The sequence below is a fragment of the Coptis chinensis genome, chromosome 3 (genome assembly GCF_015680905.1).
Source record: "Coptis chinensis isolate HL-2020 chromosome 3, ASM1568090v1, whole genome shotgun sequence".
Taxonomy (NCBI): Eukaryota; Viridiplantae; Streptophyta; class Magnoliopsida; order Ranunculales; family Ranunculaceae; genus Coptis; species Coptis chinensis.
In genome coordinates, this window is record NC_141458.1 from 22,819,154 (window position 1) to 22,891,242 (window position 72,089).

A 72,089-nucleotide genomic window follows, 5' to 3' on the forward strand; every position below is an offset into this window, starting at 1 on the left:
AAGGCACCTCTCATTTATGAATCCATGGGGGTTTCTCATTACAAACAATTAACTGATCTTTCTCTAGGTTTGAGGCTTTTTTGGCTATGGCATCCGCCACGGTATTCCCTTCCCTCCATATGTGAGAGAGGTAAAAGAAATGTAGTCTCTTCATGCAATTCTGCCATCTGTACTTCATCTGCCACGACATTGAATTGGAAGTGTAAGCCGAAACCGCAGCAGCCACATCTGATTCCACCCACACATTCAGCCATCCTTGCTCAATAGCGATTTCCACACTTTCCAAGATACCCATGCTCTCTGCCCAATAACTTGTAGCTTCGCCTAGCCCTTTTCCACGAATTAGCAGAAAATTCCCATCATGATCCCTAAAGGATGACCCATACCCGCCGACTGGATTACCTTTTAGCGGCACCATCGGTATTAATTTTGACTTGACTAGAGGCCGGCGGCAGCCAAATGCCCTACTGAACCCTCGGGGCTGCTGTGGGTCTCATGCTCAATCCCCAAATTCGAGTAATCTCCAGTTCTTGTAAAGAGTTATGGGTGTGAGCTGTCGAGAGAGTAGCCGATTATGAATCTATTTTGAATTAGATTGAAACAATCTTGAAGTGTGGGAGTTGTTCCTTCAAAATGTGCCCCGTTTCGACTTTCCAAATAGCAACCATGCCACCACTAACGCCACCGCCCACAACTTTTTGAAAGGGACTCACTTGTCGTGGACCGACTCATTGCATCTCTGCTGTTTCTAAAGCACGCTCCGAATTTGAACTTTCCCGCCAGCCAATTCCAAGTCTTATCGGCAAAATCACATTGCCACAAGAGATGGTTCAGGTCCTCTTCTTGCAGTCCACATAGCTTACATTTTGACGCTAGCTGGATGCCCTTTTTCTTAGCTGCTAAATCTATCGCTGCTCTTCCACTATAAAGTTTCCAAGCGTTAGCCGCTAGCTTGGGATGAGTAAAGCGATTCCAAACAGCTCCATGCCAATGCACCCTTACTCCTTTATTTCTAATAGCTTCAAAAGCCGAGGCTGTAGAGAAATCACCCTTTAACTCAGGTAGCCATATTAGTGTATCCTCCTCAGCCCTATTCATGTCGTTAATGCTTAGACCAGCTTTTTGGATCAGCTCCAGGATAGCAAGTGGGCAATATATGCGACCGTTGCCAATGATAGAGCTTACTCTAGAGGAGCAGCCTCTGAGTTCCCTGTCGGTAAGATGGAGTGCTTCCTGGATCGAGCGTGTGCCTACCCATCTGTCCGTCCAAAAATCAATCCTATTGCCTGACCCCACTACCCATTGGCTTCTTGAATCGATATCATTCAAGGCTCTCCTGATACCAGGCCATATAGAAGAGTACTTGTGGTAACCAATTTGGGCTCCATCCGTCGTTAGGTACTTGAGTCGCATAAACTTTGCAAAATCATCCGAACCACATTTAAAGTTCCAGGCAAGTTTCATCAACATGGCAAGGTTAATTTCTTTAAGCTTTTTTTTATCCCCAAGCCTCCTTCCTCAACTGGTTTACAGACCTGTTCCCATTTCACTGTGATTGCCATCTTTTTACTCGACTCCCCTGACCACAAGAAGTTTCTCATGGCCCGGCTCCGCTTCTTTAATGATACTACTGGCCATTTGTACAGAGCCATGTTATGTATAGGTATACTGGAAAGCACTACCTTGATCATGATGCTTCTCCCTTGAAAGGACAGTAACCTTCCCCTCCAATTGGCCATTTTCGATCTGATTTTATCAAGCAGTATGTGAACCCTTGCTCTAGTAACTCTTCCTTTCAACAACGGTACGCCCAAATATTTCTCTGGAAGAGCCCCTTCTGCTATACCAAACTCCTCAGCTATGGCCCTTCTCCGCGCAAGTGTGATGCCACCCAAGATGAGCTTGCATTTAGCCTTGTTAAGAAACTGCCCCGCTGCTTGTTGGTATCTAAAAAGCAAATCTGAAATATGTCTCAGCCCTCGGATCTTACCATTCGCAAAGATGATTATGTCGTCCGCAAAGAGTAGGTGTGAAGGACCCATCTGCCCCCTGTTAATCACCATCGATCCTACCAATCTCTTGTTTCTCAATTCTAGGATATTTCTACTCAGTACCTCTTCAGCTAATGCAAAGAGGAGAGGTGATAAGGGGTTTCCCTGCCTTAGACCCCTTTCCACTTAAAAGAAGCCCGCAAGGCCCACCATTGATAAGGACCGACATTTTCGCTGACTTTAGAATACAATGAATCCAGTTGATGAATCTAATTGGGAAACCAAATCGGGTGAGAACTTGAAATAAGAATTCCCAACTTAAAGTATCGAAGGCTTGAGAAATATCAATCTTCATCACCACATTCCCTCCAAATCTTTTTATATCCAGCTCATTCACCATTTCTGATGCAAGCCCTATATTGGAGTGCACACTTCTCCTCGAATAAAAACGCTGCTTTGTGGAGATATGATCCTCCCAATGAACTTATTTAGTCTGACTTGGAGGATCTTAGAAATAATCTTCATGTTGAAGTTACTCAAACATATTGGCCTGAATTGGATCAGTTTGACCGCGTTTCTCTCCTTCGGGATGAGTGACAAGAAATTAGAGTTGAAACCTTGTGGAATTCTTGGATCAACAAAAAGGACTGTATAGCAAAACACACATCAATCCTAATAATAGACCAACAAGCATGGTAGAAGCAACCTGAGAATCCATCTGGCCCCGAGAGTCAGTCGGGTTCATCATAAACACCACTTGTTGAATTTCTTCGTAATTGGGGGTTTGGGACAAGAACATTGCATCCATAGCCGTAAGAGAAGGCTGGATGGATTCCAGTAGGGCATCATCCTGGATCACCGGATTTTTCAAGAATTTTTGTGTATACGATTTCACCGCATATTCTTGAATTTGAGTTTGTGTAGACATTAGCACACCCTCCTCATTTTGCAACTCGTGAATCATAGCTTTAGTCTGTCTAGTTTTATACAGAGCGTGAAAGTAGGCCGAATTTCTTTCACCTTCTCCAACCCATTTGTCTTTGCTTTTAGCTCTCCACAAGTGTTGGTGGTCGGCCATAGCTTGACAAAGTTGGGCTTCTTTAAGCATAACTTGGTTCACTGCTTGACTATCCTCCAAGTTCATCTCCACTTCTTGTTGAGCCTGACTCAGTTCCTCCTGGGCTTTGGCGAGATTTATTTCGACATTCCCGAACACTTCAAGGTTCCAAATTTTAAGATCTTTTTTGAGTCTTTGAAGCTTTTTCATGAGCACTACCATCGGGGTTCCATGCAGGGACTGATTCCAGCTGGTGAAGACAGTCTGCAGGAAGGTTGGGTGAGTAATCCAAAATTTATTGAATCTAAAAGGAGCGTTACCTGGTCTGGGAATCTGTACAAAATCACCGCAAAGGGGGGAGTGATCAGACGCCACTCTGCTGAGCACTTTATACCTCCAGCCCGTGAACTTACAGTTCCAAGCATTATTAACCAAAATGCGGTCAAGCATAGACACTATTCTGCCAGCTCCAGCTTGATTATTACACCAAGTGAAAGTTTGGCCCTGGGAATTAGCTTGCATAAGGCAACAATCGTTGATCATATTGTGGAATTCTTCCATTGCCAGTCTCATCGGAGGTCTCCCTCCCCTTTTCTCTGAGTAGCTCAGGACACAGTTGAAGTCGCCTGCAACCAACCATGGCAAATCCGTCTTCATAGCCACCAATTCAGCCCAGAGTTGTCTTCTGTGGAGCATTAGGCTGTGGGCATGAACAAAAGACATGACAACTCCTTCTACCTCAATTGTTATTTGCTGCCTTGAGGCATGTACAAGGTTTATTTGCAATCCTCTCTTATACAATATCCAAAGGTTGCCTGTTCTATCGACTTCATCATTGTGGAAAAAGCACTCAGCATAGTCCGGCAACCCCATTATGTCCTAGACATTACAATCCAAACAAAACAATAATAATATAATATAAATTCTCTTAACACAATATCAATTCAAAAAAAATTAAATAGCGTCTACTCACTTTGGATTGAATGCCAGTAAAAGAATATCAAAGCTTCATTTTCTCCAATCATTTTTCTTATTCCTCTTCTATTTCTTTCAATAAAAAATATTCTTATTTTTAATGGAGGTTAAGGTTTTGTTTTTGAATAAAAAGATTTTTACAGAGAAAATTTGCAGGTTTGTTTACTTCAAAATTTTAACTCTGTGTTAGCTTAACCTATGGGCCTCAAATGGGTCTAAAAACACCCAAGGTTCATACCTACATGAATTAGTACATTTTAACAATGTTTTCAAGCCCAATATGATTCTTGATCAAATACCTACAAAAGTTCTAACAACAAATTTAAATAATATACTTCATAAAATCAATTACATAACATATTTTATATAATAGAAAATTTAAATATGATAAACTTGAGAAATATTTACCTTTTACAAGAGATTCCTCGGCATCATCGATTGGAAAGCATTTGATCCTTCCATCATCATTTACAGGAGGACCTAGACATATGGTGTAAACTTATCAAGATGCTATTGCCATATGTAGATGGGCAGGCCCCTGATCTTTTCATAATTGTAACTTGCAATCCACATTGGGAAGAAATAAAGAGTTTTTTAAAGTATGACCCTGGATTAAAATCAGAGGACGTACCAGATGTTGGATGTCGGGCTTCAAAATAAAGTTGGACTGCATAATAAAAAGACTCCGTTATGAGAATCATTTTGGTAGAGTCATTGCAGGTACATACTATTTAAAATTACCTTTTTATTTTACATATATAAATCTAAGTAAGGAAGAATTGGTAACAATATACAATGATATTATTAATTCCACAAATATTTTACTAATATCTAATTATTATTATTTTCAGTGTTGTACGTTATTGAATTTCAGAAAAGAGGTTTGCCACATGCTCACATTTTGCTATTTTTGCATCCAAAAGACAAACCTAAAACTAGATCCGACATAGACAGACTTATTTCAGCAGAATTACCTGACAAAGATACATATCCAATACTTTATGAAACTATAGTCAATTCAATGATTCATGGTCCATGTGGTGAAAAGAAAAAGGGTTCTCCTTGCATGAAAGAGAGCAGATGTTCTAGACATTTCCCTAAAGATTTTTGCAATGAGACTAAATTTGACGAAAATGGTTTTGTTGTATACAGAAGAAGAAACAACAAGCACACTGCAATGGTTGGTCGCTATAACCCAGTTGAGATTGACAATAGATGGGTTGTTCCTTACAATCCTAAACTCAGCAAGGAATTTCAGTGTCACATTAATGTTGAGCATTGTAATCGTACACAGATGATTAAATACTTATTCAAGTATATTACCAAAGGTCTAGATCGAGCTACAGGCATTATCGAGGAGAATTATAAGTACGACAAAAATACAAGAAAACATACCATTCACGAAGTTGATGAAATCAAACATTATCTGGACTTTCGATATATATCTTTGCATCCGAAGCAAGCTGGAGAATCTTTGATTTTGACATTTAGTTTCGAGATCCATTTGTTGAGAGAATGAATTATCATCTTGAGAATCAACAAAATGTTGTATTTTGTGAAAATTCTAATACATTTCAGGTTGTACAAAGTGATAAGGCTAAGAGAACAATGTTCACAGAATGGATGCTTACTAATAAAAAAAGTGAAAAAGCTCGACAGTTAACTTATGTTGACTTCCCATTAGAATTTGTGTGGCACAAAGACACAAAGGTATGAATTATAATTTTGATAGATCGGAAACAAAAATTAAAGTAATCTTTAACATTGTCATTTTTTTTTTCCAGATTTGGACAGAAAGAGCTCATAATGGCATCAAGATTGGTAGGATATATTATGCACAACCAACGCAAGGTGAAAGGTTTTACTTGCGTATGCTTCTCAATATAGTAAAAGGTCTACAGAGTTTTGAAGATATAAGGATTGTGCATGGTAAAACTTATGCAGACTTCAAATCAGCATGTCGTGCGCGTGGATTGCTACAAGGTGACAATGAATGGCACTCGACGATTAAAGAAGCTGGAAAATGGTCTAACAGTAGATCATTGCGCCAGTTATTTGTTACAATTTTACTATTTTGTCAAGTATCTGACACAGTTGGATTGTAGGATCAGCATTGGGAGATGCTTTCGGATGACATATTGGCTATGAAACGATTAAAAGTTGGAAACAGTCAACTACAATTAACCAATGAAGAACTAAAAAAATGTACACTTCTTGAACTTGAAAATGATATGAAAGAAAATGGATGAACACTTGCTAATTTCCAGTTTGATATTCCAAAACCAGATCCACTAGATAACAGGTTACTACGGGAGGAATTGAACTATGATTTTGAAGCACTCCTTGCAGAATTTGAAGAATTGCACATTGGATTGAATGTTGAACAAAGACAGGTGTTTGACGTTGTCATTGCCGCTGTTGAAAGTGGTAAAGGGAAGTTATACTTTGTATATGGAAGTGGAGATACGGGGAAAACATATCTATGGAATACGATCATTGCAAGGTTACAATCACAGAGAAAAATAGTGCTTGCAGTTGCATCATCAGGCATATCATCACTTCTTTTACCAGGTGTTTTAAAAAAAGATATTATTGTCTTTATTATAAATGTTAATATTGTTATTATTATTATTACTACGTTTTTTAATATTTGCTATATGCTGTTCATGCAGGTGGTCATACAGCTCACTCGAGATTCAAAATTCCAATAGAGAAAAGTCTAAAACTTGCAACATTAGAAAAGGAACTCACTTGGCAGATCTGATTGTAGCAACTGATTTAATTATTTGGGACGAAGCACCTATGAGTAAAAAGACGGACTTCGAGGCTATTGACAACAGTTTTAGAGATATCATGTCAGAAAGTGATATAAAGCTCAAGGACAAACCATTTGGAGGAAAAACTATTCTTTTTGGTGGTGATTTTAAACAAATATTACGAGTTATCGAAATGGTGTTACCTAGAGGTGTTTCGTTTGACAATTAACATGCGGTTGCATAACAGAGAATCTGGACAATCAGATGTGGATTTCAACAAATGGATATTATCTATTAGTGATGGTACAATTCCAAGAACATCACTGTGTGAGGGAGAAGAGCCTACTTGGATTAAAATCCCATAAGACATTCTTATTCAATCAGAAGGTGATGGGATATAAAACATTGTGAAGACGGTGTACACAGATCTTTTACAAAAATATGATGATGCCGAGTATCTCAGAGATACGTGCATTCTAACACCTACAAATGAATCAGCAGATGAAATAAACTATCATGTTCTATCTTTAGTTCCGGGAGAATTGGTTAGTTACTCAAGTGTAGACTCATTAAGTCCGCTTTCGGATAATAAGGTTGCAAATCAAGATATTTTGTATCCTACAGAATTCCTCAACACTCTCCAGCTCCCACGAATGGCTAATCATTTGGTTTAGCTAAAACGAGGAGAACCTATAATACTTCTTAGAAACATAAACCAGAGCAAAGGTCTTTGCAATGGTACGAGACTTATAGTGACTGATTTGTCAAAATTTGCTTTGGAAGCTGAAATTATTACTGGAAGCAATAGAGGAGACAGACTCACTATCCATCGGATAAACTTTTTGTCTAAAAACACAAAGTGACCTTCCATCTTGAAGCGAAGACAGTACCCAATAAAACTTTGCTATTCAATGACAATAAACAAAAGCCAAGGACATACGCTGAAGAATGTTAGTTGGAGTTTATCTTAGAAACATTGTTTTCTCCCATGGCCAACTAAATGTTGCGGTATCACGTGTAACTTCCCGTGATGGTCTGAAAATTCTAATCGAGGATAGAGAAGATAATTTGAAGCAGCATACAACAAATGTTGTCTATTATTATGAAGTATTCAACAATTTGCGACAATGAAGCTTCGTCAAAAGGTAAGAATAAAAAAAATCAAAAACTTATATTATTATTTTTTTACTGTTTGTAGACAATTACAACAATCAAACAAATGCAAACTTTGATTGTCAAAGCCAAACAATCCAATAACCCAAATAATTTTGGTACTACATACATGTAATCAACTGTTTTTTGCAACTGTTTATGTAATTAAATGCTCTAATCTTTTTATGTAGGTTTTTGGTGTAGTCTATTTATATACTCTTTGTATATGTACTTGGTAGTTGGTAATTTTTAGTTCTTGGGTTCTCAGCTATACTTGAAATGTATTAACAGGGATTCGGTGGAAACAACACTTGAAGAAGATGCTCCTGGGCTTCTTAAGGTATTATAAACATGTTCCAGGTTTCTATGTGATGGGTGGTGGGATGAATTTTTGGTAAAATTTTCGCAGGTTTTAGTTGACAAAGGAATTATTGTTGATGAAATCAAGTTGTATGGAGGGGACATGAATAGTGAGGATGCCTTCAATATATCGTTTGAAGAAAATAGCTTTGCAGATCTTGAAGTTGTACGTAGTAAGCTGGAGTTTGTATATTATTGTCAGTACGAGGCTCCACTGTTTCTTTATGGAACAAATACAAGATTTTCCCACTTTATGTCGTCAACTCATAACTCATAGGGAGGACGAGGAGATTTTGATTTATAGAAACATAAAAATAAAAATAAAATGAGGAATGCAAGTTGTATACTACAATCCAAAAAAAATAGATAACATTGATTTGCATATTCTTACCTAAGCCTTCTACTAAATCTTAATTACCCCAAGACAGTCATCATTCATGGTGAGGATGACCCAAATTTCTATCAAAAGAGTCTGAAGTATTTTTTTTCCTTCAGTTGGCGATCTTTTATATATCTCCCTGCTAAGAGATTTATCGTCACGCGTTTTAAACACATGTTGGGAGGGAATCCATATTTTGGAGGAGTTCAATGAAATTTACAAAGATATATATGAATCCAAGGTTAGATGGAACAATTATATATTTAGATGAGATTGGACGTGCTACCTTTGAGCTGGGGATCCCAACACTCTTTTCAGTACAGACCTTCATGTTGTCTGTCTTGCACGACTCACTCTAAGTATGGATATTCAAGGAAGGTGTTTGAAGTTAAAGTTGGTAGATGTTTATGCGTGCCGTTGGGAACCCCACATGTCATTGGACCCTGAATATTGGTTCTTCCAACTAAAAATGCTTTCATCTGCCTGACTGTTATGAGTCTTGAGGATACTTATTGGAGCAGATTAATCATTCGAATCACAGGCTGCTTTCACCTTGAAGGATTTGCCTTTGGAACATCATGTCGGTTCTGTTGCTTGATGTGGCTGGTGTGGATAAGTGAAAATATTCTTTGAGAGGCTTGCATGTCAAGAAGGATTCTTGATTAGTAACAAGGTGCTGATTTGGTGTTTGATATCTCCAGATTGGATGAAGGAGGACCCTGCTATTCATGGGTATTTTTGTTTAACTGGATTGTCATACCTTTAAGTAAACTTCATTAAGTATGCGAAAGTTCTATGGCGTGGGAACACTGTAGTCATGGTTTGAGGATGATATGACACAAGAAATCAGGGGAATACTTTTAGTGATTTTGGTGAATAAGGAAGTTCAACAAAACAAAACCCAAAACCCTTTCTTTTCAATCACGGTCTCTATACCAAAAAAAAAGAAAAAGAAAAAAAAAATCACATCTGCTCATTCTCTCCCCCTATACATGAAGATGATCGCATGGAGAGTTTCTTTCGTCGAATTCACCTCTTCCATGCCCAATCTTTACATCAATGGATGGTTTAGACATGATTTGACGAAAGGATCGAGATTCGGAAGAATAAACATAATCCACATAAGCAAATTTCAAGTACCCAAAATTAGTCACGAGAAATCTGGGGATTAAGAAAAAACTAGGAGTTCTAAAGGAAGTTTACGTAGACCCAAAAACGTTAAAACAACTTAAACCAAAAAAACCCTTCCTTCCCATCCAAAACCTGTGCTTCTCCCCTCACGAAATATCTTTCACTCAAAAGATTTTCTATATACAGATGAAGAAGAAATCACTTCAAAAGCTTTACTGGGATATTTCATCAACCTTGGCTCCTCATTGCATTTGGTTCAAAGGATTGGCGGTTGATTTTTTATCTCAATTTTATTTCATCACCTTTGATGTTAATGAGATATAAGTTCTTTTTGTCTTGCGAAATCAAATTTTAACTGTTAGTTAAATTCCTCAAAGTTGTTATTGATAGAAACACTATTTTTAGTCTTAAAATATAAACAGTGTTTGTTAAGTTCTATTTAATATTGTGCATATGTTTACTACAATGTCATAGCTATTGCAAATATTTTCATCAGCATACCCGATTGTGCAAAATCAGAATTTTACAAGACGACACGATTGAACAACCCGAGTGTGACTATTCCACTGAATGGTTCTAAAGATTTCCGCCTCTTCTTATTTTGCACAATCGTTTCTTCGTATTTAGATGAGGTAGAAATCAGATTGGCAGTGTTAGTTATTTAAGATAGGAGACTCTGAAAGCGGCTTCGCAGTCCCTTTTCCTGGTCTCTGAGATTGTCCACGTAAGCAAATTTTAAGTACCTAAAATTAGTCACGAGAAATCAGGAGAGGGGAAAAAAACTCGCGGGGAATAAAGAATTATACGGTGAGTCCCCACAAATAAGATTTTAAACCCCACGAGTCCGCCAAATCCTTCTTTCTCCACCTCTAAAGTCACGTAGAAAAGCACAGCTAAAACTCTAAGACCGAAAATTAACACAGACTTATCTCTTCAGAATCCACATCTGAATCCCCCGTAGAAGCAGAGGAATCTGGATCTATCCGGGCCGATTACTTCATATGAATCATACAAAGCAGCTGAGGCGACCCAAACGGGAGAATAGGACAGTACACTCTTTTTTCCAGGAAGAAATAACGAGGCCTTTTCAGCCTGACCCGATGAAGAGGGGATTTATATAGTGGTAAGATATTGGTTTTGTAATTCATTTAGTACTCTTATTTTCGTGGACCCTACAAAGAGTAATGACACTCTTGAAGTGGAGATTAATAGTATTTGTAACTTTTTGGATGCAGGGACACCTTTTGTTGAAGTGACCACATTGAAGGAAACATGTGAGTACTATATATCTCTATAGGTATATTTTCTTCAGTGATACTTCTGTGATTTAGTTCAATTTATTTAATATTTTAGTTTAATATCATTGTTATTGCTTTTTGTTCATGCATGTATATATGTTGGAAACTATCTGAAAGAATGAGCAAAACAACGAGACTTGAGTTCTAATTTTCTATTTTGTTTTATAGATGCCATAGTTCGATGCTCACATCAGTTATCAGTTATCAATATCACAAATCTATTGCATAATATTACTTTGTTTCTTTTAATATGTGCTTAGCCTCTTTCTTCTTCTGAATTAGGTGCTTAGCTCTTGGGACAAAAAGAATGGTACGGTTAAATGCTATTGTAAGGTCTTTGCCTTCAGCAGAGACGCTAGGGTGCACATAGGGCAGGGAATCGGGTCAGGTATACCCAAATCTGACCCGACCCGATTACCGAATACATCGGGTTCGATTTGATTTTCATATCCGTTTATGTATTCGGGTATGTTGGGTTCGGGTTCGGATTCGGATATATTTTTTGGGCTTTTTTTTAATTTTTAGTGTTATCCAGTCGGGTTCGGTCTGGTTCGGATATTAAATTTCGGATATAATCGGATTCGAGTTAGGATACTGTGAAATTATTCGGATTCGGATTCAGATATAGCCATATCCGACCCGATCCCTGCCCTAGGTGCACAACAGTAATCTGCAGTGACAAGACTGGTACTCTTACAACTACCATGATGTCTGTATCAAAGGTGATTATCGGATGACGTCCCTATACAAATTTCATATCGCTTCACCTATTTTAATTATTTAAACTATTCCCCAGAAGTAGGTTGGTAGTAAACTTCAGAAACTATGGGAGTTCTTTGTTATTCCCAGTACATTCATTCTGTATTGGAAATTCATTCTTTCAGTCTCTCTGTCATTACTCATTAGTGTGAAAGTAATATAATTACTGTTTTAGTTTTTATTGATAAAGTAGGAAGAATACACCTGGAAACGATTTTCCTATTGCTGTGTAGTTTAAGCAATCGTTTCGATTCCTAATTTACTATTTCGTTGATACTTCTTTCCAGATATATGTTGTTAACTCTGTGCACCATGGTGCTGTTACCTGAGTTCCGTGTTAGCGGAACCACATATGCACTAGAAGGCATTATTCTTGACAGTGCAGGTTGAAGGTAAATGTTTCCTTCTATAATAAAAATATTACTTGATATGATTTTTTTATTTCTGAATTCCTTCCTCCCATTTTATAATTTTTTAAAAAAAAGTTAGAATCAAACTCAAAATTTTCCTTGCCGAAACTGTGAAATCGAAAGGTATCCCATCCTATTTCCTTTTCGATTGTATAAAATAATATCATACTTTACCCATAAAATAATAAACATATTCTTAATGTCTGTTTCCATACATGATAGTCTGTGTGACATGAGCAATCAAAGAGCTTGGATAACTCACTTATTTTTTGTTGACCTTCTCGCACCGAAGTTTCCAGAATTTACTTGCCTCCTTCATATTGCTATGTGTTCTTCCCTTTGCAATGAGTCAATGCTACAATACAATCCGGACAAAGGAAATTATGAGAAAATTGGCGAAGTCAACTCAAGTGGCTCTCGAAGTTCGAAATGAAAAAGGTAAGTTAAACCTGTAGTTTTTAAAGAACGTAAATAGAAGTTTTATGTATCAAAAAGTCAATTAGAAGGAAATCATTATTTTCTTATTTTACTATACATCAGGTTGGTCTGCCTAGGTATGACTCTATGCCCTAATCTCTAAATATGTTGAGCAAGCATGAGCGCGCATCTTACTGTAATCGTTATTGGGAGAACCAATATAAGTCTCTCTGAGGGTGTCCACGTGAGCAAATTTTAAGTAGTCATTTTTTACTCATGGGAAATCAGGATGGATTAAGAAAAAAACGGAGAAAAAATTGGCGAACAAGTTAAAAAGTCTCCAACTTAAAATGGAAAGCGTATTAGCAAAACCCACTAAACCTTCGTTTCGTTTTAAAACACTCCGTCTCCATTTTCAACTTAAAAAACGAAAGTAAGTTTACGACACAAAAATGCAAACCCATCTTTCTTTGTCACGAAGAAAAACGTGGCGATGACTCAATCTTCGAAGTTCAATTGCGATGACTCCATTTCCCACCCAGATGATCAATTGTGATCTCTAATGATTGGTCACAATGCTTATGCTCATATTTAAGTTTCAATTTTCTATCTTTTTAGGCTATACGGAGAGTATTAGACTATGCTTAAGTGTGGTGAGTATTGTGATTTCTTTTCTCGACGGGCGCCCCCTACTTCTGGAAGTTTCTTACAACATCTCCACTTACCAATAAGCCTATATTGAGCGATGAGAAAGCCCTGCTACAACTTCCATACCGGATCATTCCTAAATCTTTAGAGGACTTAGTGGCTGAAACTTCAAGTCTGAAAGTCCAAGCAGCAGCACTTAACATGATAGTTGATCTTTATTGGTATGTGTTTTTTCCCCCCTCTCCTATATAGTAGTTACTCTCATTATGTCAAATTCAATGTTAATGGACATTTAAGTTTATTAAAAAGTGGGAGATTGATTGAGTCAGAAGCAGAAGGGAGCCTATGTTGTCGTCTTTTCAGATTGCAGTGAACTGCGGCATCTTTTACTTCAACAGGTCATTGGCACAGTATTGTATTGCTCAGATTTGATTGTCTTCCAACTTCACACAATCCATAGGTGAGATCACTCTCAATGCATTTCATTTTGTATTTAGCTCTCTCTCTCTCTCTCTCTCTCTCTCTCTATCTATCTATCTATATATATATATATATATATATATATATATATATATATATATATATATCTGTGTGTGTGTGTGTGTGTGTGTGTGGAGAAAGACCCTCTACGAACTATTTGGTAGAAGCTCTAATTTATTTTTTTTGGCAATAGCTTTAATTGCTAATGTTGTATGTATATTTTCTTTCAGTGAAGAAATGGGGGATGCCATGCATGAAATCGTTGGATAATTGGGCACTTTTTATTTCTTTGTATTAAATGTGGGTTTCTTAATCTTGCCCAATATGCTTTTTATGTGTGACAAAGTGATTATAGTTCAAGTTGGGTAATCTTTATTTTGCGAGAATATAACTGGGTATTGCTTAATTTTTAAAGATATGCATTGGCATCCAGTTTCCGATTTTCCGTTAATTATTCTTTTTAGTTTAGTTCAATATAGTTGTATCCAGTTTACAATTTCTCATTAATTATTTTTTGAGATTAGTTCAATCCATTGCCATCCAGTTTCCAATTAAACATGACATTAAAATCTATGAAGGTACATGCTAAAATCAAGTTCTCTGATATTTTTAGTGTGTTTTCTTTGTGCTTTTGTTTATTTTTTCGCATCAAAGAGGAAGTTGTTATCTTATGCCATGAACCACTGCTATTTAATTTACCAATAGAAGCATATTTTCTCAAGTTGATCAAACACGTTAGTTTCTTCGTCCTCTTTTTGTCTGTCATCCAAATTAGTGTGTTGCTAGAATAATTTTTCTATGGGAAGATCTAATAATTTGGTTTTGATTATACTTTTACTGTCCTTTTGTTTGGTCTAATTGGGGCATGTCTTATTTATGACAAAAGATTTTCACAAGCTTAACAGGCTTTTGGAGAATGAATATGTTGGGACCTCCTTCGCTGTTGGGCAGGTGAGGACAATTTCTGGGATTCAGGCTCTTCGCAGTGCTTACGACATCTCTCCTAATACTAATGCGAAGTGGGCAAATTTATGTTTGTGATGGCTGTTGGGTACCGCATTGTGTTGTTTATTTTGCTATATTTCTGTGTAAGTGAGAACATAGCTATCTGTCGGTTCTATCACTTCTATGCATGTAACAGAAATACAAACAGGGGAAGATGAATATAGTACTACTGCCAGTCTACCAGTCATTCTTGACTAGCTAGCACGTGCTTTTAGCTCTTCACTTTCAAGTCTGGATTTTGCCTTGCAATTCAAGTTTAGAAATGTGCCTGATACATTGATTGTTAATTTGTTGCGTGATAGATGTTTCGAAGCTTGCCTTAATATTTAGTCAAGGTTAAAATGGATCCTCTACAGGCCTTAGAGGGTGTCAATATAAACTGAGTGTAACTCTTGGAGGCGTGGACCACCTTGAAGATATGGTGGTTTTATAGCTTAACTAAGCTACTTCGAGGTCATTATACTGATGTAGGGGATTGGATGATATTGGCATTTGTGCCATGAAGATCACAAAGTGTGCCACCCATACGCGAATGCAAGTGGTATTGGTGTGAAATATCAATCATTTTTTCCACAAGCTTTACTTGATCATTAGTGGAAAAAATGACAACAATGGCAGTTCACAAAAATTAGTTATTTGGGAAATGCTCTTCTGATTAGTCTTTTTAGTTTTTAGTTTTTCAGTTTTAGATAATCAAGTGAAGGAGTCAGTAGAGCTGCAGGGTTCAGTCCACATTAAACAAATGTATGAAGGTGGTTATTGAAACTTATGACTGTTTTGCTGTAAATTAATGAAATTATGCTTTAAAAAAAATAAAAATAAAATGTGGTATGCATTTGAACTTTTGATTAAATTCAAAATATTGTTGAGCTAACAACCTGTACACCCAATTAATTTATGACTAACTAATTCTCGCAAAAATGTAGTGTAACTGTGGAAGACTATTGCTCATATGAAGTCATTAAGAATAAGGTATCCACACAAATGCACATGTTTAGGTTTGTTTCTACTCTTTTATGATTTCCTTTGATTTCATCTAAGTTCAAATCAATTGCAACCGGTCTTACACTCTTACATTTAAATGGTCCTGTATAACTGGACGACTCAAAATTTTCTTGCCTAAGCTAAATGAAACAAATGCCAGCAAGAACATAGAAAAATTAATTGCTAACTACCCGAAAGTGAGAAGCAAATATATTCTTGATAAATATGCTCTTCAAGAATAGTGTCACGCCTTTCAAAATAATGCACGGTAGTAATACCAAACTAAATACAACACGTAGTGCGTTCCTCCTGAGCTTATCCTTGATTAAACCTTGGAAATCTTAATGCCGTGATGTGTTTTTTATGCTCTCAATGCTCTGTTTACTTACAAATGGAAAGATTAAATAAAAAATGTTGAATCATACAAAAAAATTGTCCCATAAAGAACGACGAAAAACCCAATTGAAAACGGAAACCGGATACAACTGCATTGAACTAAACTCAAAAAATAATTAACTCAAATAATAATTAATGGGGAATCTGAAACTGGTTCCAATTGCATTAAACTAACATCAAAGAATAATTAATGAGAAATTTGAAACTAGTTGCAACTGCATTAAACTAACATCAAAGAATAACTCACTGGAAATCGGAAACTCGATGCAACTGGATTGAACAAACCTCAAAGAAGAATAATTAATGGGAAATCGAAAACTGGATGCAAATGCATTAACATCGTCAAAGAATAATTAACGGAAAATTGGAAATTGAATTCAAATGCATTGAACTAACCTCAAAGAATAATAAACGAGAAATCAGAAACTAGAAGAAAATGAATTGAACTGACTTCAAAGAATAATTAATGCAAAATTGAAAACTGGATGCAAATGCATTAACATCAAAGAATAATTAACGAAAAATTGGAAACTGGATCCAAATGCATTGAACTAATTTCAAAAAATAATAAACGGGAAATTGAAAACTGAATACAACTGCATGCAAATGAATTAAACTAACCTCAAAGAATAATTAAGGAAATATGAAACTGGGCAAATGAATTGAACTAACCTCAAAGAATAATTAACAGGAAATCAAAAACTTAATACAAATGCATCGGACTAATCTTAAAGAATAATTAACAGAAAATCGAAAACTAATAACTCAAAGCATCATTAACGGGAAATCATAAATTCAATGCAACTGTATGAAACAAACCTCAAAGAATAAGTAACGAGAAATGGGGAAGTGGAAAGTGGATGCAAATACATCGAACTAATCTTAAATAATATTTAGATTAAAGGAAAATTGGGAAATGGATGCAAATGCATTGAGCTAACATCAAAGAATAAATAACGGAAAATCATAAACTTGACGCAACTGCATCGAACTAACTCTAACGAATAATTAATGAAAAATCGGAAATTGCGTGCAAATGCATCGAACAAACCTTATAGAATGGCTAATGAGAAACCGAAAATTGGATATAGATCATCTTTAAACTAACTAATATTTTGAAGGAAAAAAATAATTTTCCCTCAATGGATTGGGTTTCCAGTGTATTTATTTGCATAAAAACCTCATTACTATTAAAATTATTGTGAATAAAAAAACTTCTACGTATCCTCATAGCTAGAATCAGACTATTATTAGTTCTTCTATTGTTATCCTGTCCTTGCTCATTTTTTCCTCTACTGAAATTGGTTCTTCGTTGTTTGTTTCTTCTATTACAATTTTTCTTAACCCAATATTTAAATAGGATACAAAGGCGCCCTTTTGTATATCAACAATATTTTTGGCGGTTCTGCATTTGAAATGGCGTTAGTCTCTTTTCGTTTGATCAGAATGTATATGTAGTTTTTGGACATGTAATTTGGTAGGGGTTGCAACAATTCATCATTATGCTTGATCACAAGTTGGTGCTTCTTTTAAAATGTTATAGGTTAACACTTAGGCAATTTTGAAACTTCAGAATTATGCCCAAAAATAAAAATGATATTTACAAGCATTTGAGCTTATTCTATCTAATTAATAACTTGCTTAGCAAACAATTTAAATTACAACAACTATAGCGTTTATCTTTTGCTAATTACAAAGTTATTGATAACACGAGCTCATCTTACAGAGCAATGCACTTTCTCATCAAAAGGGAAATAATGGCCATGTTAAGATTATTACAAATATATTTTCCGAGTCATTAAAAAAACAAATAAAATACTTTCATTCAATGACACCCGATCAACGTTGTATTATATGTAGTCGAAATGTCTCGACAAGTATAGTTTTACATTGAAAATGGTATTTATCATATCTATTTTCATATGATTGGGAATGCTTCCTATTCAAGTAACTTCAATATGATTATTGCCTCATTAGACATTCGCACAGGAATTCAATAAAACTTCTATTTTCTAGCAACAAAAAAAATTGAATGGTTTTTTCATTAATGATTTTTTTTTTTCTTTTTATGAAGAGTGGAATTTTCATATTATAAGAAATTTGAATGAGCAATCAATATAACATTCATATCTCATAGCTCTGCATAGTAGCAAATATTTTTTAGAATAATTTATATAGCAACACCCGTTCGTAAGACAGGTTCAAACTAAAAATTACAGGTATCCACTAAGACAAACACTATAGGTATATGGGCAAAAACAAATAAGGTGATCTCCTTATTATAAAACACATAGATAGCAGTAACAATATGTGTAGCATAAACAGCCCAAAGACACTGAGTTAGCAAATATGGTCATCAGAAAATGCTCTCTAGCATTGAATGGTCCTGGATTCATAGTGAATTCCCATCGAGTTCCCTTGAAGAATACGCGTTTAGTGATTGTTGAAGCCATTAAATGTCCAAGTGGTACCACGGCAATATGAGCTGATATAGTTGTGATTGTTAAAGGCTTTTTTCTGTACCAGAAATTTTGGTTTAGAAATGAGAGCAGAACACAAGATAATGTTCCAAGTACCCACATTCGAAACGTTAAAACCAGCGGGTCAGTCCCTCCTATACCCCCTTACCTTCTATACCGCTCAAGTGTGCCATCAGAGTGAGTCTTCACTTTATAGACCAACTTAAACCCTATAGCTTTCTTACCCTCAGGAAGAGGGACGGATCCGGGTATGTGTAATATGCGCTTCTAACGATCACTCTTCCGCCATTGCTTGTCGCTAATGAGGTATGCTGGATGCCTCACGATCACCCTTTTCAGATAGTGGTTTCATGAAAGGATTAATAAATGGCTACAAGAAAGGATCTGAAGTTTAGAGTCAAGGTCTCAAAGGGAGCAAAGCGTGAAGGAACTTGATGTTCCCTTACAGTATTTCTCCAAACACTTACCCTGTTATATGATAGGGGACTAGAAGGATCAAGATCCAGGAGGAGCAAAGATCGAAGAGTCGGCAGGCATTTCTGATATGGCGTAGTATCTTTCCCTCCCCTTAATACCCCCTGTTAGAACCGATCAGTATACCGGGTGGCACATCGGATGCGTTCTTTGAAGGTACATCAGCGTAAAAGGAGTCACATTAGTCCCAATCCCAGTTCCGAAGCGGTGAGTTTTATCATAAGATCGTGGGCAAGCAAGGCGCGGTCGGTTCAAATCCCATCACTGGGTAAGCTCCTACTCCCTGCCTTCCCATACCTCTACTACTCGATGATGATTCAACCGTAATTAGCTCAATCTCTTCGGTGATGCTCGTGATCTCAATACAGTTTCACTCTTTTCCCTATGGTCAATTTGTTTTAACTCCTTAGCACAAGCGCTAAACGATAATAATACCTTTTGAACTTGGCGTGAATCTTATGCCACCATCAAATTTCAAGATGGCGGTGCCGAAAGTGTCTATTTGTGATTTATTACTAATAACTTCTCAATCAATATATATTGATAGTTTTTGTTAAGGAACTAATTCACAATGTTATAATATTGTTTAGCGGGCATTACACTATGGAAAATAAATACACATGACTTGCCGAGCTCAACCAAAAAGACAAGTGTATAGTGAAAGCACATGTCACCGGATTGTGGTTCCCTTTAATTAGTTGAACAAAAAACAAACTTTTGGAATAGACATGCTTCTCATTGATGAAAAGGTCAGAAATATACATTTAATTAATAATCACTTTTTTACTTAATAATTTAATTTTGTAATCATAGGGAGATCAAATCCATGCCAAGGTGCACGGGATGACCTAAAAGACAAATTTAGAGAAAAACTAGAAGAGGGAAAAATTTATACTTTTGAGAAATTTGAAGTGGACAAAGAAGACAAGTTACCCCGTCACCAGACGATTTAACTGCAAAATTTTGTTTACAAAAGCAACTATAATAATTCCTACCAACGAAGATGGCAAGAGTATTGAAAATTATAAGTTCACTTTTGTTGGATTCGAAAAATTCCTTGCAACAGAAGATGCCTCAACATGTGACTTGAAAGGTATTTTATAAACTTATTATTTTTTGTATATTTTAATAATGCATATTCGAATGATCTAACAATATTTGTAATACAGATATAATAACAATTTTGAAAAAAATTGGTAATAAAAAACCATAAGATTTCAGAGAAATTACTTTGGTAGACGAAAGGCAAACATTAATTCAGAAGTACGCAATTTTTTCTTCTATTATTAAATTGTATTTGACAATTTGGGATAATCTACAAGGGTTATGAGAAGAGCGTGGCTTTATGGGGAGAAATGTCCGATACAATTGCTAATATAAGCAATAAGGAAGAAAATGTTATTGTCATTCTGACATCCCTATTTCTGAAAAAGATTGGGAGTAAGTTTAAGCTTTAACATCATCTTTGTATTAGTTTCCAAAATAATTCTTATCATACTAAACTGTTTCCTATTTAATAGTGCAATTCCAAGTATGTGTCTCATCAGCAACAAAGCTTTACATAAATTTGGATTTAAAATATGTTCATGAAATGAGAAAAAGGTAGTTTATGATCAGTTTTATTTACAAAATTTTCAATTATTCATATTTTCTATAATGATTCTCTTTTTCAATTGTGAAGATTTGAAGACCCCGATAAAAAAATTGGAATAGAAGAAACAGACAACGAAGAACCAATTTCATTAGAGGAAAAAATAAGCAAGGACAGGATAACAATAGAAGAACTCATAAGATATGGGATGGAACCAACTGTGCATGTAAAATACGTTGGTAGTGGTTCAAAACATACATGCACAGATTGTGGAGCCAAATATTTAAGACCAAAAAAGAGGTAAGTCTTCCAACAAATGTCTAATAAAAAGGATATTGAGTACAAATATTCTAACTGTTTAAATTTACATATACTTTTTAAAACTACGGGTTGAGGATGAAACTGAAATGACTGCTTTCGTAGCTTTTGGTAACAAAGCAAAAGATATTGTGAAAGTACCAATTGCAAAAGTTCTTGATTTAGAGAAAAAGGCAAGTAAAGCATAAACACATTTAATTTTATTTCAATATTAAATTATTATTAACTGTTTATTATATAATTTGCAGGGTCAAGATTTCGATGACATTCGAAAAGAACTTGAAAAAAATACTGGTAGTCATTGGATATTTCAAGTCAAACTCAATAAATATAGTATGCATGAAAAGTTTCCATCATTTACCATAACAAATATGGTATCTAAAGATAATAAAGATGTTGAATCAATGACAGAAAATGCAAAGGTATGTTCAAATTTTATTGCAATTCTTCTTCCGAATATTTTATTTACTATTTTTGAGAAAATAAATAACTAATATATTGTTATGTTAAAATGCAGCACCAGATTTCCAAAGAAATTATCGAAGAAATTCGACCATCAAAGAGAGCTAAAAAAAAATGAAGAGTAAAGTGATGAGGACAATACAGTATCAAGCAAATGAAGAATCTTTTGGAGAGGAATAAATCGTTCTCAGTAGTTGAATAATTGTTTTTCTTTTATTAGGATTTTATCTTAATCATCAAGATATTATAATACATTCATCACTTTTTTGATAACAATGTCAGAGTCTAGATCATTATATAGGATGAAGATAATGCAGCTCAGACTCGAACCCCATTATGAGAAGTAGCATACATCTTTGACAATAAAGATGTGTTATCTATCACACATAAACCTTGGAAAATTATGATATAAACATGATATAAATATTCAATATCAAATAATCCAAGAAATAACCCAAACAATATTCAAATAATATTTGCCTGAACTTAATTACTGCACGGAAGCACAAAAAACATTCTCAAATAGAAAGCAAACTTTTATGCGTTGATATTGCTTAGCCTCGAATATTGATCTGTTTCTAATAAAGTAAAATATCAAAGTTCTAATATACAAAGATGCTATTTTAATTAGTTGGTTTAGGACTTTAGGTGAAAAGAAAAGAAGGTCAATTAGGTGAAAAGGAAAGAAGGTCAATAAGTAGCTTTTTTATTGTTAAATCTATCTTTTATCAATTGATAACCTCTAATTTTGATATCTATCTAATTTAGATAAGAATTAATTAATAAAACTTCTAATCAAAGTACAAGTCCAACACAAGTATTGCACTAAGACAAAAATACGACAAAAATACGCCGAAGGAAACCTATAAATACAACTCAACCATTCATAAGTACAGAAACCTCCATCACAAAACTCAGAGCTACAAAGCAAAGGTACCAAGAAATTAATTTTTTTTTCTGTGAATTAATAATTATTATTGTGTTTTAAATCTAAGAACTTAGTTTGAATTATATTGTTCTATCAGTAGCTATTAAGATTATTTAAAATACTGCAGGTAAACCACATGGATACCATAGATGTGGGTATAACTAATTGCGGATTGATAAATCTTTGGAATGATGATTAGTGAAACATTAACCGATCGTGGAATACAATTGAGCAAAATAGACTCTGTTACTGGGGAAAAACAAGAATACTATTTCTTATGAAGACTACAAGGGTTTTGGCGGATGAGGTAAGTTGGCGCGGTGGTATAAAGATTTCAAATAAAGAATTAAGTTAGTCTATAAATTATGATTAAAATTGGCAAGAAATAATGCATGTCAATACACCACTACGACATTATTCAATGATACTTGAACAAGAAAAAATCGATATTGACTTCCCAAATCATTATATTTGGAACAAGAAGACAAAGGTATGTCACATGTTTTTTAAACAATTTTTTTTTATATAGTTTAATCTTTAGTTTTAATTTTAAATTTTATTTATGTATTAGGAATGGATTCGAAAAGAAACAGAGAAGATAAGTAGCAGTGATTATTTTTTCAACTATCTTAATAAGGCATAGAAAAGAGAAACGCTGTCGATCGGAGATAAAGTAGATAAAGTATCTACTGAAGACATGAATGAAGATATATATTGAGATTGTTTTGGTCACATACAATGTTCTGCATATTTGGATTTAATATATTTTATTTCTTTTGAAAAAGACAATCTTGCCTTAACTAACTTGATGTGTATAAATAATGTTCGCAAACTTACATGTGAAATATTATTCACAAAACTTTAAATACATTCGAATTTGTAAAAGAATTACTAATAGCAAACATACACACAAAAAAACACAGATAGATATGAACATAAAAAACTATAAACAACTATACAAGCCTTCAATATATCATCAAAATCATAAGTTTTAAAGGAGTACTATCAAAATCCCTTGAAGAGTCTGAAAACACTGCAGCAAGATGGGCAATTGAATTTACACAAAAAGTTAATGAATTTGAAGTTGTTGACTACAACTTCAAGGAGTTGAAAATCAAGCGAAAGTTCATTAAAGAACAACAAGAAAGAATCAAAGTCCTCGAGAAATCAATGAATATCAAACAACGAACAAAGGCAAGTTTTTTTTATTTAATATGATTTTTCATATGTTATATATCACTAACTTTTAAAAGTTTAGGTTGGAAGAAATGAAGCACGTCGCGGAATGTCCAGTACAGATATTAGAAGTATTATTTTAGACAATACCAAACTCATAATCAAAGAGAATAAAGAACGGTACTCGAGTCTCAACAAATTTAATAAAAAGGTAAACAAATTCAACATTCATATTTTGTTTGGTTAATTGTAATTTTCAAGTGTTTTACTAACAATAAATTGATGCAGCGAATCCAATTTCGGAAACTTATCCCTCTAAAATTCAAAGATATGCTAATGCACTGCACCAAAATATTAAAGATAGACGACCCAGAATTTCACAACAAAATATTGGGAGAAAATCAGTATAGATGTCAAATATCAATTGACATTCCAATATTTAACATCAAAGACAATCACCAATTCGAAGGAAACTCAACAACTCGAGAAGATTCAGAAAATTCAGCATCAAAGAAAGCAATTGATTTTCTGCGCAGTGAAATAGGCTTTGAAGTAGTAGATTATAACTATGAAGAAATAGAAGAAATTTGCAACAAACTTGAGATTGAAGAAAAGAACGACACTCTTAAAAATCAGTGCATACAAATTCAAAAAGAAAAAATTATGAGTCTGAAAGAAGATATTGATTATCTAAAGAGGGAATGGTAGAATTATGATTCTCTCTACTTAATTATCTATTCAATCTTGGAAATGAGATGACTTATCGACATTTTACATATATGGAATCATATCTTTAGTAATTTTAAATCAAGCAATTTTCTATATGATTTCTTTGTGTGTTGTTACAACTCATTTTTCTTTTTGTATAACATAACTTAAATTGAAAGTAAGCAGATACAAAATCAATATATCATAACCCATATCAAATTTCATAGACAAGTGAGAAGCAAATGCAAGAAAAAATCCCAAAAAGAGCTATGTAACCCAAGAAGCTAAGGGGTTCACAATGTTTCGTGGCTTGAAGAAACCTCTGCATTGCCAAATTCAGAGCGAAGCATAGAGTTGAGGGAGCATGCAGCAAAAATATCTGGGTTTGATCACCTATATCCGCTTAGGCCCAATGCTTGCAAGATTGTACTCGAGTACCAATATAGAAAGGAGAATAGTAATGTTGCTCCCAAGTGCAAAATTATGCCCTGTTGGCAAATGACAACGAGTAATGTGTATGTAATTCTTTGCTCCATAGGCAAACATAAGCAAACAGAGAGATAGACGTAAAGTATATCGAACTACCAAAAATTGTGTTTAGAATGCACAAGGAGGTAACCCTTGCCTAGAATGTATCAGATTATTCCTGCTCTTCCTTATAAATTCACCATTCCTTATAAAACCTCAAGACAAGTTCATCAACACAGTGAGGCCAGTGATTTCAGCATGGTGATAAGGTAAGTGCCATGGCACAAAATATTCATGTTGGTTTCCTTACAATATCTTCTATTTTATCCTAGAAAAGAACAATGAAACATGCATAGAAAGGGGAAATGAAAGCTTCAATTCACTTGAAAAGTGAAATATGAAAACCAGTTATTGTCTCTTCTACTGCGCGTTATCCTATAAGATTAATACATAATCAGAAATAACAACAGAGATACAGTGATAACATTTCTTATGCGCAGTTGCTGTTTGTTGCTCTTACTTTCTGCCATTACAAAATTTTATTAATTTACACCATTTACATTAAAAGACTGAAAAAGACATCATGTCCAATCAACAAGTTCTATGTACAATGAAAGAGTTGTGGGATAATGCAACCCAAGCTAACCTTTCTCCTCAAATCCTACAGTTTCAGGCAACCTTCAATTTACACATGTACTCTGTCCACAACCACTTATTTCCCAATTCCTTTACATAAAACCACAAAAATATAGCTGATAATGGATGTAAACTTTCAAAGATTAACACTTTTTTGCTAAATAGCAAGAAGCCATTACTAAATGCTCGATCTTAATTTATTCATAGTGTAGCCCATTATAATTCTCTAATAACTAGATTGAAGCAATATTACGTGATAGCTATTTCAACTTAAGGTTACTTAAGTATCTTTTTCTTCAACGTGAGAGATATACTGGTTAATGATATTCATAGGAATCACATAAAAAATTTAGTGTAACCCAATATGATATTCATATATTCATATCTCATAGCTATCCACATAAAAAATTAAATAAAAGCTAATATAATATTCATATCTCATAGCTCCACAACCTCGCATAGTTACTATAATTTTCATAATAATTTAATATAACAGTACCCGTTCAAAGAACGGGTTCGAAAACTAATTATTTCACTAAAACAGTTACATATTACCCGACCTCAAGTGACAACCGTTAGACCCATCTATTAGACAGGGCCGGCTCTGAGGGCAGGCCAACTAGGCGGCCGCCTAGGGCCCCCAGCTTATTGGTTAAATTTTGAGCCCCCAAGTATAATTTTATACCCACTAGACCACATGTAAAGGACTCAATGTTGTTCAATCCAGTCAAATTATGTGCAGTCCAGTCCACTCAAACATTGGCACACATCTCCTCGTGTAAAAGACTTGTTTTTTCTCAATAATATAGGCCCATTTTAAGAAACTCGCCTTGGGCCCCTCAAAGTTCAGGGCCGGCCCTGCTATTAGACCCAACTAGTTTTTACTCCACTAGAAAACAACTAATTCCGAGAAACACTAATGCCCACGTTCACTCTCATCTCCCTCTGTCTCCCGCTTCTTTCAAATTCTAACTACCTGCCTTTTGGAAACAAGAAAAAAAAAACACTTTTTCTCACGACTCTCTTTTCACTCATTCTCGACCTAAAATAATTTCAGTTTGACAAGTTCAGTGTTCATTAGCTCACCGAAAGTCAGTGGGTTTGTTCAGTAATTGAAGACAAGGTTAGTTCTTTCTCTCTCTTCGATTTTGAACTTTGCACTAAAACGTTTTGGTTTTTGAGTTCTATGCCAATATTTTTTTTTGGAACAAGGGAGTTTCAATTGATTGTGATTAGGATTTCTACGCGTTCACACCTCTATCAAACATTTGAATTCTTTGTGAAATTAAATTCAGGACAAGACAGTGCAATGAAGAAGATTGATATAAAATTTGTTTCATGTGAAACAGGGGGTAGAAAAACACATGAAGACATTCCACCATCGGGAGAAGAAAAAAGTGAGTAAAAGGCCTCATCTTTTTTCCTTACATTTAAGGAAGGAAACTAAAACCTTAAGTACTTTTGAGAAACTCTATTGAAAGTTATTCTTCCAATTTCAATTACAGTTGCCTCAATTTCTCGACTGGTTTGGTTGGTGTACATGGGATGCTTTTTATACTGACGTCACGGCCGAGGGAGTTGATGAGGGCCTCCAAAGGTGAGAATATACAAGTAGGCCTGACACTTAGTTTTTAATAGTTTGAGCATTGATGTGGGTAAAAGTTTCACTCGGGGGGGGGGGTGTCTACAGTTTATATTGGTAGTCAAAGCAAAACATAGTGATAGTAATTTTTCTAAGCTAAACGTATGTTTGCTGGTGATCCAGCTTGCCAGAGGAGGCACTCCGCCACGCTTCTTGATCATTGATGATGGGTGGCAACAAATTGGTGTTGAAGCTAATAAGGAACCTGAGGAATGCCTTGTTCAAGAAGGAGTATAGTAAGCCCATTCTTTCTCTGAACTAAATATTCATGAATATATATAATACTGATTGTACATCCCTCTTTCCTCCCCTCCCCAATGTGTTCCTGTTAGAATTCCATTGAGAGGCATTTTTTTTTTATCGAGACTTACATGGCATCTTTTTGGTAATCTATCACCAGATTCGCTAGCAGACTTACAGGAATAAGAGAAAATGAGCATTGAAGTTCCAAAAGAATGGCAAAAATAATGATCAGGCCCGAGGTTTAAAGCATGTTGTGGAAGAAGCCAAGCAGAATCATAACGTCAAGTAAGTATTAGTGGTTTCATCATACATCAACCTTCTCAGTTCTCTTTGTTTCGTTTCACAAGATTTTCCCATAGGTGGTTTCACATGAATGGTGTGCCGTGTGCGTGTGAAATAACCTGTTGTATGTGACATTAGATCCACAAGATATCCTTTGTTGCTGAATTTGAGTGGTGTGAGCTGGCATAATGCCAAATTAACAACGCTGTTGACCGCCTCAAAATTCCCGTTTTTTTGTTTGGGATGTGAGAATAATAACTGATGCAACTAAACAGCCTTGATAATCTGTTAAATTTGGAAATTTAATGTTGGTGATCAAATCTGTATAATGGAAATTCGAACGGTCATTAACTAGATCCAAAAAGTATTTCTTTTATTTGGAGTTGAGCTCTATAAGATTTGGGATGCCTTACGCCCCAACAGTGAAAGTTATCATATACATTTAGGGTAGTGGAATGTGTTATGATCTTATTGCAAGGGGAGAGAAAGTGCTAGTGAACTGTTTGAAGTGTGTTATAGTCTTCAATACATGATGCAGGTTTGCTTACGAATGGCATGCCCTTGCCGGTTACTGGGGAGGTGTAACCGTGTAAAGCCCGCAGCTACTGGCATGGAACATTACGACAGTGCACTCACGTACCCAGTTCAGTCACCAGGTGTGAAGGGAAACCAGCTAGACATTGTTATGGACAGCGTTTCAGTTCATGGTCTTGGTTTGGTGCAACCTAAGAAAGTATTTGATTTCTACAACGAACTCCATGCATACCTCTCCTCTTGTGGCGTAGACGGGGTAAACGTTGATGTACAGAACATCATTGGCGAAGGCCATGGTGAGCTGCCGCCTACGCGGAGCTACCACCAGGCCCTTGAAGCCTCCATCTCTCATAATTTCCGGACAATGGTTGCATTGCTTGCATGTGCCACAACACAGATGGAATGTACAGTGCTAAGAAGACTGTTGTGGTGAGAGCATCAGATGATTTATTCACATACGATCCACATAACGTCTGTGGCATACAACACCCTTTATCTTGGTGAATTTATGCAACCTGACTGAGATATGTTCCACATAAGTAGTACTGGCTAACAAGATGGCACAAGTATTCTTCCATTCATCAGATGATATTTATCGTAAAACAAAAAGAAAATAGACTCTATATATCCAGTAAATGGTCTTCCTTAAATTGTTAGCAGATCACATATTGATGGAAAAATATTTATTGCGCAGAGCCTACACCCAACCGCTGATTATCATGCTGCCGCTCGAGCTGTCGGTGGATGTCCTATTTATGTCAGGTATTGCAACATTTAAGGGCCAAAGTACTTATTTTTTATTGGATTTTGTATCGTTTATGTTTATGCGTTGTGATTAATAGTCACAATCTCTTTGCTTTTTATTAGTGACAAGCCAGGTAACCACAATTTTGAGCTCTTGAAGAAATTGGTCCTTCCTGACGGTTCAGTGCTCCGTGCTAAACTTCCTGGCAGACCGACGCGTGATTATCTCTTTGCTAATCCTGCTAGAGATGGAACCAGGTTCGTTTACTCATTTTTCCGGTCTAGGCATTTAGCTTCTACTGTCTAGTGATTAATTCTGCTCTAAAACATCTATAAAGATTTCTTCCTGATATCAGTTAACTAAAGCCAAATATATTTCGAATTTGCAGCTTGCTCAAAGTATGGAATACGAATAAATGTTCTGGTGTGGTGGGCGTATTTAACTGCCAATGTGCTGGGTGGTGCAAGGTCGCCAAGAAGACACTATTACATGATACCTTGCCATGCACCCTTACTGGTTCCGTCCGTGCAACTGATGTTGATCTTATGGATCAAGTTGTTGGAGCTGATTAGAATGGTGAAGTTGTCGTTTATGCCCATAGATAAGGTGATCGAGCTTGCTAATTTGGTTTGAAGTGGCTTGGAGTGGCAAATTTGATACAAAATGGTGAATGGTAAATGCATTGGTGACATGGAAATCATTATCAACACGTACGTAACTATTTCCATTCACATTTATAGGTACGTAACTATTGATAACTATTTCTATATATATATATATAGGGGATGGTTATATGAACTCCACTAAAACGAACTCCAAATGAACTCCACCACTTAACTCAATGAACTAAAACTGATTTTTTTGGTGGAGATGTTTTCCACACACAATAGAGATCATCCTCATAAAAAATCAGCTCGTTTGAAGATGTACAACCTCATCAAAAATCATTTAGAAAGTTATGAAATTATCCAACGGTTACAGATTTTTTAATTTCGATACAATTTTTGACAAGATTAGACATATTCAATTGAGCTGATTTTTTAATGGGTGTTCTCCATCATGAGATAATACACATCCACAAAAATTAGTCCTCGGTTCATTTTGTAAGTTCATTTTATGAGTGGAGTAACTTTGGAATATTTATAAAGGTGGAGTTCTTATATATATATATATATATATATATATATATATATATATATATGGGTTAGGATATACATTCACTGTAGCCACATTAAGGCCAGTGAATGCACACCACCGATCTATTTCCAATCCAACGGACCATCTCGACCATCTCAATTCTCAGCTACCAAAATGAAATTAGCGAAATTTCGGAAAAAACAAATTTTGCGAAACATAAAAACGAAATAAACAAAAAATCGATCGAACCTTCTTCTCCAAAATTAGATCGAGAATTTTTCTCCTCTCTCCAAAATTCACGAGTGGGTTCTCTCTTTCGATTCTTTCGTTCGAGGTAATTTTTCTATTTCTCATTGCCACATCGACTTCTCTATTTAATGCCTTTGTTATTTAAATCATTTTGTTGCTATTCTTCTTGCTGTTGAGGTTCCAGTTTTCTTATCACAACTGGATGGAGTGTTTGTAGTTCAATGCATGTAAATGATTGCAATTTGGGACAGTTTTACAATTTAACTTTATTAGCTAAAACGTAGGTACTGGATAGACTTCGAAAATTCAAAATGAGTGATAAGAAAATTAATTTCAGTGCAATAGCAGATATGGTTTTTGAAAATTAATTCATGGAGATAACACTTGCTCATTGCTTTATTTACTGTGTTTCTTTGTTTTTTTTATATAACACTTGTGTTTAATGGACTTGGGTGTTTTTTTGTGTTTTAGATACTGGAAGAGATTTTACTTGTGGAGATGGAACATTTGGGCAACTTGGGCATGGAGATTATGGTGTGGTGAAGGAACCTTCATTGGCTGCTGTGACCACTGCTGCAGCATCTGACTCTACTCGTACATTGCCCAAAGCGTCCAGTAACTGCTAGCTCTATAGCATCTACTAGTGCCACAATTTCAGGCCAGTAGCTTCTACCAGTGCCGCAAAGAAGGCAAGTATCGTCGGGAAATATGGTACCCATTATGGTGCAAGTTTGCGAAAGCAGATTAAGAAGATGGAAGTTAGTCAGCAAGCATGCTTTGCCCACATGGAGATATCAAGCTTACCAAACAAAGTCTACAAGCATACTTTGCCCGCATGGATTTCTCGCCGCTAGTGTCTTCGTCATTGGTTAAGATTATTGATTTTAGGGTGTTTGTTATGTTGTGGTGTGGGATAGAGACAGATCTTGCGTGTTCCGATAAGTCTGAGGTCAAGTCAACGTTATTTGATAGCTTGAAACAATGTGGGTCTTTGCTTTATGGAAAGGATGGTAATGTAGAAGGATGTTTATATGCAGTAAGTGAAGATTGTAGGACTACAGTTTGGACTTACCAACAAGACAGTGAAGTTGGGATGTTGGATTCCTTCCAACCTGATGAGCAGCTTAGGAAAAAGAAGAAAGCTTCTTATACTAGGAAACGTAGAGATGTGTACAAGGTCTGCTGAGATTATACTTTGCTGCAAGGTCTGCTGAGATGTTAGCTTCCTCATGTGTGTGTGAGATGTGTAACCTTGTAATTTTGCTTTTACTCATTTCAAACTTGATATAATCCTATTGAGCTGCTGTTGGTGGGTATTAATTGTAAGAGTTGTTTTTTGGATTATTTGACATGTGATCAGTCATTTTACTGGTGATAGAGTTTTATATTGTTTCCTATTATTTGACATGTGATCATTCATTTTTATGCAAAGTGAATGTGCATTCATCTGATGAAAGTTCATTTTTTCTGTCAGAAATAGAACCTGTCAGAAATTTTCATTTTTAGTAACACAAGCTAAGACTTAAACATGGATGTTTAAGTTGTGGTTTCACTGGACATCTTAGATACAGACCACTTTAACCTGCATATGAGGAGTTCCCCAGCAGGTGCACTTATTGGGGCATAAGGTAGTCACTCATTTACAGAAACAGATATGTATTAAAGCAACTAGCAGTTCCTGTCCGAATAAAGGAGGAAGGTGGACTCATCTGAACTAAAGTTCAACAGTCGCTACACCCCATGCTCGATCAAAACCGGTTACTGACAATAAAACAACACCACATTACCAAAAAATCCACACAATGAAAGAAGGCAACTAAAATTTATGGAAGGGGATAAAGGAAGGAATTACCGATAAATAATAAGTGTTACACTATACTCTGTTGGAGCCTTCATTTTCCTATTATTCTAAATATGGATTTGAATGCTTTAAGATTATTCCCTATCACATTTGTTCAAGCCTTAAGTAGTATCCAAGTATCTATATTTATTCTACAAGGGGCATTCACTATGTTGAGGCGTGGATATAAACAAGCAAAACATTGGTCTGGATTGCAGAACCACCGGAACCGGGTCCTTGTATATATCACATGTTTGGTTTTGATGGTTTTGTTTTTGAGTAGCAAAGGGAAACGACTCAGCTCTGCATTTGTTCTTTCAAACGTTAAATGGAACAGCTTTCGGTCTTCAGTTCAGTTCCATCCTAGTGTAGAATTCAGGAATGGAACCGACGTGATATGGCAAATTCCTGACGTGCCAAAAGCAATTCTCTTTCTTGCTCATGGGTGCAATGGTAGAGCAGTGAATTTTGCCCATTATGTATGTTCGTAAGGTCATTAGATACGAAATCTACAATTTAAATATGTATGGTATCTCTTATCTCTTTCCGGTAAAAACTAAGAAAACGTTCAAAACTCCACAATCAGAAATAGCAAATCCCAGCTTTTCCTATATATGGTCACAAGGAAACCAACCTAGCATTTTTTTTTTCCTGACAAGAAAGATGCATTGCATATTAGTGTTGGGTCATTTAAATAATAAACCACTTAATCAGTGACTTAACCATGACCAACAAATAAAAAAAAAAAGTGACTTAACCATGACATATTGTTGAATCGAAGGCATCATGCAAGACTTTAGTAATCGCCCCTTTCAAATGATATACATTGGTCAAAGCATACATTGTCTTAACCCTTTTAACTTCATAGTAAAAATAGGATTCTTTCGCAGTTTTTCTATGTTTTTTTTTCCCTTTTTACTGCTATATCACTGTTACTTTGTATACCAAACTGGTTAAAATTTCTTGGCCAGCACCAGACATGCCTCCACTACTCTATTCAACAGATCTGCAAAAGAAATTAAGGAAACCGTAAAAAGGTGAATAAGTAATCATATTATGCATTTTAACATTAAAAAAACAAGATACTAAAGCTGTATAATAATCTGAATACTCGCATTTTTTATTCAAATTCCAGTCACAGCACAAATTTGCAAGCTCCCGTGTGTGTGTTGTCATTTTTTACAAAGTGAAATACATTTGACTTTACATTACCACCAAGTCCAAAATATCAAATGGGAGTCTACCAGACGTGTGCTAAGAATTATGCATTTAAGAAGTTATTGAATGACTAAAATAGTTATTCACAATTTTAGCATACTAATCCAGAAATATAACAGGTACTGCATCAGAGTAAGTTGGAAATACAAACGAGAGGAGAAACATCTCCAAACAATTCTTAAGCACCTGCCAACTGCACACTGACGCAGTACCAAGTTGAAGAGTTGCTAAGGGTAGTGACGTACCATCATTGGGGATTTAACATCAACTTTTTCGAGTCCCATTAATTGCTCTGCAACCTGAGCGGAACAGTTGGTAAATGACGATTGACGCCCACGGGCAGTTGTTCCTCACAAATGCTTTCTAAGCTTTGGCCTTTCCAGATAACTGTTCCGAAAAATATCTCTTCTGCAAGCTACTATGGATAAAAAATAATTCATCAGAGAAGAATATGTTAAAGCAGGATCCTCATAGCACAACTTCTTGACTCGGGAATAATTATACATCTCAAGCAGTAATGATTTTGTTGTTTTTTTATTTACAGTTATTAACTTAAATCTGTTAAGTAGATAAATCAATGCAGTTCATTAGGAATTTTTCAACACTTTCTCACCTGTTGAGCAATTCCTTCAAAAAAAATTCAGACTCAACCATTTGTTGATACGTCTTCTTCCTTCTCCAAGAAATCCTTCAAGCTAGCCTGAGAAACAAAGATTAAAAATAATGCTATAATGCACATTAAGGCCTTCAAGCTGACGCCACCATAATATTATCACAATATCAGGGGTATGACAAACAATTTGCAACCACTTTATTGAAGATATCCCACTTACAACGGAAAGAAGAAAACAACAGGCATTCGTGTTATGAATGCATAGACGCCAATGAAGAACTAAAACAAGCATTTATAATCATAACATACTCATCCATATATTATATATATCATTCATACCACATTAATACAAGTTTAAAAAACAAAACAGGAGAACACTAGAACAGTAGTTACCATGATTTTGGACTGCATATCACCTTTTTTTGGTCTCATCAATTCTCTGCCTGCATTTGAACAAAATAGAGTAGCTTCAGTTAAAACAAAATAGAGTAGGACATTTGAACATTTCTAAACTGTGCAGTCTTTCTACCTTGTTCAACCTCTGCTAAACAGTTGGTTAGCAGTGCCCCGAAGTTTATAGGCACTATCTCAGACTTCCAACTTCACTGTCTTGTTGGTAAGTCCAAACTGTAGTCCTACAATCTTCACTTACTGCATATAAACATCCTTCTACATTACCATCCTTTCCATAAAGCAAAGACCCACATTGTTTCAAGCTATCAAATAACGTTGACTTGACCTCAGACTTATCGGAACACGCAAGATCTGTCTCTATCCCACACCACAACATAACAAACACCCTAAAATCAATAATCTTAACCAATGACGAAGACACTAGCGGCGAGAAATCCATGCGGGCAAAGTATGCTTGTAGACTTTGTTTGGTAAGCTTGATATCTCCATGCGGGCAAAGCATGCTTGATGACTAACTTCCATCTTCTTAATCTGCTTTCGCAAACTTGCACCATAATGGGTACCATATTTCCCGACGATACTTGCCTTCTTTGCGGCACTGGTAGAAGCTACTGGCCTGAAATTGTGGCACTAGTAGAAGCTATAGAGCTAGCAGTTACTGACGCTTGGGCAATGTACGAGTAGAGTCAGATGCTGCAGCAGTGGTCACAGCAGCCAATGAAGGTTCCTTCACCACACCATAATCTCCATGCCCAAGTTGCCCAAATGTTCCATCTCCACAAGTAAAATCTCTTCCAGTATCTAAAACACAAAAAAACACCCAAGTCCATTAAACACAAGTGTTATATAAAAAAAACAAAGAAACACAGTAAATAAAGCAATGAGCAAGTGTTATCTCCATGAATTAATTTTCAAAAACCATATCTGCTATTGCACTGAAATTAATTTTCTTATCACTCATTTTGAATTTTCGAAGTCTATCCAGTACCTACGTTTTAGCTAATAAAGTTAAATTGTAAAACTGTCCCAAATTGCAATCATTTACATGCATTGAACTACAAACACTCCATCCAGTTGTGATAAGAAAACTGGAACCTCAACAGCAAGAAGAATAGCAACAAAATGATTTAAATAACAAAGGCATTAAATAGAGAAGTCGATGTGGCAATGAGAAATAGAAAAATTACCTCGAACGAAAGAATCGAAAGAGAGAACCCACTCGTGAATTTTGGAGAGAGGAGAAAAATTCTCGATCTAATTTTGGAGAAGAAGGTTCGATCGATTTTTTGTTTATTTCGTTTTTATGTTTCGCAAAATTTGTTTTTTCCGAAATTTCGCTAATTTCATTTTGGTAGCTGAGAATTGAGATGGTCGAGATGGTCCGTTGGATTGGAAATAGATCGGTGGTGTGCATTCACTGTGGCCAGAATGTGGCTACAGTGAATGTGCCTCTATCCTAACCCTATATATATATAGATTTTTTTATTTCTTATATTGACATTAATTGTTTAAATTTTTAACTTGAAGTGCGTTGATAACTTTAAGAGGGATTCAAGTGAATAGAAGTTCTCAAAAACCATGTTGGCACAACATCAAGGTAATTAAACGATTACAGTTAATTTACTATTTATATATGTACTTGATGTATAACATTCCTAATTCAATTTCATATTTTTGCAGGGCCCTAGGCAACCAAATGGTAAACAATGTGGTATTTATGCAATGCGCTTCATGTGAGACATAATAAGCAATCATTCTCTTATGCCATTGAAAGTAAATAAAATGTCTCTCACATTTTAACTTAATTTATGCTTGATATCTTTAGCAACTGTGTTTTTAACTCTTTTTTTTTAGCAAAATATTAACTTTGTTGTTTCTTATATTCCAGCTAAAAAATCTTAGCCATAAAATGGTTTTCACCGATAAGGAGATAAATGAAGTTCGAATGGATTTTGTTAAGTTCATCTAATAATATGTTATGAACTATCCTCAAGACGAAGATGAACAATAAGGCTGAAGACATATATGTGAGTGATCGATTTTGACGAGATTTATTTTTTCATTTGGATTTGGATTAGGCTGATTAAATTTATATGAATTATTGGAAATATGTTATTTACTTCATTATGTTTTCACGATTAAGTACAAATATATATTAGTTATCCAAGGGATTGGAATGTTTCAATTAAATTAGCACTATATATGAGTGTTATTTGAAATCTAAGCGATTAAAATCGGTTTTGAAACTAATCGGTCGAGGGAGGCGATATGCGATTAATCGGTGATTTAATCGGTTATATCGGATGTATATATTTGATGTTTTCAAAATATATATTAGTATAATTATACAAAATATTTCTAAACAGGGATCCGAGATGTAACAAAAAATATCAAATTCTCATAATCACATCTAACTAGCTCAATTTTGGAGTACTACAGATATGTCAAACACAAAAATTACATTAAATATTTAAAGGAATAAGATGATTGAGAAGCGATAATATTTATTAGAGAGATAATACAATAATTTATATATTTAACTTTTATTAAGGAGGGAAAAATAAAGTAAACTGTTAGCTTTGTGTATTGATTGGTTCTATTATTATTAATACGGTTTAAGAATCTAATTGTTAATTTTAAGTATTTTTTGGATGGGAAACCGATATTTTCAATAATTTTTTTTTTCTCGGTTTAGTGAGAAATCGGTCATCTCGCCAATTAATTGGTCAATTCAATGATTAAATCAGTTCGGTGAGAAAAGTAAAAAAATCGGTAAAACTAATCGTCGATTTAGCGATACGCGATTAATCGGCCGATTAATCCGATATTGATAGCATAGCTTGAAATTTAATAGATCGTATATAGTTTATTCATGTGTCTAATTTATTGCAGGTTCATATATATATATATATATATATATATATATATATATATTCACATTTTTTTTTCTTTTTTTAATAATTAAAAAAAACAATGTATATATATCACGGTTTTACCCAAACCGTCATGACTAATGATATTTTTTATGACCGTTAAAAAAGATAAATAAAACTGTCATAAATGATATGATTTGTTGTGACGTTTTTTGAGCAGTTGTTATATTTTTTTTAATGGTTTTATGACTATTAAAAAGGATGAATGCATAACAATTTATTTAAAACCGTCACATGATATGATTTATTGTGACGGTTTTTGAGCAGTTGTTACCGTTTTTTATAGTAGATAGAGGCTAATCTAGAAGAAATATTTGTGACGGTTTTGGGAAAAAAATAAATGACCCCCACTCTTTCACGGTTTTGGGAAAAAAAAAATAGTGACAAAAGACTTTTTGTCACTGTTTTTAATAGTGATATAAAACTTTTTTCGGCTTTTTGTGTGTGGTTTCTAAGGTCCTACTAAACGTGTCCTCTCATGATGTCTTTTTACAAGTTTAAGTAGAGGCAACACAAAAGAGGGAATTGAAGTTTCCTCTTTACATGCATGAAGTTTCCTCGGAAGCTATAGAAGCTAAGGAAGAACTTCTGTCCACTCACAACTTGAAGATCTTAAGCCTCACGCACTTATTCAATGCAAGTAATGATTTTGAAGGGATATGACTAAAATCTTATTTGGTAAGGCAAAAAGTTTAGATGAATTGTACTACTTGAGCTTGACTAAGTGGTGGGAAGGATTGATTTGTGGACGAATCATACATGTATGAGGACTTCTCAATCCTCGAGCTAGATGGACATAAACATGCTCTATTAGTAGAGTAAAATAGAAAACAAATCGATTTTGTGTTCGCTTATGGTTGGATCATTTGAACGGAGGTTGAAGATGTGGCAATATATATTAAATTGTACATATCAGTTAGTATTTAGAATGATTGTTGTGGGTATATTTGTTCAAGTTCAAGAGCTGCACATTAGCCTTGCGTAACAAATTGTTGTCTAACAGGAAAATACTTGCTCTTTATTTCATTCGATATTAAACCTCACAAGTCAAATTAACATGCCTAAAATTAACATGTCTCATTCGATATGAAACATGAAACATGAGACAGAGAAACAAAGATATCACATTTCCATCAAGTAAAATTCTTTATGCATAATTTTATGAAAAATAATGTCATAACAAGACTAAAGTAATCCAAAGTACAATGTCCAAACATAGAGAAATTAATAACTTAATATTTTTGTTCACTAATCAAAATCAATTATGAGTCAAGAACAGACATATTTAAAGTTGGGTATGTCTTGGGCTTTTTCCACATGGATAGTAATTTTAAAGCAAATACTACATTAGATCCATAATGCTATATGAGTCCATTTTCTCCCGCCATATCAAAGACCATGAATCGAAAGTAGTTGAGAATGCTCCCAAAAAGCCACCTTAGCCTTTTTTTTTTCTCGAGGTCGACACTGATAAGAGCCCAAACTGTAATTTTAACCCTTAATAATATTACATTTAGACAAATTATGTGTATAATAAATAAGAGTTAGTCTTGTTTTACGTGTTTTTGTATTTTCGGGCATTAGAATGAATATAAGAAGAAATACGTCACTTTTAATAAAAGATAAAAGGAGCAAAGGTTGGTTTCTTAAGAAGTTCTATGCTTAAAGGCCAAGATTCAAGGAGAAAAACCTTTTTATAGCTCGATCAAAGTGAAAGTCAAAGTTAACGCGGGTAGAAATAGAAGCTGAGAAAAAAGTAAACAAAACTTCTACAGGCAGTATCATTAGACTTCATATATGGAATTGGGCCTATTATATGTCAAAATGACCGGCTCGAAAAAGTGCTTTCTAATGGTCCAGGCCTTGACCCAATCAGAGGAGAAGAAGTGGATGAAAAGGCCGTTCAGTAATTTCCAAAGAGTTTTTTAGACATATGTAATTAGGTTTTGGGCTTGATTGAAGGACCCAAAATATGGCTCTAAAGCCCATGCACGAAATTGTAAACCTAGCCCTCTCTTATATAAAGAGGACTAAGGCATAACTCTCTATATACTTAGAGTTAGATCAATATACCTAGATAGCTAGATAGTTAGACATAGACTTAGTTATTAATTAGTTTAGACCTAACTTTTAATTCGTTAGCTCTTTCATTAGTGTTAAGTTAATTATTTGTTCTTCATTATTCAATAAGATCAATAAAATCCAAGTTTGTTCTTCATTATGTCTTATTCTTATCTCTTTATTAATGATAGTCTAATGACTTCTAGCTAAACCTCTATTAGAGGGGTTTGATGAAGCTTGATGAAGACTTGATGTGTTAGTTAGGATTATTGCCTCTGAAGAGTTTCATTATAGTAGGTTAGTTGATTCGCCATGATCGAGAATGGGTTGAACTTCCTCACATGCTAATTATTAGTTGTCAAAGATTGTCATGAATAATTAGGGATCAAACACTTAATCTTATTTGATTAGGATTGCAATAATCTACACTAGCATATTAGGAATACATCAAGTGGAATCAAATTCCCCTAATCCCTTCTCTATATTCATATTTTAGTATTCAATCACCATATTAGTATAAGTACACTTCATTACTCTCATTAGTTTTGTTAGTATCGATTAAACTAGCGGAAACTTACGTTTAAACAACTAGGAGTGGAACGAATTCTCTACTCCACATATTTCCCGATAACCGAGAGTAGATAACTTTGATAATATAGCAGTAAATTAGCTTTAGTTTTACTTATTCATAGCATAAATAGTTAAGTAGTCTAGGTAAAACTATTGTTTTACGTTTATCAAATGGCGCCGCTACCATCTTAGTGTTGTTTAAATTCGTTTTCTTTAGTATTTTCATCCTTACCAAAACCCCATTAAACCTACCCACCCTTGTTTGGTTCTAACTGTGTTTGTTTGGTTCAGAAATATTTTTTTCGAATTTACACTGATGCCTCATACCAAAGTGTTCTATTTCGTGAGCCAGACACCCTTAAAACTGTACATCGAAGTACCACGCTCGCCCCCTTTGTTAGGCTTATTTCCAAGCGTGCCCTGGCCAATTCATTGACTTCTCGAAGTTATGTTGACACATGTTAATTACCAGAATGGAGATTGGTTATGGAAACTTATTAAGAGAGTGTAAATTGGGTTAACGGGTGGTTTTGAGGAAGTTGATATTTGTTATAGGTCAACAAGAAAACAAGGCATCTCATTTGCTAACGCTTGTTCACCGCGTGGTTGACAAGCAAAATATGGTTGTTCTTCAACTATGTTTCAAAGGCAAGTTTTGTAATTTTGATTTTGTAAATATTAGATGTCTTGTTTTACTTTGTAACTAATCATACGATTTTATCTTGGTAGGTTTATAAATATGATCCAACATAATAAAAATAGAAAATGTTACCACCGCTCATCATACAAAAATGTAAGGTTAATGCATTAAGCACATAAAAAGTGACCCTCTCTAATGAAATTTGGTTCCCCACTTTTGTTTGAAATTCTGAATAACTCCTAAGTGTCAAACAACCGACGCAGAATTTTACCGCTTGTTCATTATACAAAATGCACTTTTGCGTTAGTACATCAACTAAAATACTTTTAGCCTCGAAAACTAACAGGCCCGCATATTATTAAAGTTTTAAAATAGTAGGTCCACTACAAAAGCTGGGTTGCATGGCTAGTCTTAATATTAAAGCTCCCCACAAGGGTATTTTTCAAGCTCCCACAAAATTCCACATCATCAACTTAATAGGTTAATTTAAAACGGAAACTCTTTTTTCCCTTTAGAATCCAACTCAAACGAATCTCCCTTTCCTTTTAGAAAAACTCCACTAAAAAGTGGTATCAAACTTTACCTTTCGGGATTGTGGGGACTTCAAACTTTTTTCTCAGACAAATGACCAAAATTGTTTGTTTTTGCAATTTAGAACTTCACAAATTTTTCTAACACTGCTTTAATGAGTGATCTTGGCCACACACCCAAAACCCAAAGAAATGATAGTGTACTACCGCAATCTAATAATCATCTCCCAAACTAATTGGGGTATGTATACTAGAAATTAAAAAAATACATATATGAAAAATGGGGAAGATAAAGAAAGAAAACACTAAATAACTCAAATCAAACTAATTTTGTTTGGTTTTTTTATTCCCAGCTATCATGTTGAATTTTCATACTCAAGACATGAACTAAAAACAAGATAGATTTCAATAATTTCCCATTTTGATGATAACCGAAAAATTCAAAACCAACTAAAAATAAAATTATTGAAAAACAAAACAAAAAATCGCATAAATAAAAAATACTAGGTACAAGGAGCATTGAAAGTTACACACCCAAAAATTATTTTAGCCATGGGCGCTTTCTTAATTTTGTTTTAACAAGTATTTTATTACATGGGTATGAACAAATTTGATTTATGAGAATAATCTTATTACAAATTTTGTAATATGGGTATTCTCAGAGAGCGATTTAAAAAAAAATAATAAAACAAAAATAAGAAGAAGAAAAAATAAACAATTAAATAACTACATTAAAAATATAAAATATAAATATGTATAAAAATACCTATATATATTCACCACTTATATGGCAAATAAAACAAGAGATATTCTATATTTTTTTGCACAAAACAAATCAAAGAGGAACAAAAAAATCACATGATTCTCTATCTATTGATTTGAACAAATAAAAGAATACTTTAGGGTTCGGACTGATCTCTTTTAACATAGACAAATAATTACTTACGTTGTATTTTTTTTATAAAATTTTTATAGTTATTATTTATTATTATTATTATTATAGTTGTTTAATTGGGTAAGATATTTTTATACTTTTTTTGTTGTCTTGTGAGTTTTGAAAAAAAATAAATAGGAAGGACACATTCCACATGAATGGCATGAGTCCCAAGTGAGTTACTAAAGGAGTCCGAAAAGTAGACCGGGCTTATTTTGCAAGTCCAATGGCTCAAGAATAATTAGAACATAAAACCCTAGAGTTTTGGACATGGAATAGTTTGGACCAAACCCACTCGTGCTGGTGTGCTAGTGGAGCCAGTCTCCTTGTTTATGAAATTTACAAGGAGAACTCTTAAAACAATATGATATATATTATGACACAAAAGTAGCTACCGAAATTGAATAATTTAAATAGGAACAAAAATGTCCTAAAAAGCATAATCGAGATTTAGAGATACAAAACAAAATAATTTTTTCACTATTATGAACTCAGATGAGGATGGAAAAAGTGTGTTATCTAAATTATCGCGGGTCGGACAAAGAAAGGAAACAAAATATAAAAAACGCATTAATGGGGCATAGGAGACAAAACGAAAATGAGAGAGAAATAAAACTAACTAGAAAGTAGACCCATGCATATGCACCGCTCTTTTTAAAGTTTGCCTCAACAATCATAACTATACATATATAAATTTTACAAACAAATTATGATTTCTGTTTTTGTCCAACTAACCCGCTTTTAATTTCCTAATATATTGGTTTAATTAAGTTTTTGTTCCCATTTTTAATTGAGGAGGGATTCCGCTTTTAATTTTAAAAGGTGGATTCCCGCTTTTAATAGGAGAATGATTCCCGCTTTTAATTAGAAGTGTTAGGGTTTTTTTTTTTTTTTTTTTTTTTTCCCTATAGGGTAAGAATTTCCATTATAATAGAGAAAGATTCCCGCTTTAATTAAGACTAGCTTTAATATTAAGACTAGTTTGGCAAGGCCACATACGCATCTCCATCTCTTTTGAAAACATTTTAGATTTTTTTAAAAAGTTGGGACTACCGCTTTAGTCGCCATTCCATTTTAATTTTTCTAACAAATTATTTTAAATGATGAGAAATGTTGCTCGATCTTTTCCTTTATTGATGTATTTGAAGAGATATTTAATTGACCGTTTTGTTGCAATGTTCCACATTGATATAAGCTTGGGTACTTGACAACCAAGTCTCCCACAGTGGAACTACCCATCGCTGTCTAATTCTCGCTTCCCCACAATTAACTTCCCCGCCATTGTTTCTCATTCTATAGACGTCAGGTACTCATTTGGTCAATGACGTTTCACTGCAATATTTTTTCGATAATGTCATGAGTGCATTTATTTTAACCATACACTCAAAAAGACAGGTTATCATTCCACACGGTCTGTGTATCATGAAGTCTACAACCGCCTTGTATCCCACTTCATCACTATCAAGGTTAGGCAACCCAACCGAGATGAGCTTGTCGATACCAAAAGGAGTTTTGGCTTATTAGTTATGTCTAATAATAACAAAATATGAGCATGGGGTAGCCCTCTCTTTGGAACTTTTTATCGTAGATAGCTGCAAATATGATATTTTACATGTCAGTTATGTAATTGAATAATTGTAAATAAAAATAACAACATAGAGATTCATTACCTGCCTGCAAAAGCTTTTCCAAATGTTTTTCCACGCAAGTTTGTCATTAGCTCATCCAGTTTAATCTTAAAACACCCTTGCTTTCAATATCGTCCCTGCTTCTAGGCGTAGTCCTTTATCTATCTTGTCTAGAGCCGACTGAATTTATGGCCATTTCGGATTGCAAGTGAAGGTGATAAAAGTCGGGAGTGGTCTGCCATCTACATATAGCTATCGTGATCCCTCGTAGTTTTTTGGACTATGTATCGGGTCTTCCCCGGAAAGACGGGCGTAGGACTAAATCCATTTACCGTCAAGATTTGTATCACCATAACTACATTGCCAACCAATCCTTTGTACATGTCAGATCTTATTTTGTCTTAATTTTGTCTCACCCAATTCAATCTGTTCTATTCAAGAGGCGCATAACCATCAACCAAGTATTGTAGCATCGGCCTTCTTCCACAAACAATAGTGTGTCTTTCATTTGCCCTCTCATTGTATCCTATAAGTATAGTTCTCTCATGCTCCCGTGTTTCCTTTTCTTCACATTTGAACCCTTTCTATAAGTGGATGCCCAATATGTATCCATCTTCTACATAATGAAAAAGTAAAGGATAATCAGATCGCCATGAAACTTGGAAAAACAATTCGCTTTATTCTCTTAAGACCGGGCCCATTACGCCTACAACAACATCCCAGGTTCCAAGAAAAATTCTCCATTCCCGTGAATAAGTTTAGCAATCTCCTATGTAGAAGGCAAGTTATCTTTGTCTTCCATTAGTCCGCCTTGTTCCAATAAGTTTTAATACTAAACATTGGCCAACTCAGGACTCTTTAAACCTATCCCTTGCCAATCAGAACCTTGTGAGGTTATTTTCATCATTAAGCATTTTCATTAGTCCTTCAACCACATCCGGATCTAATCTTTCATCATCCCTCCTCATTTTCTTTATATGGAATTTTTTTATCAAGTGCCTTTTATTCTATTTGAAACTTCCATTTGCCGAGTCATACATGTACAATTGTGAAAAATTTTGGTTGTCGCCCCTTCGGATGGTAGAAGAGTTCCGATCCTGCGGGTAATTTTGACCACTTATCTTGAACACATACGGACCCTTGCCATCGCCACGGAGTGATCAACTACACCACCCATCATGAATGCTAAAATGGAGTTGTAAGCCCGGATGTTTTTGCAAAGTTCGAGGATCTCGACCACCCTTAGAATCCAAAAGACGATCGCAGAAATTAGGCTACGCTCTTCAAAAGTGGTAGTTGAACTTTACCTTTTGACAACATATTGAAAAACTTTGAATTTGATGTTCTTCTCGCTTTGTCTACCCTTTCCTCGCACTGCACCATGGCTCCACAAAAAGAACACACACATGTCGACCTCCAAAATTCCATACATGGCTTTTCTACTACCGTCGTATATATAACACAATATCATTGTTAATATAGGTTGAATAAAATATAAACACAAAAATATAAGTAGTAGATCTTACTTGATGGGAATCATCGACTTGATCAAGAATTGATGATTCTTCATTGAACCGGCCCATTAATCGATTCACTATAAGAATCTTCCCCACTCATCTGACTGGTAATCATTGTCCTCAGCCGCTTCTCATGCTTAGATACATCTAATATAGGTTCTTTCTTGTGTTTGGAATCTCTAATAACCTTCCGGTGGTTACGAAAAGTTAATAAATTAATAGCATAATAAAACAAATAGAATACACTTATAATATCGTTATAGACGATACCTAGTTCTTTGTAGATGATGTTTGCAGCTACTAAGTTTGTGTAGTAATCGATTATAGAGGTTGCAAGTTCCTAACTCCATCCAGAAGTTTCTTTTGTTGATTCAGATGCTTCTTTGTTGATTGTAGTCTCTTTATCTCATTCAAAATTGTCCTTCTTCCAAATCTATTTACTGTAGCTTGTTCTTTACCGACAAGAGGGGTATTGTTTTCGATAATGTTAATCTTTTTTTCTTTTTGTACTTGGTGAAACCATGATACCACAATGCCATGAGAAATTTTTCTGTCAATGTCATTGTGTGGGTAATGGAGTTAGTGGATTTTGACATTCTAAATGAACAAAACCGGTGGTCCCCGCAAACAAAATAGTGTTGGAAATATTTCTCATCCTGAACCGGGTCCACCAGATCTTTGATATCCTGACGCGATGATAAGAATAATGTTCAACAATTGTAATAAGGCGGATGACTACAATCTTCCCCGATTTTCCTACCAAGTATGATCATGCATTGTTCTTTGTTATCAAATCCTACAGTGAATATGACATTCATAAGAGTATCAAGTATAATGTATGGGCAAGTAATCCAAATGGAAATAGAAGGCTTGATAGAAGGATCAAGATGCAATACTGTGAGAAAAATGAGACGAAAGGCAGCAAGGTCCAAGGTTCCTTTTTTCTTGGTATGCTTTTGTGATTGATTTTCTTTGGTGGAAGTGTTTTCTTTAACATGTGTGTTTTCTTTATAACCGAAAGGATCGATATTATATTCCTTTGGTTTTCTTCTTAAGGTAAATGCAAGTGGCCAATTCCGGGTGGTGTAGCTAAGATGATTGGGAGTATATTTCAATAAGAACATGGACTTTGGCAACAGGACAAATGGAATGGGTTTTCCTCGTTATGGCACTTTTGTAAAGGATGTACCAAATCCACATGTTCGGCCATATAATAATTTGAAAAACAATGACAACAAACATGTGACCAACAAAGAGATACATACATGGAGGTTTGTGCAACTAATGTTACTGGGCTAATAGTGATAACTAATTTTGTTATATATTTTTTTCCTAAAAGTTCCACTTGTCCTTTTTACGATAAGATTTCCTCAAGGCATGAACATGTTGAATGTATTCAAGAATCATCTATTGAAAACATCAATATTGATGACCTTACTTTCTATGAGAGCCGCCGGTTGTAATGCAAGACAAACGGATTAAAGCACCTACACCACATTTGGCCCTCTTCAGGTTTGCACTTTAATTTGTTTTACTATATATTTCATTCAGATTTTAATGTGAGTTTGTAAGTTTAGTATTTCATTGGTACAGATTGTTTCGTGTTTTCGGCCATATATGTTTTCTTAAAATAATGAATAGAAAGTTAAATGATTGCTATCCGTGGTATTTGTATAATGAATAACTAATTTTTTGCAGGCATAAAAGCAGCATAATAAGGAAAGATGGCATGGTGGTATGGTGCAAATGATGAGTGCAACGAAGACAAAGGGTATTGAAAAGGAGAACGCCCCCCGTAAACCTATTACCAAATAAAAGTCTATTGTAATTTTGAGTACTCGTGAGGGAAGAAGTTGTTATGTTACTAAGCCCTCGTGGTTTCGATAAAAACAAAGAGCAATATAAATATAGGTTTTTCAAAGATTTCAAAGATGAAAAGACTGTTTTAGAAGATTTTTCAAACAATATAAATATAGGTTTTTCTCGTAGAAACCCAACCTAACCAAAACCAAGAAAGAGAGAGATTATAAGAGAGCAAATTCAGGTGAGTTGAGTGTTCATTCTTTGTGAGTGAATTGAGAGACTTGTAATCTGTTACCCAGACATCTAGTAAAGCTTGAACTCGCAGTGTGGACGAGACAAATTGCCGAACCACGATATATCCCGCCTTGTGGTTTGGTCTTCATTTACATTAATTGTTTTACTTTAGATACTTTGTTTATTTGATATTGAGAAGTATTGGGATTATTTTGGAGGGTGTCAAGTCTTGTCTAGTGAGAAAGATTAATCTTTGTGTAGGATTGATCTATTTGTTGTGTGTAATATTGTTTCCCGCGATTGTACTATTCACAACAATTGGTATCGAGTGTAGATTTACTTAATCTAGGATTTTGAAATGCAGGAAGAACTATAGTGCCCGGAATTTGTGTAGATAAGGTGTTCAAGTAAAATCTCGGGCGAAATTATTTTTAAGTTATTGTGTGTAACTTGAAAGATGGCTCCCAAGATGTCAAAATGCTAAGTTTGAAGTAGAGAAGTTTAATGGGAAGAATAATTTTGGATTTGAGGATCCGTTAGGGACATCCTCATCCAACAAGGTTTGCATAAGGCTTTAAAGGGATTAACTCAAAGGCCGCGAAAAATGAGTAATGATGATTGGGAAAAGTTTGATTTTCAGTTTGTTCATCAATCCGTCAGGTCTTGCTAATGAGGTCATGTATAGTGTGATGGGAGAAAATATCACGCCGGTATTTGGCCCAAGCTAGAGTCTATGTATATGACCAAGAGCATGGCGAACAAAATGTACCTTAAGGTGTCATTTTATCGGTACATGATGGTCGATGGTTCAACGATGCAAAAGCACGCTAGTGAGTTCCATCGATGTCTAGCAGATTATTCAATGTTGGCATGAAGATGGATGATGAGGATCTGCCGCATGTTTAATATTCTCCTTGCCAGAAAAGCTATGAGCATCTAATGACTACATTTATGAACAGAGAAGATGTCGATCTTGACAAAGTTCAAAGTGCACTTCTTTCTTACGAGTCATGAAGAAGACACGTAGAGAATAGCATTGATGCAGGTCAGGCCAGTGGCAAGAGGGTCGTATGAAAAGGCTTCTACAAGCAAACGAGAAGTTCTAGGGTCCAAGTCAAAGAAGCCTTTGACACATGTGAAGTGCTACAATCATGATGAAAAGAGACATTACGTAAGTAATTGTCCCCACCAAGAAAAAAGAACAAGAGAGATGGTAAGAAGAATGGTAAGGCAAAATTGAGGCAAGTTATGCTTCGTGCTCGGCGGACGAAGCTGAGTCTCCGCGGTGTCCACACAAGAATATATGGCCGAAAAGGTGGATTCTTAATTCCGGATGTTTCATCATATGTGGCCCGATAGAAAGTGGTTTACTTTGAGAGTATTAATGGTGGTTCCGCTTTGATGGGTAATGACGCTTGCTTTGTAAGACGGTAGGGAATTGAACTATAATGGTCAAGATGCATGATGGTATAGTGAGGACTTTAACCGATGTGAGACATGTTCCCGAAAGCTAAAGAAAACCTTATTTCTCTTGGTACCTTGATTCCAAAGGCCACAAGTTTGTGGGCTGGGGAAGGTGGAGTCCAAAAAGATTGTCGCTGGCTCTTTAACTATTATGAAGGGTTAAAGACATGGAACCTTGTATACTTTGACGGGTAGTATGGTGATAGGCGATGTAGCAATGGTTGCATTTAGTGATGATTCTGCGCACTAAGATATGGGCATAAGTTTAAGTAGGCATATGAGTGAAAAGGGTTTGTCCGAAGCAGTGCGCAAGTGAGGGTTCTTAAAGGACTTGAAGTAGCCAAGTATGGGGTTCTTGAGCATTGCATCTATGGAAGAAGCAGAGTCAAGTTTAAGTTAAGCAAGCACACGACAACATGCATCCTTGACTATGTGCATACGATGTTCGGGGACCCTCCGCAGTAGCTTCAAAGGGAGGTAACCGCCATTATGTCTCATTATTGATGATCATACCCGCTATGTGTGGGTGTATATGATGAAAACAAAAGATGAAGTGTTTGAGATATTTAAGAAGTGGAAGAAGGCAAGGGTTGAGAATCGCACATATAGGAAGGTAAAGACACTACGGTCTGACAATGGTATTGAGTATACCTATGGGCCTTTCCAAGAGTTTTGTGTGCAATAGGGAATTGCCAAACACTGGATAGTTAGGGGCACGCCTCAACAGAATGGAATGGCAGAGAGGATAAATAGAACCTTGCTTGAAAGAGCGAGATGTTTGTTGTCTAATGCCAAATTAGGAAAAAGTATCAGCGCATGCATTGTCCATGGCGTGTTACCTCAGATAATAGGTCACCCGCTCCAAATGCTATAGATTGCAAGACACCTTATGAGGTGTGGTCGTAACCCACCGTGATTATAGTATTTTTGCGTATTTGGATCGACCGCTACTACCATGTGAGGGAGAGCAAGCTAGATCAGGAGCTAAAAAGCCATATTCTTAGGCTTCACAAAAATGGGGTAAAGGGATACGATTGGGTGTCTAGAAGACCACAAGTTCCCCGTCGCAGAGATGTTACCTTTGATGAGACTTTCGTGTTATCTTTCAATAAAGTTTCCGGAAGTCCGCGTAATGGTAAGTCTATAGAAGTTCGCCATTGAGCTGAGTTGTTCGATACGTTGATGATTGGTTGGTTCATGATGAGGTACCAAATCATGGAACCACAAAGAATAGGAAAAAGAGCATGAACATCCGCAACTTGTAGTAAAGAGACAAGTTAAAGAAGTGCACAAGTATGGGCACGGAAGCCGGTGAAACACTATGGTCGTGGATTTAGTGGCATATGCACCGAATATCGAAGATGATTTAGCGGATAAGCTTCCAAAGAAGCTGTTAGAGATGTTCATTATAGAGATTGGTTGGTTGTTATGCAAGAAGAGATGGAGTCTCTTGATAAAAATCACAATATGGGACCTAGTTTTATTGCCAAAGGGCAAAAAGGACTATCGGCAAGAATGGGTGTTCGAAGACAGAGGTCCTTCCCGAAGTTCGACAAGATCGGGTACAAGGCAAGAGTAGTAGCAAATGGTTTTTCACAAAAGGAAGGAGTCGACTTCTGATGAAGTTATTTTCCCTGGTCTAACATACTTCCATTCGTGTGTTATTGAGTTTAGTTCCTCACTCGACTTGGAGTTAGAGCAACATGATGTTAAAACCGTTTTCTTGCATGGGGACTTGGAGGAAGAGATCTATATGAGACAACCCGGGGTTTGTTGTTGCTGAAAAGAAGATCATGTATGTAAATTGAATCGGTCACTCGTGATGGGTTAAAGCAATCGCCTGCAATGGTACAAGCGCTTTGACACATTCATGATGCAATATGAGTAAACCCGGCAAGTAAGTATGATCATTGGTTTACTTTCGTAGACTTCGTGGTAATGACTTCATCTATCTCTTTGCTTTATGTGGATGATATGCTTATTGCTTCCAAAAGCATGGTGGAGATAGACAAGTTGAAATCTCAACTTAGCCTCGAAGCTGAGATGAAAGACTTAGGTGGAGCCAAGAAGATACTGGGCATGGAGATTGACAGAGATAGGAAGAAACGACGGATAGTTGTATCTTAGAAGAAATACATTCATAAAGTAATTTCGTTTTAGTATGGAGAATGCAAAGTCGGTTTTACACCTTTGGTCAGGGCATTTTAGGCTTTCAAGTTCTCTCTAGTTCAGTGGAGGAACAAAAATATATGGCTAATGTTCCTTATGCAAGTGCCGTGGACGGTTTGATGTATGCTATGGGTGGGCGACGCTTCTACATTTCCTGTGCGCTAGTGTTGTAAGCGGTGTATATGGCAAATCGGTAAGTAGTAGCATTGGGAGGCAATGAAACGGGTACTAAGGTACTTGAAGGGGTACCTTGGATGTGGCACCCCCGCTCCCTTTGCCAACAGGCTGGTCGCGACTCCAATCGTGATTTCAACATGAAAAGACTATTTCGGAAGTTTTTCCGAAAAAACAAAGATAAATATAGGTTTTTCTCCAGAGAAACCCAACCTAATCAAAACCAAGAAGAAGAGAGAGACTATAAGAGAGCAATTCTATGTGAGTTGAGTATTCATTCTTTGTGAGTGAATTGAGAGACTTGTAATTTGTTACTCCGACATCTAGTAAAGCTTGGAACTCACAAAGTGGACGTGACGCGAAATTGCCAACCACGATATATCTCGTCTTGTGGTTTGTTCTTCCTTTACATTAATTGTTTTACTTTAGATACTTGTTTATTTGATATTGAGAAGTGTTGGGATTACTTTGGAGGGTGTTGAAGTCTTATCTAGTGAGAATGATCGATCTTTGTGCGTGATTGATCTATTTGTCAGGGTAACGTTATTTCCGCATTGTACTATTTACAACAAAGACTAAGGGCCTTTGCCTTTCCCCATTAACACTTGTTTACTTCCTAAGCTATTAGCTGGAACTCTATTTTTCTTTTTTGCTCGGTAAGAGCTGGTACTCTAAGGTAATAAGAGAAAGCAGATACGCGAATACGATCACAGAACCGCTGGAACTCTAAGGTAATAAGAGAACGCAGATACGCGAATACAATCACGGCAAACTTACAACAGATAAGAGAAGAATATTATTTACCTGTACAAAGGATACACCACACCACACAACTCGCACTACACCAGAATTTGTGATTTGCAACGGTCAAAGTCCGTCGTTTTTTCCAATTTGCAATGGTTTTTAGTGTCCCAGGTCCCGTCGCTAATCGTCCTGTCGTTAATATTTGCGACAGGTAAAGACCGTCGTAAATGGAATTAGAAAACGACTAATGTATCCGTCGCAAAGGTCGCCACAAAGGTCAAAGACAAACAAAACCGTCAGATTTCGTAAAAAGCATTTTAAAAAAAAAAAAATAAATGACCCGCGAATCGCTACACTAGTTGATTCGTAGGAGATCCCCACCCTCATTTCACAATAGTTCACATACAAACTAGGGAATTGGTCACATACCAAATTTAAAAAACCACTACAATAGAAGGGGTTTTCAGCAACACACCCTTTTGCAACACCAAAAAATTGTTGCTAAAAGGTCACCAATTGCAACGCCGTATGGGGCTGCTAAAAGTTTGGTGTGCTATTGTATAGGTTGTGCATGAATTTATCTATTGCGGCGCCTCTTTTGTGGCAAATGGATGTAAATATATTTTTGAAAAAAAAAGAAAATGTAATTTTTCGGGAGAGGCTTTATCATTTACAATGCTATTGGCGAGGGTAAAGTGAATTTGACCTTTTGCGACGTCACTTGCGTTGTAACAAATGTTTTACGAATGATTTATATTATTTAGTATAGCCTTTGTTGCGATGAGCTGAGATTGGTGTTGCTAATGGGCTTCTTTAGGCGGGTCTTATTATTTTTGGAATTGGAACTGATGGGCGGGCCTATTTTTTACGTTAGCGCTCGAACTAAAATCTAAAATGTGAAAGCCCTAAAAGACTTTCTCTTTCTTTAACTTTCCCTTGAACCACCGCCAACTTCCCATCTCCCACCGGCAACGTATCTAACCACTCTCTCTCACAACAATGCAACCATCGGCAATAAGCTTTAACTTTTGGTTACTCCTCCACATCCTACCGAGCTTTGATTTTCAAGGTTGGTTCTCCCGCTTAATTAGTTTTCTTTTTGTTCTCTCGCGGTTTTACTCTACAAGTTAATTCTCTCAATTAATTTTCTCGCGGTTGATTTAAAGCTGGAACTACTAGACAAAGAAAAAATGAATCTTCAAATTTTAATTAAGGTTGGGTGTTTTTGTTTTTTTTTTCCCTTTAGTACTCATTTAGATTTCAGGTTGGTTTTCTTTAGTTTGTTTGAATTGTTTATCAGAATTTGGTTTCGTGAAATGAAATAAAGTTTGGTTTAGGTGTTGGGTTAGTCAAAGCTTTAACTTTTGGTTAATCTCCCCCTCATGTTGGTTAGTTTTCTTAAGGGATTAATATAATTAATCGGCTATTTGGAATCTAATTCTTATATATATATATGTTTAGGTCTTTTGTTGTTGGATTTTGGCTACATCAACCTCGACAAGTGATTCAATTATTATTCCTGTTTATTTGTTTCTTTTGTAATTAATGTATATTTCGAATTCTATTGCATATTGAAAATTTTAATCTTTTATTTTCTTATCTGGAACTTGTGTAATGGGATGTGCTAGATATATATGTAAGGGGGTGTGAAAAGTTCAATCAATCCCATTACGTTTACTGGCAGCTGAGGTGGTGGTTTTCTCTCATGCATCCCCTTTGTCATAGAAATCTTGTATCATGATGCAATGTAGAGTTTATGATTCTAGTCTTGCAAGTGTCGGGCTTGATAGTTTGTTAATTCGCTTTTATGATTTCCTTGGCGAATAAAGAATTGTTTGGAAGCCTTAAAGCTACCGCTTCACTTGGTCGTCTATTCAAATTTATGCTCTTCTTTTTTAGCCTTTTGGATTCTATGTGTTTGTGAGTTTGCACGCATGTTAGCTTGTGACTATAGTTTATGAAGTGACCAGACTTCATTTTGAGAACCTCTTTGATTAAGCTAGGTAGCTCGATCTGTAATTGATTGGAATTGTAAATAGGAATGCATCTTTTATGAAATAGTTACATATACTTTACCACTTGGGCATCTCAATACAACATTTTTTATTGGTTCTCTAGACAATTTAAACCCCGACACACAAACTTTAACTTGGTACTTGGTGGCTAACAAATTTTTAGCACAATGGAACAAACGTTACATGGCTTTCATTTTGTAGGACCAAGTTTCAGAAGTTTGTCTTTGTGACCAAGCCGGGCACATTTGCAATTCTTATGTTATGTGAAATCTTTGTGGTAAGGTTGAGGTTGCTGCTAAGGGGTTAAAGTTACATAATTTTTTGTTAATGTTAAAGTGCTTTTTAGACTCCCTTTCAAACTTTGTGGAGAGATTTTTTACGTCCATGCATTTTCCTTCCTATTTTTTTTTTGGGACCAATAATTTTCTTTGTACTTTGAAGATATTTGTTTCTTTTCCGTGTTTTATTAGCAAACATTTGAAGCTAAAGCTTCCCACCTAAGGAGGGATATACATTTTGTACAAATACTGAGCATGATCAATTTACAATATGTGTCCAGGTTAGTGTATATTACAAATGTAGTGTTATTCAAATAGTTCATGCTTATCTTATGTTTTAACAATTCCTTGTTTCTTATATTTTCACATAGAGAAACGTCCAGTCTCATCTTATGTTTGCCCGCTACACCTTATCTGTTTACTTACTTACTCTTACGCCGCTAACTCGCCCCTTTGTCAAACAGAAAATTTGTGATTAATGTTTTTCCAAGAGAGATTTGTTTCATGGGATTTAATCAATTTCGAGATAACTATATGGTCGACAGAAGAACTCTTACTGGTTACTGGATGAGATATCACTGTAAGTGAAAAACCGAAATTAGGCCTTCTAAACAAGGAACTAACATGTTAAAGCTAAGTTACACATTCTATTGGGGATCAGAAATAACTTGGGAATGGAAAGCAAAATGAAAGAGAGAAGTTGAAGAATTGAATTGGCTACCTTGCTGCCTTTACCGATTTATAGGCATTATTCGTAAAATTATTGAGAAACGCGACTGGGTGAAAGTTCTAACAGCAGGAGATAGTCATTTTAGTTGTGATGTTGTAAAGGAATTTATAGAAAATTAGGTGACAAATTGTGGGACTAGGTTCGTTTTTATGGAATGAATTCGAAAAGTGGCTTAGAAACACGGCAATGGAAGCCATTATTTTAAGTACATCATTTTAGGCATTTGTTAAATTATATGTTTGCTCACAAAGGCTTTTGATTTCACGCAGCCTTGTCTGGTTCCTGATTTGACAAGGCTTGGAGATCTTCTCAAGGTGAGTATCAATGCTAGATTTGTAGGCCTTATTTTTGAATTGCCAAACTATTTTTTTTGTTTAACTTCCCCCAATAAAGAATCAAGTAGAAGCAGATTTTAAGTAGTAACTAATCCATAACCCCAAAGTCCCAATCACGGACTTGGTATTCTCGGTTGTTTTTTTAGAAATGTTGGGACCGCTATCGTAAAAAGAGATGGTCAAGATAGAATCGGTGCTCTAATCCATTGCCATCTTCTCTTCCGACTTTCTTTGAAATAGACGGAGATATATCCGGGTATCTAATCTTTATATTAACCTAAAGCATAATAAGGATGATAACGATTTGTGGCAGATGTAGATGATGTTGTTCATGATAAGTACTAGCAAGAAGCAAAGAGAAAAATATATGGCTATTTTTCACAACTAATCTTTCTATAAATTTGTCCCACAAGGCATACAACGTTGTTTGCATTCAGCGGATCGCGGAAGAAAATTCCATTTGTCAAAATGAGCACAACACTCTTTTCTATGCGGATCGATTTACGGATCGGGAGTGAATTGTCATCACATAAGAAATTTCTGCATGATGAAAGTAATTGTAATTGTAGAAGTGGAGGCAAAGTTGTGCATTTGCTTCGATTTTGATTATGGTAGTAAAAGTAGTAAAATGAGGTATTTGAGTTCCGCTTTTCCCAAAGAAAGTTGTGCAGTTTGATTGAACACTCAAGACATTAGTTTTCTACTTTGGCAGAGCTCCAAATGGGATGAAGAGTGGTTGGGTCATGCATGAATTCCGCCTTGAGAAATCTGCATATGCCTCCCAAGGTATGATTTTCCGTTGTTTCTTTTCCGTTTTGTATGTATACATCAAACACTGCACAAGAGATACTAAGCACGCAAAGTGCTATGTTTGTAAATGCACATTGGGATCTTGCTTTTCTACTTTCTAATATGAATGTATACACCGGCGTGAAGAGTGGGTGCTATGTAGAGTCTTTCACAAAGGCAAGGAAGACCTGAGCTCGAAAAAAGTGTCTAGAATATGACACCGACGATGCAATAATAGGTACCTCTTCTCCAAATTATTCTTCGCCTCCCTCATGGACAAAGTGATGCCACCGGATCTCAAAGAAATCAACTCAAATCCACAATGCTTATATCGTATTTTTGTTTTTATATCCTTAAAAGGATGTTGCCCATTGCCCTTAATTAACTAGTCACATTTGTTAAGGTCAGATCAAACCTTCACCTGGATTGAAGCCAAGTAATAAGAAAAGTTGAATAAAGACGTATGGGAACGTCTTCAGTGCATTCCTGTTAAATTGGCACTCGGGCCAATATTACAGCAATGCAATCCTAAGCACATTTTCCTCCATACCAGGGTCCCATTAATAACATTAATATAGGTCTTAAATGCTGATGATGCCAAAGAACTAACTGAAATTATTATGGGTTTATGAATGTAGGACAGAGAGAGAGAGACAACAGTGTATTGAGAAATTGTGGACCTAATTCTGTTATATTACAAATCAGGGTGAGAGGGCTGCGCCAATACATTACATGAGAAGAAAGAAGTAGTAGTAGCAAAGAAGGGGAAATAGAAGCAGTGCAAACAGAGGTTGAGCACTCCAAAGAAGACGCAAAGAGGTGGTAGCGTGGAAGAAAGCTTGCGGGCAACAAATACCGGGGCATCTTTGGTGGCGACAACTTTTAACAAAGGAGCAGGGGAGTCCCTAACATTCCTAAAGTTTCTAAGTTCAGTGCTTGAAATCCTTCGTAAGATATGCCCCCCTCTAAACCCTCTCGATATTGATGTGCGATAAAAAAAACAGATATTTCAAAAAAAGCACTAACAAGCAAAACTCGTACCTAGCTATCTCAAAATGCTATTAGGTATTTGCAAAGATCATTACCAGTTGACAATTGCATAATGTTTAGAGCACGACGCCTGTAAAAATGACCGCCACCATGATCCGCGACCGATGAAACTTTTATCAATATAGGTCGCTTATTAGCATTTCCCAACACGGGCGGATCAAACATTAGCCCCACCATCCCCATTCCCCACTAAAAGCTAGTTAGAAAACCATGTGGTTTTGTGCGACTTTTTTTGTACAAAAAGCATGTTATTACAACTTCCGGCAACCCTTTGTTCTTGATACACAAAGTAATGGACTACTTGAGTATAGAAATCTCTCTCCGATGTATATGTTTTCTGTAGAAGGTGAGAATGATGGGAACCTAGGGCTTCCGGACGGTTTTCCGGCCGAGGGTTGCCGAATGGATAGCAGATGTTGAATATTACAGTTGCAAGGAGTATCCACGACTTAATGATGCCTTGCATTATAATGTTCGTGGGTCATTGGCATTACCGTCTTTGAACCATAAAAAAGTCATGTCTTGGTGTTGTTGAGCTTATAATGATGTCGCTGAGAAGACAAACTTCGGTCCCCCGGGTTGATAAAGTCAGAAAAGCTCTTGAGGTTGGTTTTACTCTATCTATCTATTTTACTAGTGTTTCAAAGTGTTCATTTGGAGAATGCAGAATTTATTTTATCCGATGATTGTTTTTGCTCCTCGCATTGCGCATTACTTTTGAGTGACCCAAGTTCGGTTCTTTCGCAGTCAGAAATCAAGAGTTCTGAATTGTTGGATCACCCAAGCTTTGAGGTTAGACGCCATTGTATTCTAAATACTTATTTTCCTCTCTGCAACTGCTACTACCGTATATATGCATTAAAAGCGGATCCGCAATGGTGTCGCGTCAAAATGCCCTTGTGGAAATCTTTCAAATATTGACCATGGTATGCGAGACCCATAAATTAGCTTTAGCTCAAACCGGTTCCATGCAAGCATCGCAAAGGTTTTAGCCGGCGGTGGTGGTAGTGTGAAGAAGAGCTGCAAAGCTTTGATGGAAGCTGTATGGGGCAAGTTTGCATGTGAACGGTGATGTAGCATTCTATGTAGTAGATGCTTGACATGTGGGGTTTTAGCGGCCGGGTCGAGCATCACTTACGAAGGGGGGGGGGTGGGAGGGCATTTTCATCAAAAAGCTCGTGTTTCTCTAGTGATATGACCTGATTGAGCAAAAGTGAGTATCCCTTGGTACACTACGCGACGCATGTTTGGGTTAAGTAGGCTGCTTTGCTATCCGCTTACGTAGCACTTGGCAATCGGATTGTCTAGATGTGATGATTATATTCTAGAGTTGTTCCCGCCACTAGGCATGACGGCCTTAAGCAAACATCGATATTTCGGACTCGCCTTGGTGACAATGAAGCAACATTACCGGAAGAACCTCCATTGCTATCCGTTCAAGTAAGATATGCCCCCTACCACCTTCCACCAACCTCCATTGCTAATCATCATGCATAAAATAGGGTCTTATCACTTGGTTTCAAGTTGAGCTTGTTTGCTTGATTTACTTGATGTTTAGCCTTGCTTATTTTATTATTTCATTGGTGATAACTTTATGACACGAGGTTTTTAATGGTTTGGCATTTACATGTACAATTTAGTTCAAAATCTATTAGCTTTTGGCTATTTTGGTCTTCTTATTTGATCCAGATCTTCATGAATGTGATCGAAGTTATAACTTTGATAAGTTCTTTTCTAAGCTTTTGGCCATGGGCACCAATTTATGCATATAGGAGGTGTATAGTTTCACATGCATTGCCAACTTGTGCATATTAGGTTTATTATTGTTTCTAATAAATTCTTGAAGTGATTTTTTTTTTTTTTTTTTGTTTGTTTTTTGCATTGGTCGATTAGTTAGCCAAAAGTAGTAGAATCAAGAAGAAGTCCGAGTGGATGCTGCTCAAATTAGCATGCTATAGACATTATTTGTGGAAGTTTAGTTTTGAATAATTCGTCTAAATTTAGTTGAACGTTGTTAAGATTATGTGAGACGATGCTTTTTCGAAAAAAATAGTTATGTGAATTCTTTAAGATCTTTTGTATTAAATGATTTAGTAATGAAATTCATTTTGTTATGATTTGTGGTGAATTATTATAGGGTTACCGTTTCTATAAAAATTGTTTTGGGGCGTGGATTATGCAAATGAAAATGTACGTGTATATGTATGAATTACACCATTTGTAATGCTAAATCGTCTGAATAAAGCGTGTGCTTTTTGAATTTATATCATTCACAAACAATTTTGGTGTAGCTAAAAGCTTTGATTCTACCGTAATGTAGACACCTTTTGCCACACTTGGTATGTCGCTAAATTTATGGACGCCTTTTGCCACGCCAAATGTACAAATGGCAAAATTCAAACTTTTCTCAATCGTAGCGAAATATTTAAACTTTCCGCTAACGGAAATAGTATAGCAAAAGGTTGCCTTTTTACGCCTAGTTGTGTAGCTAAAGGTATCACTTTTTACAACGCCATCCTAGTTGTTACAAGCTCTTTTTTGACGCTTAGCTGCAAATAGTTTGAAATAAATTTGCAATTAATTTAATTTTCATAAATGAAGTAGTAAATTGAATTAATGTATTAGTAGCCCATAGGCGCCGTAACAAACTAGGAACATTTGTGTAACGCCTGTATTTTTAAATACGATTTTTCTATTTTATTAATTAATTAAATTATTTATTTTCAAAATTGGCCTGACCGGACTCGGGATACGTGGGCTTGGTTTTTGGCCCGAAGTCTGTGTTGGGCTTGGGTTTGGACCCAAGTATATAAACACTTTTCTAGAAAATAGGGTTCCCGGAGAATAGAATATATTAAAAATGGAGGCATGCATGAAAGCGGATTTCGGAGGGTGGAGCACTACGGCCTCGGACTACGGGGATTCTGGCGGGTTTTAATTCGTGAGTAGCTATTTGGCTATTTCAATCGGATTTATAATTTTCGTGATATCCAGATAATCGCTTAATATTTCTGTTTTACTTTTCATTATATTTGTTTTGATTCGACGTCGTCGTTTGTCGAGTTGGTATAACTCTAGTGATTTCGGATTGGTTTTTAAACTGTTGAACTGTGCCTTAAAACTGTCAAAAGCTCGACAGAGCGATAATGGCGCTGAGCCAAAACAAGTTTGTTGTTTGGTATACCGGTTAGAACGGTTTTGTGGATTATTAAACACGGTTGATATATTAAATCTTGTATGGGGTCGCTTGGTTGATGTCGGGGTCATGTGAAGCTCTTTTCTTCAAGAGGCTTAATGGCGATCTTTGGGTCGATCCAATTTATAGGGTAGTTGTTTTGGTTATATGGAAATGGATCGTTAATTGTTGGAATTTGGGATGGGTGCTGTTATTAGGTGCTATCAAAGCTTAGGAAAAGCTTGGATATGGCAGTAATGGCGGCTCGCCCAAACAACCTCTGTATAAGGTTGTATAAGGGTTGGAACTATTATTTGGTTGATTGTAATGGTTGATGGACGATTGGTTGTAGTAGCTAGTGTAGTGCTGCGATGGTGGGCTGTCGGTTAGAGCTTGGTGGAAGCCATTAATGGCGCGAAAACTCGAATCTAGTTTGGGTCGATATGTGAAGTTAAGAATTGGAGTTTTCGGTTTTGTTAAAGTTGTTGGGTTTTTCTTTTTGAGTAAAACCGATTGGTTTGTTTGGGTGGACGATTAGAATTTGGGGTGGCCGGATTTTGGTGGTGGTGGAGGAGAGAATTGGGGAAGGAGAAGCACTGCTGACCCGATTTGCATGTTTGCTTATCGGGTGTGTTCATTCAATGAACATAGTTGATAAGTTTTGACAGGTTTAGTGTTGAAGAAGAGTGGTTCTTTGCTTGTGGTTTAGCGCTAGCATTGCATCTCGAGGTTGTGTTTTGTTTTCCTTAAGGTGATATAGATTTTCAGTTGAGATAATATTATTTGCATTTTCATTTGTAAATTGTTTTATAATGAAGAGGACTTTGTTTAAGTTAAAATTTTTATTGGTTTTAATTATCCGCATATATTAAACTGTTTTATGGGTTTTGGGAGTGGAGAGCGCCACACCTCGAAATCGAAGAGTCGGGAACAAATAATGTTTTTCCAATCACGTCGAAATTCCAGTGACAACGATTTGCATCGAGCATTTGGTTAGCTTAGACTAGGGTGAGTCTAGGTGATTCTCGGATCGTGGTTTATGGGTAGTGTTTAAGAAGTTTTATTTTCAAAACTATTTCCGCTAGTTGTTTCGTTTTTACAAAGAAAATGAAAGAGATATAGAAACAAAGAGAGTCAATATTTTTTTCTTGATTTGTTTGTACGTGTTATGTGTATATTTATATTAGTTACTCTTGTGCAGTGCATATAAAATGCTTTTATTTTTCCTTATCATATGAGGAGTGGTTATATGTGTAATATTTTAATTATTAATGGATTTGATCAAAATGATGTGTGCTGCTATAATATTGTTTTATTGTTGGTGTTCATTTTCACGTGGAGTATGGATTAAGTGTGATAACATGTCTGTGAACTTTGTATTTGAGTGGTATGATATTATTCAAGAAATAATGAGATATTTTTAATCTATATTGAATGAGTTGTATTATCTGATGGCGTTGTGACGTACTGAGTAAGGAACTAATTGCCTCGGTGTTGGATGAACTATCTCACTTCACCTTTCATACATTGTAAGGGATGAATAGTATTTTTAAAGTATAAGAGATTAATCTGTTAGAGGTGATTAGTTAGAAATAGAAAATAATAATAATAATAATAATAATAATAAAATATAATGCGGTATTCTTTTTGAGATGTGTATACTTTCATGTATACACGTATTCTTTTGAGATATGTATACTTGCGATACACGCTTTTATATTATTGTATATGGATTAACCATTACCGTATGCGATATGATTGATTATTATCGTTAAAATTAGTTTCACATGATTTTGGCATATTCGAAGTATTTACTCTTAATTGTTTTGTTTCAGTCTATATGATTTTGATAGAGGAATATGAAAAAAAATATATTATTTTTTGATAATGCTATATTTGATCCAAATTTTCAAGCATGAATTAGGATTCAAGGGTGGTTTTAAAATTTAATTTTTCTGATAGCATGACTAACGAAAATATAAAGTTTTATTGTAGTATCAATGACATGAGTGACATTTTTGTTTCAAGTGTGCTAGGACACTAATTTTCTTTATGCATGATATGAAAGACTCCATAATGTTTTATGCATGGATGAACTTATCATGTATTATTGATTAGTTAATGAGGATATTATTTTTTTTAAGGGGTTTGCTACGTGTCAAGAAATTGCATGCTAAAAAGATATGATATGTTTATCTTGCGTTTAAGTGACCATAATAATTGTTTTAATATAGACAGCTAAACTATAATAGGTTTTGTAATGGCATGAGGATATATATTCGGGTATTATTTAATAATAATTAATACCAATGTTATCTTGCTTAAGTTTAATCAACGTGCATTCTTGTATAGGTTCTAAGTTAATAACCAACGTTTTGTTCGTATAGCTTTACGTCCGAATCTCGGGACGAGATTCTTTTGAGATGTGTATAGCTGTAACGCCCGTATTTTTAAATACGTATTTTTCTATTTTATTAATTAATTAAATTATTTATTTTCAAAATTAATTCCGGACCGGGACTTCTGGATCGTGGGCTTGGTTTTGGGCCCGAGTCCGTGTTGGGCTTGGTTTGGACCCAAGTATATAAACACTTTTCTAGAAAATAGGGTTCCCGGAGAATAGAATATATTAAAAATGGAGGCGAGCATGAAAAGCGGATTTCTGGAGGGTGGAGCACCCACGTTTGGGACCTGGGGGATTCGTCGGGTTTTAATTCGGTGAGTAGCTATTTGGCTATTTCCACCGGATTTATAATTTTAAGCATATCGTATCTTGTTTAATATTTACTGTTTTCTTTTGCTTCATTATATTTGTTTTGATTCGACGTCGTGTTGTCGAGTTGGTATAACTCTAGTGATTTGGATTGGTTTTAAACCGCTGAACTGCGGCCTTAAAATCGTCAAAAGCTCGAAATATAATGGCGTGATGAGCAAAACAAAATTCATTGTTTGGTATACCGATTAGAACGCGGTTTGTGGATTATTAAACACGGTTGATATATTAAATCTTGTATGGGGTCGTTGGTTGATGTCGGTCGTCGGCTCTTTTCTCGCTTCCGAGGCTAATAATGGATCTTCGGGTCGATCCAATTTATAGGGTAGTTGTTTTGGTTATATGGAAATGGATCGTTAATTGTTGGAATTTGGGATGGAGTCTTTGTTATTAGGTTTATCAAAGCTTAGGAAAAGCTTGGATATGGCGATAATGGCGGCTTCATGGCCAACCTCAAATAAGGTTGTATAAGGGTTGGAACTATTATTTGGTTGATTGTAATGGTTGATGGGCGATTGGTTGTAGTAGCTAGTGTAGTCTTTGCGATGGTGGGCTTTGTCGGTTAGAGCTTGGTGGAAGCCATTAATGGCGCGTAAAACTCTCGATCTAGTTTTGGGTCGATATGTGAAGTTAAAATTGGAGTTTTCGGTTTTGTTAAAGTTGTTGGGTTTTCTTTTTGAGTAAAACCGATTGGTTTTGTTTGGGTGGGCGATTAGAATTTGGGGTGGCGGATTTTGGTGGTGGTGGAGGAGAGAATGGGGAAGGAGAAGCTTGACCCGAATGGGCTTGGGTCAAGACCCAGTGGTCGGTTTTGCTTAAAGCCCGATTCTAATTTCATAAGTGGTTGGGCGAAATGTTTAGGTGGCTTGGCGAAAATTTGATGGAGGAACTCAAATTTCGATTTTAATTTTGTGGGCGAAATCTAATTTTAGTGGTTGGGCCAAAATCGACTAGTTTTCTTGGGCCAAAATCGATTTAGTGTGTTGGGCAGTTTTGTTTTAAGTTTTTGGCCCGCTTCTAATATTGCTTGGGACCAGAATCCATTGGACTTAAAATAGATCTGTTTGGGTTTTCAATGTTTAAACTTTTCGGGTTAAGGTTGGGCTCGACCAGGTTAGGTCCGAACCATTACCTGTGGTCATGAGCCCACGAGCCATGCACCTTGACCTTAAATTTTACTGAACCATGGCTATGACGCTGAACCTCGCCGTCGAACACCGGAAACGACAGGTTTGACTTTGACTAGGACATGTTGACTTTGACTAGGACGGTTTGACTTTGACCTTTGACCATGGACGGTTGACTTTCACCTTTGACTTTGACGATGACGGTTTGACTTTGACCATGACATGTTGAGTTTGACCTTGACCATGAGGTGTTGCCCTTTTGACCGTTGACCAGCCCAGATTGACTTTGACCGTTGGCTGATGAATGTTGACTTTTTCCAGTTTTTCATATGTTTGTTTATATGGATATATATGTAGTAATAAAATCTTGTCGGATATTGTATAACTTGGTTTGGTAAATTATCTAATTTAGATTTGACGTGAGTAGTGTGTAAAAGCATATTGGGCTTTGATTGTGGATTTGTGGATTGTTTATTTGTTTGCTTCACGTTTATGTGTATATTATATGGACACATATAGTAACAAAAATCTTTATGGAAAGCTAGTATATATTTGGTTGTCATTATCTAGAAGGATTTGACATTGATGTTGTGTATTTTGACACGTGGACGATATTGAGATGTTAAGAGATATTATATTCCTAATACATTATAATAAAATGTATAACGATCACGTTGAAGCATTGTGACATGATATAATATCTTTGGGATAGTTATATTAATGTCATATCTTGGAAAATGTATATACACTCCATTATTTTTATATGTGAGATGCTAATAAAGTATTGGTGAATATTTTTACTTGCCTGAGTGTGGTGTAGTGCAATAATATATTGGCACGTGAAAAGAATGAAAATGGTTATGAGGTAACTGAGATATTTCTATATATTGTGGTTTAGTGCAATAAGGTAATTGACACCGCATTGATATAGTGGAATGCTTATGAGTCATAAATGTATGACACCAATAAATTACGTAACGAAAATCCTAGAACCTCGACTACCACAACTCATGTGATTGGCCCTTCGGCGTTTCATTAAAGGCGGAATGGCCTTGGCCCCTCTCCTCGTAATGAATAGTGGCTTGATTATTCCGTTCGCCAAAATAGAACGATGATGCATAATATTTTTTGCCGAATAGTGGCGGTGCTTACATAGATTTGGCTTCCGTGTGTGAGGATTTACGGTGTCGCGCATCCCTTTCGAGGTGGTTACGCCGCGAAAGTGGCTCATTATGTAAGGGGAGGCATGTGGATGTACATGTTCCGGCGTTGGGTTTCTGCGTTTTGGTAGCCAGTGGAAACTAGGTAAAGACATAGATCTGACGTGATTTTAGGGACACGCAAAGAAAGTCTAAAATAATCTAATTATGGTAATATGTTGGTTAATGACGATCTTTATATAGATGATTGTATATGCTTGGTTTTATAGTTTAGTTAGAACCTAAAAACCTCGATGGAGGAACTACATGCCTTATTTATTATGAGTATAGTTTGTTGTGTGGTTAGGGGAAGTTAAAGAGCCCTCGATGGAGGAACTACCGGCCTTAGTTATTGAATTTAAGGATGTTGTATTAGTCGTTGAAAGTTAAAGGCCTCGGTGGAGGAACTAACTGCCGTTATGGATTATGTATATATTTGTATAAGTATATGTTGTTTTAGGGCTACTACACCGGCATTTTTTATAATCTTGACCCGATTTGCATGTTTGCTTATGGTGTGTTCATTCAATGAACATAGTTGATAAGTTTTGATGTTTAGTGTTGAAGAAGAGTGGTTGTTTGCTTGTGGTTTGCGTTAGCATTAGATCTCGAGGTTGTGTTTTGTTTTCCCTTAAGGTGATATAGATTTTCAGTTGAGATAATATTATTTGCATTTTCATTTGTAAATTGTTTTATAATGAAGAGGACTTTGTTTAAGTTAAAATTTTTATTGGTTTTAATTATCCGCATATATTAAAAGCTGTTTATGGGTTTTGGGAGTGGAAGTCGTCACACCTCTAAATCGAAGAGTCGGAACAAATAATGTTTTTCAATTCAATCGAAATTCGGTGTGACAATTTGGCACGCCACTTTTGGCGCTTACATTTGAGTATTTGAGGCGACTTTTTAGCCATGCCTTTGCAACGCCATCCGTATGTTTGCGGACAGATCTTTTGCCACGCTCAAAGGCACCTTTAGCGATGGGGTATGGCTTAAAAAAACATGTTATGTTGTAGTGAACATAGTTTAACTCCATTTTATAAATAGCATTACTTGCTAAGTGGCTCATTCAATCAACAATTTAAAAAAAAAAAAAAAAATAAAAAAAAATAAAAAAAATTGTTAACTAAACCTCATAACAAACTATAGTCTTTAGCTTTCCATTACTTGCACCATATTCTCAATAAGCCCTTGTGTAGCATATAAAGAACCTGCAACGACAAAAGTTCTTTTAATAAGATATAACTTGATTCAAGGATCTAAAAATATAATATATTTAATGAACAAAAAATGTTATCTAAGGGCACCTGCCGAGTTCATCACATTTGAAGCAACGAAAAGCTAGAATACATATTCTTAGACAATTCTAAGCATGAAGTAAAATGGTCTTCTTCCGTTCAATACCACACATAGCTACGTACACCTTAACGTGCATCATAACCTTATAAAATAATAAATAGACTAGCCCCTTGATAAATCTAAATTCGAATATACCGAGATACGAAAAATAACTTTAATTTGATCGGTTAGAACAATCAGTCCCTTATTAATTTATGTGCTTGCCTTCCATATTAATTTCCATAATTATTGTTTACTCATAGTCTAGATAACGGTCTTTAAACATCAAAATCATAACATTCAAACAAGTCTTATTTCACAAATAACTAAAATCAAACAATCATATGCTGAAATTCTAACATGCATAGAAACAAGATAAGTACAAATTAACTAAACCCCAATTCAAAAATTAGAAACATTACTTTAGATATTGCTTGGATAATTAAAACTCGAACCTTCATTTTCTATAAACAGAGCGAGATGTGTGTACAAAAAAGTACCTAATCAATGTCACAAATATCCTCACATAACTATAATCAAATCAATACAATTTCACTTAAATTGACTCTAAAGGCCGAGGATAGGAAAACAAAATGGAAGGTTTAAAAGCATATTGTTTACACACATTTCATATCCCATGTATGTGCGTACTCGATGAAAGCATATCCTCTTGGCTTATTTGTCAATTTATCAGTGACCATACGGACCTGTGATGCTCAAAAACAATCAAAAGCCAGAAAACAAGACCTCTTCTTCAGAGATATCCAGACTATGGAACAAAGTAATCACCTCATACCAACTACTTTTGTTTCTACTTTATAACCTAATAAAGCTTTCAAACTAAAATATCATATATGGCACAGCAGACAGGTACTATGCCTCACTAGCTGTGCTCACCTTTTGGAAATGGATTGCCAGAAAATCAAGGTAGATAGGAGAAATACCAAATGTGGAACAGAATTACCACCCTTTAAATGGATTTTGCCCATTAGATAACCAAATACCATATGTAAAAAAAAAAAATAAACCAATATTCAGAATGATAGGGGCATTGTTATCAAAGTTTTGAATTGATAGGAAAAGAGGGAAAAAAAAATTATCATTACCACCCTGGTCTTTTTCCTCCATGGCTTTTTCCATTAGAGCAACCAAATTCCTCATATTTCCTCCACCATGAAAAATCCAAACCAATTATTCATGGCTTTTTTATGGGCATATTCTTGAACATTTCCATGCTTTTTAACCATGGCCCTTTGGGAGTAATAAAGACAATGGGAAAAAGTCCTCATTACAACCTCGAGATGGTCTTTTCCCCTCCATGGCTTTTTCTTTGCTTCATATATAGCAAAATAGATTCCTCATATATTTCCTCCACCCTTGGCAAAACCGCATTAATCCTTATCCACAAGTGAAAAATGATAAGATGCATGCTAGTAATATATAGACAATAGTTGTGTCATATCAAATAAAAACCTTTGTAAGAAGTAGGGCGTAAATAAAATTTTAAAAGCATATATAATAGACACATATATATATACCAAAAACTGCATTATCATCAGCAAAATAGAAAGATTGGGATTATAGCGCATATGGACAATTTGAAGTGACACATCCCTTGGCAGAAAAAGCTTTGTTTTAAAGGAATCACATTTACTAAAAGATGATAAGACATAATGGTTTTTCACTCATAACATAGAAATTTTGTTTTGAAGGAATAAAATGATAATGATAATACAATCCTGCCTGTGAAGAGGCACAGGGCCAATCTTAGGACCCTGATAATACAATGATGCACAGCCATCTTTCCTCCACATTGTCATCTCAGTCACATTCAAAACATCCATTTCCGTCATGTGTATCTTACTTAAGTGCTCTGATAGTGAATCACTAACTAATTTGCGATGCATCCATGTACCCGATGGAACTGACTTTCTCTGGCAGTGTCTCCAAGTGACAGGTCCCTCCAGTATTCCAATCACCACCTCTAGTGCATATTATTAGATCATTGGGACTTATTAGATCGTTCTGAAACATGGAGTTTTGGTAATATGCAACGAAGAGACAGAAAAACCAAATGTGAATGAGAATCACTGAAGAGGGTGGATACGATTGTACAAATAAGCTATTTAACAACAGACCTGAAATGAACAGGAGAATATGTACGATAGAAGACCTGGGTCTTGCTTGTATTTACTTCCCTTCTGATCCAGTCACCCAAGGTTTCATTTGACCTCTGTAAGCTCTCTCTACACTCATTTCCATCTTCACTTCGGCCCCTTCTTGGAAATAAGAACCCCTGGTCAATATTAACCAAGCAGCCAGATATATCATATACGCCATGCAATATTAACCACTGGTAGTTTCTACAATATTTCTTTGAAATCAAACCAAAACTGAGTAAGGACAAAAAAGGTAAATCGTGGGCACAAATATTACTTTATAATCTCAAGAACTTTGTTTCTGAAATGCAAAATAAGAACTTTCTATGTTTTCTATGTTTTATAGAAGATGTTCATTACTATCCGATTTTGTAATTTGGCCTAACAGATCAGACAACGCAGCCTAGCTTTGAAAGTCTGTTTTGACATAGAGAAAAAAGAAAGAGAAAATTGATAGTGCCATCACTTCTTAATATCTCTAGTTATTCTTCCTAGGCAATAATGGGTACTTGAAGCGGTGTGCATGGAGAGGCCAGAGGTGGTAAACTTACCCTCTAGTAGGACACGGATATAATCCTCTTCATATTCCTTAAAACACTGGACTAAGAATATAAAAATGAAAACAATCTAACTAAACGACAATCTATCACCAGTGCAGAGTGAAAAACAAACAACTCCATAAAGTATGTGTTGGGGTTCGAAAGGATGCGCTCTTTAAAGTGTTATAAGATGTACCAGGGCAACACCATTTACGTGCATACGTTGGTAAGCTGACAAGGTCAATGGACATGAGTATCAATATCAACTTCTCCGAGTATGAGCCCAATCTGAACTCTCACCCACTGACTATTACAATAATTTGAGACGTATGATCTCGGGATACTCAACCGAAAAAGTATAGTAAAATAAAATATAATAAAAAAAGGTGCTTCTAGGAGCATATCATGCTGTACAACGTCTTATTAAGCAAATCCTTGGTATCAATGAACCGATTTTAAACTTAAAATTAAGATGTATCCTCAGTATCCTTAGTATTAAGATGTAATATTTTGTAAACTTATTTTAACATTGGAAACCCCGATGTAAAACTGAAAATTAAAAGAAAGGACAAAAGAACAAAATTAAATAAAGTAATAATGAAGAGTATTACACTAATGGGAAATGGAAACAAACAAACAAAAAACCAGCACCTAAAAAAATTCTACAAATATCAAGATCCCAAATGAAATGAAACAATAAAATTTAAGGTCGAGAATAAAACACAACAGCATACAAATATCTAAGAAACAATCCAACACCTGATTTGAGAATCCAACGCCAAGACCAAGCAAAAGCCGGCCAACATACAAAGTACTAATGAAATGAAATTCCCTGTGTGAAACTAAGTAACACAGATCAACATATACAGGTAAAAGATTCTAGAGATATACAACCAAACACACGTGGCAGTTGAAGTACGAATATAGAAGTAGCACAATTCAACAATCTAGACATGGATTAGTCATTATTCCATCTTTTAAACACTAGCAGTAGCCACATATATCTTAATCACCACCCCCATGCTTGTAAAGTTAATTATACATACTTTTCAAGATGCACACAAATATCAAACCGTTCACCCCTAAATGGAATGAAATGAGAATTATTAAAAAAGAGACCTTGAGAAATCCAGCACAAATCGCATAATTTCATCAATTGAATCACATCCTAATACTTAATAAGTATTTGAATTCTTAAAACTTGTAACAGACCAAAACACAAAATGAGGGTTTAGCTAACCTTGGAATTTTCTGCATAAAGTTAATGATATACCAGCATGCCAAAACCAAATCAGCCCTCTGACTGGGACTGGCATACTTATATCCAGAGAGAGCATCGCAAACAACATCCAAAAAGAGCTCTCTTCTAACAACAACAGTTGTGCATCTTTTGTACAACTCAAAAGTTATACTGATATCTTCTGGAGAAGATTTGTCAAGTTTTTCTTTATAAAAAATGCCAGAATGATCTCTTCTCAAGACGTCAAAGACTCTCTGACTAATATGTAAAGAAGAGAATATGATTTACCATATATATATATAGAAATGAAGAAATGGGGGAAAGAGTAATGTAATAATACCTTGGAAGTGTGATGGGCTTTGCAACCCATGAGTTGCAAACTACTCTGCAAGACAGACCTGGTATACCGAAAGGAGTCATTCTTATTTTCTTCATTGTCAACATCAATCACTATTATATACAACACTTTCAGTGTCTCCGTCATCTTCGTTGTGTTCATCTTAATCTTAAACAATGCAGGACTTAAACGGAACGGAAGAAAAGAAATTTTTTAAATCGCCAACACATTCAAGGATTTTCAGGTCAGCCCCAACACAAAAATCAATTTCTCAGCCCTGGTCAACCAATTTTTTGAACCCTAACCCACAAACAAACAAAAATTAAAAAGGAAAAATCAATCCAAATGCTATTAACTAGTAAATAGAGAGTCTCCAATCAAAAGGAAAGAAAAATCGTACCTTGAAGCCTTATAGGAAAGAGATGAAGTACACTAATCCAAGAGAGGAATATATAAGGAGGACGACTACGGCTGGTGTGGATTGAATACTTTCGTCGATGGATAAATCATTGATGGGTCAAGAAGTTTCGTGAAAAAAATTAGCAAGAGGGTTTCTGGAGGCTGGACGGACGAAGAAGGCAAAAATTTAGTTTTGAGGCAACTAGGGTTCATTTGAGAGGCGACGGCTTCAAAGAAAATTAGATACATTTTTGCCCGTCCTCGATTAAGGACAAAAGAAGTTGTCGTCTATTTTTTGGGCTAAGGCCGCGTGACGGGTTTCCTCATGTTTGGGACTCAAAAGCCTGTCTTAAAATTAAGACAGGAATACTTGTCTCAATAGGTCGTCCTAATTCCACAATTCTAGTGTAGTGTACTATTCAAGTTCCTTAAATATTTATGCACATTAACAAATGTCTTGATTTGGAAACTTTCTTCATTCTACATATAGGACTGCCCACATCTCCCATGACATTCACTACCTTCTAGGTAGCATCTTGCTTGCATCCTACTCACTTTGTTGATAGACCACTTAACTGGGCACCCAATAGCAACAGCATAATCTTTCAAAGCACCTTTCAGTTCATTTCTATGACCAAACCTCATCCCAACTTCAAACGGAATCTTCATTATCTCAGCCTTGGTATTAAATATTGAACTTGCTCCTATTTCTAGTCGCTAACCTAGGCCTCATCTCATCCTCTTCACTACTAACCTCGGGACTATCATGATCATCACTACTAGCATAATCAGTTTCATTTCCATCCACCATTGGTGCTAACCCCTCAATACTTGGACCACCTCCATCAG

At 35.7% G+C, this 72,089-nt stretch overlaps 3 protein-coding genes, 4 long non-coding RNA genes and 1 pseudogene across 21 annotated transcripts in view; 3 read left to right on the forward strand and 5 right to left on the reverse strand.

Annotated features, from left to right (window-relative positions):
• Positions 1-2,625: 2,625 nt before the first annotated feature.
• On the reverse strand, positions 2,626-3,921 carry LOC147508657 (uncharacterized). Its single transcript, XM_086597511.1, has one exon. It carries the CDS (start codon positions 3,919-3,921, stop codon positions 2,626-2,628), a length of 1,296 nt encoding a protein of 431 aa, XP_086453637.1.
• A 1,123-nt stretch (positions 3,922-5,044) lies between these two features.
• Positions 5,045-7,008, forward strand: LOC147508658 (uncharacterized). Its single transcript, XM_086597512.1, has 5 exons — positions 5,045-5,242; positions 5,602-5,733; positions 5,808-6,104; positions 6,291-6,526; positions 6,696-7,008. Exons 1-5 carry the CDS (start codon positions 5,045-5,047, stop codon positions 7,006-7,008), a joined length of 1,176 nt encoding a protein of 391 aa, XP_086453638.1.
• Positions 7,009-21,150: 14,142 nt separating this feature from the next.
• Positions 21,151-36,433, forward strand: LOC147508659 (putative galactinol--sucrose galactosyltransferase 2; annotated as a pseudogene). The gene is made up of 10 exons (XR_015215897.1): positions 21,151-21,234; positions 21,310-21,483; positions 27,205-27,317; positions 27,482-27,609; positions 28,145-28,569; positions 28,835-28,902; positions 29,008-29,142; positions 29,274-29,595; positions 35,884-35,953; positions 36,037-36,433. The product of XR_015215897.1 is annotated as a putative galactinol--sucrose galactosyltransferase 2 (transcript).
• Positions 30,216-31,671, forward strand: LOC147508660 (uncharacterized). The gene is made up of 2 exons (XR_015218133.1): positions 30,216-30,356; positions 30,743-31,671. It is a non-coding gene; the product is annotated as an uncharacterized LOC147508660 (long non-coding RNA).
• LOC147508661 (uncharacterized) lies at positions 31,720-32,200 on the reverse strand. Its single transcript, XR_015218132.1, has 2 exons — positions 32,124-32,200; positions 31,720-32,032 (listed from the first exon to the last, which is right to left on the reverse strand). It is a non-coding gene; the product is annotated as an uncharacterized LOC147508661 (long non-coding RNA).
• On the reverse strand, positions 32,907-35,684 carry LOC147508662 (uncharacterized). Its single transcript, XR_015218131.1, has 6 exons — positions 35,544-35,684; positions 34,472-35,157; positions 34,336-34,385; positions 33,943-34,029; positions 33,575-33,747; positions 32,907-33,117 (listed from the first exon to the last, which is right to left on the reverse strand). It is a non-coding gene; the product is annotated as an uncharacterized LOC147508662 (long non-coding RNA).
• Positions 36,434-66,373: 29,940 nt separating the features above from the next.
• On the reverse strand, positions 66,374-67,530 carry LOC147508663 (uncharacterized). Its single transcript, XR_015216402.1, has 3 exons — positions 67,192-67,530; positions 66,989-67,066; positions 66,374-66,439 (listed from the first exon to the last, which is right to left on the reverse strand). It is a non-coding gene; the product is annotated as an uncharacterized LOC147508663 (long non-coding RNA).
• A 760-nt stretch (positions 67,531-68,290) lies between these two features.
• Positions 68,291-72,089, reverse strand: part of LOC147508664 (protein trichome birefringence-like 8) — an 8,302-nt gene continuing 4,503 nt past the window's right edge. For 2 of the 14 annotated variants that reach the window (XM_086601066.1, XM_086601065.1), the window contains exons 4-6: positions 70,024-70,096; positions 68,705-68,862; positions 68,291-68,550 (exon numbers count right to left, since the gene is read on the reverse strand). In XM_086601066.1, the coding sequence (XP_086457192.1) occupies positions 68,454-68,550; positions 68,705-68,862; positions 70,024-70,096 (328 nt within the window). In that variant the 3' untranslated portion in view covers positions 68,291-68,453. The other 12 variants (XR_015218139.1, XR_015218135.1, XR_015218144.1 and 9 more) reach the window with 11 other exon arrangements.

Bases quoted from the DNA above. Each gene is read 5' to 3' on its own strand.
- LOC147508658 (XM_086597512.1), top strand. From the start codon at position 5,045: ATGATTCATGGTCCATGTGGTGAAAAGAAAAAGGGTTCTCCTTGCATG. The intron at 5,243-5,601 runs GTTGTTCCTTAC...AATACATTTCAG, and splicing joins TTGAGATTGACAATAGATGG to GTTGTACAAAGTGATAAGGC. The intron at 5,734-5,807 runs GTATGAATTATA...TTTTTTTTCCAG, and splicing joins TGTGGCACAAAGACACAAAG to ATTTGGACAGAAAGAGCTCA.
- LOC147508657 (XM_086597511.1), bottom strand. From the start codon at position 3,921: ATGGGGTTGCCGGACTATGCTGAGTGCTTTTTCCACAATGATGAAGTC.